A 72,089-nucleotide genomic window follows, 5' to 3' on the forward strand; every position below is an offset into this window, starting at 1 on the left:
ACAGATAGGCTTGAAGGATTCTCTTTAAAAATCAGTAACGAGCCGTTAACGCCCTCTTTGCCTGCCTGAATTCAACATTACATATGTTCCTTGTCCATAAGCCAGGGGGTCTGTGACAGTGACCCGTCCTTGCTCGTTTTGGAATCACCTGCTGCATAGACACTGACAGGCAAAATCATCCACCTACTTTTCAGGGGAAAAGTGCAAAGTAGACTGGCCATCATCTCCTGGGAAATGGTGTATTTTAGAACTTTTATTTGATCTTGACCCACATCTTCCCTGACCAGCATCTGCAGGCCTGAGAAGACCTGGGAGGCTGGAATCAGGCAGGGAGAGCCCTCCTGTGGGCTGGGCTTGGTCTCCTCCTTCTTGGGTGCCCTGTCAAGCCTGCAGCACCAGCGCCCCTCAGCTCCTTCACCCATAAAATAGAGGTCCTGACTCAGATGAGTTGGGATATTATCCCCAGCCTTACTTACCCCTGATTCTGAGAGTCTAGGATGGGGTGTGTGTGGCTGTGTGAACTCATCGTGGAGGGAAGGCACCCCTTGCATCCTTGTCTCCAGGCCCAACCCCCTCTGCTCCAGGCAGCCCACGGCCCAGACAGCCATCTTGCCCTGCATACTGTCCTGGGGGCCAGTAGGGTGACCCCAGGGGTGTGGTGATCACTGGGTAATCACCCCCCTGGGTGTTGAGTTCACAGCTGCAACTCCAATCTTATAACACCCGGGGGGTGCGATTATCTGCTGTCTTGCTTTAATTCTTACTTGAAACAAGATCCAGTACTAAAACAGGATTGGGGAGCGGATTATGCTCTTCTCTGGTGAGACAACGGGCACGTGGGGTCCCTGATAGCTCGAGCCTGGCCCCAGGCCCCCTCCGAAGAATGGAGAGGCACTCTGGCAGAAATCAGCGCTGCGTAAATTGCTGAGGATCCCCAAAAAAGCCTAGGTCCTGGGACTTTGTGATGTCTACAGCACCCCAGGGCATTTTCAGGTTCACACTCTTTTAACCTTTTAAGCACGGTTGTGAGCTGTGTTCTCATTAGCACGGTTCTGTGGAGAGCAAAAAGGAGGGGCTGGAACTCATCATGCTTATTACAGAAAATGAGAATAACTGGGTGTGATGTTGGATTCAGGCCGGCCAAACCTGCAGCTAAAGAAAGTAATTTTAAACCATGGTGAAATATTAATATTAAAAGTGTTTCAAGGACAGGAATCTAATTAACACAAGTTAAAGAAAAGCCTTAAAGATTCTAATTTTATGATCTTCTTAAATAAAAATTAACCTGATTAGAGTTCTCTCTTAAAAGTTACATTTATTAAAAAGTTCCAAGCAATTTAACTACAATGGGTTTCAACAAGACAGCTTCCTGTCTGCACAACCTCCCTATTTTTAAATTTTATGAGGTTCTTCTGGCAGTTTTGTAGCAGTTAAGATGAAAATCCGGATGCACAGCACCCTTTAAAAGGAGGCAGAGAGAAAAGAAGAGGAGGAGGAAGAGGAAGAAGAAAAGAAAATAATCAATTTGGTATCAAATTTATTCCAAAGCAGAGAAGTGCATATTTTTTTTTTTTTCTGATGGTGGAAAAAAGACATGCAGAGAGGTCAAAGGTCACGCAAAGAGGAGACAGTATTGTGTAGAAACTGTCACGCATCACCACCTATTTTGACATGCACGGGGCCGTTTGTTGTCTGTCGAACATGCAAATTAAGTGCCTGCTGTCATAGCCAGCCGATATCTGAAAGTGGAAAATGAGACCACCTGTAACCAGTGAATGGAGTGATGGACAAGCATTCAGTGCTCGTCATCTTCGAGGCCATTCACACCACCTTCGAATTGCATATGACATGTAAAAATCTTTTCTTAATATTCACAACCGGGAAGTTTGGGGAATTATGGAGGCTTCAACTGCTGCATCTAATGGGTTCTCCAAGCAGACAGCTGTGACTGCGAGCTGGCTTGATAATTAGGTGTCCAGGAAGATTTTATGCTACGAATCAGTTAAAAGGGAGAAAAGAAACAGAAAATAATGGCAAGCCAAACTCGCTGGGATGGAAATTGCGTTAACCCTTGTGTGTCTTTTTCTGCTTGTAAGCTTTCTAGGAACCAGGATTAATTTTCTGGGTAGGTTGTAGTCACACCTCTCTGTGTACGGGTTTAATTTGTAAACGCTCCATGATGTAACGGCCACCTAATTCGGGCTACTGTCCAGGAAAGTGTCACTCAGGAGTAAATGCGATCCCACTTTCCAAAGTGATGCAATACTTCCTCACATGCACTCAGATTTTTCTTTCAAAATGTAGTTTTCGAGAGATGTATTCTATCAAAATAATAGACGAGAGATGGGATGATGGCTGCCTTCATGAAAATCAGAGGGCTTGATACAGAGCTTCAGTCCTTTGCAGCATTTCTCCACCAGATGTTCATACTTATTTGTGTGAAAGAGGCACCAAAAGTGGCATCTATGCAAAAAGAACCAGGAAATAAAGTCTGATTGAGAACTTTGTATTCTGCACATTTGGATTGGAAGTGAAATGTGGGGAACACTGGGCAACTTTTCAACGGGACTCGCTAATCCAAAGTGGGAGAATGTTGTTTACTGAAAACCACCATCTCTTTCCACCCCAAACACCAACTCCCTCATTCCAAGCTGAGCTTAACTAGTGAAATCCAGACTGGAGTCACCCCAGATAATGGGCTTCTCCTTCCTCTCCAGACCCCTCAGTGAGCAGGGATGCGTACAAATTGCACTACCTCAGGCTGGGGGTAGGGCATCTGTGTCTACATGTGGGACTCGCCCAGCACTCACCCCCAAGCCTCTGAGCTCCTTTTCTTCCTCATCTCTCTGTCAGTCTGCCAACAGCAGTACTTGGTTCCAACGGTGTTCACATACGACGAGGAAATGAGACTTCTTTGAAGGAAGCCATAGGAGCTATCACTGGTTTCATCTAGGGTGTCAATGGATATGGAAACAAGTATCCATGTCAGGTTCTGGATAAGATGATTTCACCTTTCTTCCATCTGAAGATCAGAAGATTAAAATAAATATATTCTGAAAGGGCAAGGCCATCATCCTTTACCCCTCAGTCCAAAAATGACTTTTGGTTTCATAGACTGTTTGGGACATAGCTGTTAGTTGTATTACTTCCAATCTTAATATTGTGAATGCAGAAAAGGCCATTTGCTAATATTGGTGAAACTCTCTTTGGTCTGACGAGTATTTACTGAGGGCCCACTATGTGCCAGTGATGCTTCAGTGAACTAGAGTCAACATCCCTGCACACTTGGCACTTAGATTCTATTGAAGGGAAACATTAAATGGCAACGATAATAAATGAGTAAATCTGTTGATTGTTGCCAGGGCAATGGAAAAATAAATACAGCGGGATGAGAATTAGAGGGAGCAGTATATTTTGAAGAGGGAAAACAACAGAACTACGCTAAACAGTTCATTGTTGTATTAGTTATTTGCTAAAATTTTTATTAAAGCAAAATTCAGAGTGATGGAAAATGTCAGAAAAGCCTTTTTCCAACAGTATACTAAAGCCAGCCCACACCAGTGAGGCGATTGCTGAACATAGCCATTGTTAAAAAATAAATTATATAGACTTACAATTAAATAAATTATATTGCAGGCAGAAGTAATAAAGAATGCATATAACATCCTAATTATTTTAGTATATTTTGCTATCATTTGTGGTCTTGAGGTCATCTAGGTCCATTGCATCTGTATGACGGAAATACTATACAATGGTGGCTGCTGCACATCTTCCAATGCTGTGTTCAGTGACGTCACGTCGGTAGATTGAAATTGACCCTGATGGGAATATTTACACCACGGGAATTGGCAGATGCTACCTCTCAGGGCCTTCCTCCCACTCCCCTGAGAGCTGGCTGGCAGCTAAACTCTTCCCTGCACATCACTGTACTTAGCCCAAACTGCTTTCACTACATCATAACGAGGGCTGCTCTGATTGTGTCCCACAAATGTAGGACATTTGGTACATCACATGAAGAGGATGTAGCATCAGGGGAGGGAAGGCTAGTGGCAGCTCATCTATTTTGTGGCTGGATGCCGGCCTCAGCTATGTTTTCTCTGTGGTACCATATCCTGCTCTTCAGAAAACTTCCTGCCTTTGTACCTCCACTCTCCTGGCCTCCAGGTGACCTTAAGGTCCTGGATCACGTCCCCCACCCCATCAAAAGAGTTTCAGCTCCAAAATTACCAGATACACCCCAGAGAGGCATTTGCATAGATGATCCTGACCGGGACTGACTTCTGACTGGGAGAGTTTCAGAGCCTGGGAAGTTGCACTGATGTGGTTCTGATAGAGTGACTAAGTTACAGGTCTGGAAGAGGGTCACATGCCAAATATTTAGGTAGATACTTGGAGTGGCTATAGGAAGTGAGTCCCATTAAGGGGGTTGTGAATTTGAGATTTCGATGTCCTCATGCCTGAGCACAGGTTATTCAAATGCTCCTGGGCTCTTTCCAGCAATATGAGACAACATGGAAACCCCTGGGACCTTGAGAGGTTACATCTCCACCTTGGCCGGGGCTCCAACAGGCCACAGCGGAACAGCCCAGGCAGTGGGTTGGGCTCTAGAAGCCTGGAAATAAGGCAGAGAAGGGGCCCAGGTAAGAGAGCCTGCAGTGTTTTCAAACGAGATGTCTCTACTTGAGGTTGCACCGTTCTGCTGCATTCCTCCATATCTATTTCATAGGAACATTGTCTGGGAAGAAATTTAACAGCTACTTCTGTTCATTTTGGAAAAAGATAATAACTATTTTTACAGAAATAAATAGAGACGCTTTTGCAAATAGGGAGAGAGGATTGATTGATTGATTCATTCATTCGCTCTAGGTTCCGTGTGATGACTGAAAAGATGCTGAGAAGAAAAAGCAGAGCATCGGGCTAATACACCCCGTATTTCCTACCCGGGCTGTCTGGTGTGGCTGTAGCATGTTGTTTTTCATCAGTTTCAATTATATGAAACAATTAAACTGTGTTTTCCAGTACATTCAGAGGAAAACATCTTTAATTGGCCCACTTGTGACAGCCTGTGCCCAAATCAACACAAAAGCAGCAGTTTCACAAATGCTGAAGGAGCGAGTGTCTGGGGGAAAAAGGCATCTTGCACTTTATGTGGTGTAAGGAATGCCAGGGGCCAGGTCTGTGGGCCGGGTCCTGGAGCAGAAAGACAGTCTGCTTTTCCTGAGGGATAAGGACATGTGTCCTCTGGAGGTGGCAAAGTGGCCGTCTGAGCGTTGAGTGATGGGCAGGATTTATCTGACACTTACTTTTCTGGCTTAAGGGCAATTTTGGCTCCCAAATAATGGAGCCAGGCGGAGAGGCTGGAATTTGGGAAGTGGGTGCTGCAGAGGTCTAGAGGGGGGAAATGGGGGCCATTGAGGAAGGAAGTCTGTATGAACCATTGTTGGTCAAGCTGTCAACTTTGCAGAGCGTTCTAGGATTCGAGATTGTCAGAAGGGAGCTTTAGAGCCCCAGGAGGCAAAGGGCAGCTCAGTGGCAGTGCCCTTCACTCCTCAGCCTCTAGATCCAGAACGGGTATGTGAGATTTACTCTTGAATGATTTGGAGGTTTTATTTTTTCTTACTCTCTTTTTTTTTGTTTCTGGATGAGGAAGATTGGTCCTGAGCTAACATCTGTGCCCATCTTCCTCTATTTATTCATATGTGGGACACAGCCTCAGCACGGCTTGATAAGCAGTGTGTATGTCCGCGCCCAGGATCTGAACCTGTGAATCCTGGGCAGCCAAAGTGGAGCACGTTAACTTAACCACTATGTCACCAGGCTGGCCTGTTTCTTACTCTTTTTTGGTCTTGTTAAAAAAAATAAAAAACAAAAAACCTTTCCTTGTGCCATGTATTACACTAAGCAGTTACCAAATATTTAATATTCAAAACAATCCTCAGAAGAAGTCACTATTGTTTCCCTTTTACAGATGAATGAACCAAGCTTTGCTGTTGCTCACAGCTTATTTTGGATTTTGTTTCTCAGGTACATTTCTGAAAAATGGATGTTGATACTGATGGGGTTGTATTTTTTTCTATGAAAAAGAAATGCCACTTAATTCAACTCTAAAACTTCAAACGTACCTGCGTTAAAACAAAAATTTAAGGTAACAGTCAAAAAAGATTCTTTCTTACTACTGGAGGTTAATTTGCTGATTTGCACTTTTAATAGGGAACTATTTAGATAATATCTTTGACTAGCATTCTTGCTATGTTATGATAATTAACCAGTGTTTGAACACTTACGTAGAAATGCAAACACGCTTGTTCATATTTAGTTTATCCATTTATTCAACATTCATTTGCTGAGCACCTAATGACACTTACATTAATTGTTAGTATGGCACCAAACACTGCACCACAATCTAGAGAAAGATCAGTGTGAGCTGCCCTCTAGCATCTTAGATTCGTGGACCAGACAAGTAAAGAAAGAAAGAAGCAATGGAGTTTTGGAGGTGTGTGAAGGAAACCCGTGTGGGGTGATGGGGGGATACGAATCAGGGAGAAGTCTGCTCTAGCTGAAGTCCGGGACCCACCCGAGAGGACTGGACCCCCAGCCCCATGGAAGGGGAACTACCCTTCTCCTCAGGCAGTCAGCGGTCTCACAGAAGCATCCACCTTCCCACGCCAGCTCCTGGAGAGATGTTCTGTAAACTGCTAGCAATTTGATGTGGTGTTTAACCAAAAACAGCCTCTGATAACATTGTTGTCCAGTTTCAGAAAGTTCTAGATTTTAAAAACGAATGGTCACGACGTCATTCAGCTGAACGTCAGCAATTTTTTTCTTTCATTTGAGCTGGAAATGGACTTAGCATGTCTTTAAGTCTGTTGAATTTGTCATATACTAGAACAGTCTTTTTAACTAATCTTTTAAAATCTCTCGTTAAATGATTCTCACCCACCCCCTCCCCCTTAGGCTCTGTCTGCTGGCAGGTACCCTCCCAGCTTTACCAACCAGTCAGCTATAATTTCCATTTCTGGATTCCTTTCCATATTGTCATTGTGGAAATTGCCAAGCAATAATCACAAAAGATAAGCACCACATGTAAAACATGTTATGTTACATGTGAAGTTTTTCTATCAGCTTGAAGTTGAACATTTTAGATTATAAATTTCTTGGAAAATTTGGCTCCATTTTAAATGTACAACTGGATGTGGTTATTATTTCAAATTTTACAAAGGCTTCAAATTGTGGACAAATAACAAAAAGGAGTTTTGACACACAAGTCAGGCGTTTTTGTCTGTCTTTCCCCTTTAGGTTGTTTCAGGTTATTTGTAGGAAAAGAGCTGAGTAAGCTGGGAATCCTATAAATGTTTAATTACAGTTTCATCCAGCCCTTGGAGGAGACGCAGCACTGTCTACTTCGACAGTTTGCTTGAAACAAGCACTCGCTGTGTTACACTCAAATAAGTAATGTTAGACTATGATTTAAGGAAAAAAACTGAAAATTTTGCACAAACCTAAAGGTGCAACTGTTTCTTTTCCTACTAACTCTACATTGAGAGTCTAACTAATCCTAAAGAAAACCTCCATGACTTTTTTTTCTAGGATTGTATTTATGTGATATTAACATGTACTATTGTGAGTAACCCTCAGAATTATCTCCACCATCATTCACTTCATCAGAAGACATTATGATACTTTTCTCAGAAGACACCAGGGCTGCTGCAGAGGTTTGAGAAATAACCGATACTTCTTAAACTGTGGAGGAGAAACAGTGCACTCAGCACACAGCTCGGTGGAAACTTATATCACTCCACTCCTCTGATGACATCCAGGCAGACGTGGTTTTTAATCAAACATTGCTCCAAGAAGGGAGAACGTACAATCATATTCTTTCTACAGGAATGCTGGCAGGTACAGAGTCAATGTACATGATGTCTCAATATTGTAAAGAACTCAACAGTTAACAAAATTTTTCCAAAAACTGTGTAGAAGCTATTGGATTATTGCACGGATTTAATACAAAATGGTGCATTTAAATTTTGAATAGCAGGAAGACAAAACAAAACACCAGAGCCTAAATAAAGGCTTCTGATTGATGAAGCATATATAATAATGTACAGCCTAACCCGTATGAGTGAAAGACCTACGGTGCTAACTGGGTTGGAAGAAATGTATTTTAATATTTCCATTAATGTGCTGTTTTTAATAAGTTTAGATGGGAGTTTTTAGTATATCTAACTTGCAATTATTATTATTAAAGTTTGAGTGAATTGGTGATAAAAGTCTTAAAAACACTTTTTTCTTTCAACAAAGTTGAGTGTTTTTTTCCCCTTACGTTCTTCTTACTTTTTTGGCAGTGACGATAATTTTTTTCCTTAAAATCATACACAGATATACTGTAAAGGAATTCACTTTACTTCATGGTTCTATAGCATATGGAACTGATGACCATCAATAATATATAAAAACATAAGAAATGGAAATTTTGGTTCCCATCCTCTTCCAGAATTCCAAACTTCTTGCATTTCAGTCTTATTTGACATTGAAAATTTAATTCCTTTAAAGATATTCCCATTTGGAAAATTTCTTTATATTTTTAGATTCGTATTTCTTTTAGAACAAGATTTTCCCTTCTGTGTTCTTCCAGGGAAAAGCAGAAAGACTTAAACAGCTTCTACCCTGGATCTGCAGGGGAAGCTCTCTTTTGGCACATGTGCCAGCCAGGGCTGCAGAGAACGTGCATTTTCTATCACAAATACCTACAGCTCCACCTGCATATATAAATATGCAAATGCAGACATAACCATATGCACTGTTTATAAGGGTACTAAGTTAGACCTTCAAAACAGAAAGCGGTCTGGAAATGGTGTCTTGGCTAGGATCACGATGTAGGATCCTTCTCAGCCCTATAAGAAGTCGTACCACTCCGTCAACTTACAACACGTGGTTTTATTTTACAAGAAGCTATGCCATTAAGGTTTAAAATATTAGATTAGGTCTATTGTATAACTTTTACATTATGTAATTTTTGATATTGCATTTTGTAATTGTTTGAATTATGTGTTTTTTAAACATTCACTTTCTCCATTAGTTTCTTTTTACCAGGAAATTTTTAAAGCTTCTTTTTCCCCTAAAAATGTCTTATTTAAAAACTGACTACCATAACATGCTTAATGTAGAGAAAAACTCAGAAGATAACAGTGTAAAAGAAAGCATATGCTACAATAAAATATCCCCCAGTTGGCCCTTTTGTTAGAAATTTTCTTTCAGAATTACAATATTTATTCCATTTTAACCTATGAGAAAATATATTTTGCATTTACTTTTATATAATGAAATAAATAAGTTCATGGCATCTTGATTTTTTTTGCAAAGCCTGTAGATGTCCTTAACCACAGGGGATACCTTTATTTGTGATCATTTGGCCCACTGTGAAAAGCACCTACTTAAAAATCATTCATGCAAATATTCACAGTGTATCATAAAATGTGGCCAGAAAAACAAATACTATCAAGTTTGTTTTGTGTATTTTCTCTATATGTCTTTTTTTTCTTTCACTTTTTAACAAAGTTGTTTTCATAGATGATTTTCAGGAAACTTTCGTAACCTGTTTTAAAATAGTCGGTTAAAAAATTTAGGGACAAAGCACAGTATGAATATAAATTTTTTTGTCAACATATGGTGACAGAGGGCATTGCCAAACCAAAAGTCCACACAAAGAGCAGGCATTGTTCCTAGTGATGAAGTTCTCAAATTGAAGTTCTATGGTGGCGGCGAGAAGTTGCTTGCGTGTTCTGGGGTTACAGCACTTGGTAAAGCAAGGGACAGCTGCACCGATTGTACATAATTAGTCAAGGTCAGACACTGCAAATGGAGGACATTCACCATTTGTCAGGAGGACAATGGGAGGAGGCCTGAGCGTCCTCAACCTGGAATGACTGGGAGCGGGGCGCATTGAATCGGGGGTGAAGCAGGCCTGCCCTTCTTTGTGCTCACTGGAAGGGGGGCAGCCACTCAGGACGACTCAAATGCTAGCACTAGCCAGGCTAACCAATGTCACAAAACACAACCTTGTTTTAACTACCAGAAGCATATGTTCATTGACACAGCGTCATGTTGGTGACACTTGGAGACAGTGAAGGAAGAAACGAGAGAATAAATGTATTTTCTTCATGGGTTTGGGATTTCATGTTTCCTTCCTCCATTCAACGGTATAATCTTTTAAGTTACCCGTTGATGCAATGTAATCCTTTAAATAAAGGGATGATTACTTTCAAATCAACAGCAGAGCTTGGAATGAGGACAAATATGTCGATAGAGAACGAAATGTTTTTGTCTTAATGGTTACTTAGAGAAGTGTTTTATTTTCAATAGGAGAAATTAAACAGGGATTCAAATGGTCTACTAAAATAAATTAAGATAAAGGAAAATTTGCCATGCTGAAAGGTATTTTAGACCCACTAAGGAATTCTAATCTACCCAACGAGCAAGTATATAGTGCGATTATGAACGGTCTGCACAAGTTTTAAGGAAAAAGAGAATAAGGACATTAGTGTTTAAATTAAGATCCACAAACGTTCAAGAAGCTCTTTTTTTAAATGCCTGCACCATATCCAGGGAAGACGAAGGCTGTCCATTTTTCTCCCTCCTGGATTCGGGCTGCTCTTCTCTCCAGCCCGAAGCGAGGCACTCTGGAGTACAGGGCATTTTCACTGGACATCTCCTTTCTTCTTTCCCTGGAGCAGCCCTGTGGGGATGAGCAAGGCGAGAACGGAGGACAGGCTGGCGCAGAGGGGGCCGTGGGGCTGTGTACTGCCGTGATTTCTCATTAGCTCTCTCTCCCTGATCACAATTTCCAGGTGACATTCTTCCTTTGGACTCTGGGCCCTCATTAGTGTCTCATTATAATGTCTTCTCGCATATCAGATTTATTTCAGTCCGTGCACTTTGCAACACAATTTCCACCTGCAATAGGAGGCAAAAAAAAAAAAGTCGAAGAATTACTTTAAAACTAAGAAAGCTTTAGTTGATGGCTCACACACACACAAGCACATGTACACAAAATCTGTTAGACATTACAGAGCACCTTGCATTTGTAGAGGGTGCCAGAAGAGCAAGACGGTCTGCCACCTTTCAACTGTACTTCCTTATAATAGGAATTCATTATCTCATTGTGTACAAAGCAATACATTTCTGATTAGCCTTTTATCACACTTTCATCTTCAAATGACTAAATCAGAATAAGAAGAAATAGCACTATAAAATCCTTCCCCGTTACTGCGAGCAAGGCAAGTGAATTATACATTACACATAAATTTCTAAGTTTTTATGGGAAGAAACTACACACATATATACACATGTAGGTATGCAATGGACACACACACAATTTGGGTCATTCTCTCCCATCATTCCACCTGAAAGAACAACCCCCAGCTTCTCCTCTCACAAACACCCTCACCTCCATATAAAAGAAAAAGAGAAAAAAACTATCATCTCTGATATTAGAGCCATTGCTCCCATAGTCTTCTCATCTTCAAGATTTTCTCCTGGGTCCTCTTGAGGAAATAATAGAATCTGCTGTGTAATTTAGGCAATCCCCAAATACAATCTTACAAACCTCACTCTCTGTAAAGTTAATAAAGATAATGACCTATTAACTTCTTTATTTCTCTATAGTGCAGTTTATCCTTGGGCATAAGGAACTGACAATTTTATGTAAGCACGGCAAATTATGTTCTTCGCACTCTCACTGGAAAATATATTCGGCAATTAAAAATGAAATACACTGTTAACTAAAGCCATCATTCACCCTTTTCCCTTCATGTGTGCTTTCTCTAAATTTAGAAGAAGAGATGCTTGCTGCTGTTTCTATCCAGCAGAACTGCAATTGTTGCAGTTCCTTTAAGATGGTTTTTTAGAAAAATCCTTGGGAGAAAGCCTGCTGGGCAGCACGGCCGTCACCATGCCTGCATCTACTGACTACTGTGCTAAGTAGGTTCCTGGTAGTTCATCATGTCGGGAAATGATACACAAAGCACACCAGGCTGTCTATTGTTTCAATTTAATCCGAAAGTGGAATAATAACTGCTAATGTGAGAATATGATTCAGCAGGTTTATTACAATGTCATTATGTCTGATTATTTTTATTTCAGTCACTAACAAGTGCAATTAATACAGTCTCTAAAGACTTAAAGGCAGTCATATTTATTTGTGATCTTAAATGTGACTAAAATTGATTGAACTAATATGAAGAAATAATGTTTATCATTAAGCATTCACTATTTAAACCTCAGCCTTTGATAAACGAAGAACGGTTTTGTAGCCAGAAGTGCATTCAGACTGAACCAGTTTAACCCTAAGAAGACAATCCTACACACATAACATATGGGTAATTCTCCTACTTCTCAATAGAGGAAAGAATGCTCTTCATAGGTTAGTTTCCTCTGAATGAGGGGTACACAAGCACTTTTCTATTGAAAGCTGAAATGACTTTAGAATGCTATATATACTCTATTTTTTTTCATTTAACTCCATAAAGTTTAGGAAAAAAATAGTAGCTAATAATATAATGCTTACAATTTCATACTCCCTGTTCCTTCACATGGCAAACTTTAGACTTGACTATAACGTATAATAAAATAATGCAAAAGTGCATTAGCTCAATAATTCTGGACAAGTGACATAGTGTGCTTTTCTCGTTTCTAAATTTAAAAATGGCTTAAAATTGCCCCCTCCTCATGTAGGTATATAATGTTTTGAATATTAACTGCAGAAGGAAAGGGGATTCCTAGGAAAATTGGTTCCTCTGAGTTAAAGCTTGTTCTAATTTTTCAAACTAATTCATCTAATTTTCAAATATTAGTTGAAAAACTATGAAAGCCTAGGAATCTGTAAATTAGCTGTGTGGTTTCAAAATTTCCTCTTCTTCTCATAAAGTAATTGTTTTCCACTTTCTAGTATCTTAACACTGTAAATATTACCACCAATCTTTTTTAAAGACCAGACTTAATGTTACTTCCTGGTAGTGAATTTTAATAACTACCACAGCGTATCCAATGGGAATCCTAGTGACCTAAAATAATTAATGCACCTGAGAAAGGGCCAAAACTGTTAATTAGGAGCATGCTGGGAAAATCTTGCAGCCTGAGCCCCACAATGCAAGAGAATCTGTACTAGCAACAGACCCATTTGGGATTTTCCACACTTGGGTTTAAATTTAGCTTCCGATATCTATATCTCTGCCCGTGTGAAGACAATCACACATAGTAGACCATGGGCCCAGGAGAATTTACTGTTGCTATTTTTGTTTGTTCTACAGTCTTCTGTTTGCTTTATGCAAATCACTGACTCTCCATCTTGACCGAGGTCCTTTGGTTCACACTCCACAAGTTGAGAAGATGCAATGCCAGTGAGGTTACTTGATGAGAAAAGCTGACGTTCGGTTGGATGAGAACATGGCTTCTAAGCTGCTGCCTGAGACGAGAATGAAGGAAGATGCACAAGCTCTCGAGTGCATTTGAGAGTTTTGATGTTCTCCTCCGAAGTCTAATAAGTGTATTCAATTCTTCATTGTTTCATTAGATGTTAATAAAGAAAAGGTTAATCATTAGCATTAAATTTCCACTTAAATTAGATAGCCAAATAGTTTATTGTCTTCAAGAATCTGAGAACAAAAGAGAGGAATGCTAACTTCATACAATTTTTCATAAGATACTGATTCTGAAGGAAGATTGGATATTTTACATTAATCAGCTCCTAAACAATTTATTATTTGATTTATCTCAGCATCTGACGTTATTGAATGCAGTTTAGAAATTCAAGCATATACTGAATGAGAGACTCATACATCTAAACAATGTTATTATAGCGATTTGACCAAATTGTTTCTCTGCAGTTGTTGCTGTTTCTTTTTTTTTTTCCTCTCTCTTTTAATTCTGTGCTCACAATATTTCTTAGCTCCATTCTGAAATATTACCTGGGGAGGTACTCATTTATATGTGTGCCAAACTTCTGACAGAAATTTATAAAAAATGCCCAAGAAAAGAGAAAAACTTTTAGTAGAAATGGCAATTTGGAATGACCCTAGGTATAAAATTTTGAAAAGACCCCTTTTCTGAAACTGTCATCTGGAGTGGTCCAAGAGCTCCCTCTACTCCCTCCAAGGGGGAAGTATTCATGATAACAGCCCGGTACAGATGCTGTGTGTGCTGGGTTTTGAAAGACCCGGCATATTTCCTTCTTCTGAAATGGCTGTGTGAGTACAGACCAGGCAGAAACCAGTGAAAACCCGCCCATAAATGCTGCCCAGGTGAAACCTGTCACAAGTTTCTCTTCATTAGCTGACTTGATGATGACTGGCCAGAGGTAACAATTAAAGGCAGTCATTTTATGGTGTTATTAGTGCAAGGAGTATTAAAGGTGACTCCATCTGTCATGCCTTATTAGCAAAAGCATGGGAAAATATTAAAATGGCAATAAACTCAACCTCCCAAAAAATTCTGCCAAATCGATTTGACTTTCCTATGTTCCCCCAGCACCAGCTCCTTCCAGTTGGAAAGAAACGGGGCTGTGGGAGGATTTGCCAGTTGGGACCAGGAGGAGACAACATTATTTTATGGCATTGTTGTTCAAAATCTGAGCGTTGTGGATGCCTTCTTGGATTGCTGATATTTATTTCCACGGACTACACCTATACTCAGGTGATCGAATGTGTCTTTAATTCCAGGTTCGGCCTGGGGTGCTGGCAGGAAAAACATGGTTTGGTTTTAAGTTCCAAATATGGATTGAGACACACAGAATTAGGATTTTATCTGTGTGTAGACGTTCATGTTCACAAAGGAGCTTGCATTTTTCTTATTAAAACAACAGAATACACACAAGTACATACATATATATATCTTAAATAAATAAATAATCTTATTTAAAATTTCCCATGTCATATTTACTCAAAATAAAGTAAAAAAAGCTTATGCTAGTTCATTACAGGCTACTTAATTTAGATATTCAAATCATGTTTCCTCAGGAAAAATGACAAAACATGTGATCATTAGATAAAACCACCCTTATCATTTGAAATCCTTTGCCTGTGCTGTATCATGCTACCAATCCACCTCAATGTGGTTTAGCTTTTACTTTGAGTCATTTTCCTGGTGCAAATGTGGTCTTCATTTGTTCATGCATCCCTTCATTATTTAACACTATTGAGGACTTACTACGGTCTGCGTGGGCAGGGGCCACGGGCCTGAGAATAATGGATATGAGAAGTGTCCACTTGCCCAGCATCACACAGGGGAGGAGGGCACTGGCCGGAGCTAGCACTGCATGTGAAAGAAACAAGGGTGGAGAGTCTAACAGAGGCACTGTCCCAGAATCGCAGCTTTATTCCCATGCTACAAGCCAGCGTGGCCTTGAATAAAAAAACATATGTTAATAGTCTACTGTCTTCATGTGCATATTTAGGGAGTATTGACTTTAGCACATAAGACACACAACTATCACTCTAAGTTAAAACAAATGCTCTCTGGCAGTCTATTCCTCTCATTCCTTCTTGGCTGTACAGATACACACATGCACACATTCATACTTAATGAGATACAGTCATTTATCAAATTAAAGCATAAACTATTTAGTATCCATGTGGTACTAACAAAGAAACAGCCTTGTAAAAAATATGAATTTATTAGCACCCCATCCTCTGAATGTACACTGATAGAAAAATATAATTTAATCAGCATTTTTTACTCCTCACTCAGCATAAATTGTCGCCAGCTCTGCAAGACTGATACACTGCATTGTTTGTGCTCATGGAGACAATAGTCTTCCAGCCTGAAATATTTTTTCTTTAATCTACAAGGGGTCTGCATGCCCAAACCCTGGCAAATGTAGGCAGAATGTTGAATAGCTTCATCCCCATCATGCCACCCAAAAATTCTCATCGCCCATTGCCAGGGCCCTGTGGATGGGGAATATCTGTGAACCGAGAGCTGACAGTGAATGGCTCTTAGAAGTCACTAATTATTTCATGTCTAATGTTTCACACCAGATAAATCTCGCTGAGAGGCAACAGGCAAGGTATCCTATTGTCTGGTCCCTTCCAGTCTCTTGGAACACATTCTGTCCATCAGCTTGGGCTGCTATAAGAAAATGCTATAGACTGGGTGTATTAAACAACAGACATTTATTTCTCACAGGTCTGGAGCCTAGGAAATCCAAGATCAAGGTGCCAGCAGGTTTGGTGTCTGGTGAAGGCCGATGCCTGGCTTGTAGACAGGAAGTGCTCACCTGGCCTTTCCTTGGTAAGTGCTCCAGGAGAGAGCTGACTCTCTCTCTTCCTCTTATAAGGGCATTAATCCCATCATGGGGTCCCGGCTCACAGGACCTCATCTAAACCTATCACCTCCCACAAACCCCACCTCCAAATACCGTCACACTGGAGGCTAGGGATCCAAATATGAATTTTGGGAGAACACAGACATTCAGCCCATAATAAGTACTGTAATCTTTTTAGACTAATACCCCTGAAGTTCATCTCTTCTAGAATCATAGACTGCACCACAATGCTGCAATTTACTTTTCAAAGACTTTAAAACTAAATAAAATAAACCCAACTAGAAAAAGCTGAGGTCACCATGATATCTCCCCTGCATTGTACACTGTGTCAAGGACAGAAACACGCCTGGGGGCTTGTCAGTGCAGTGCTGTGACCTCATGCTTCCTTTGTCTCACAGCTCTCTCACTGTGCCCTGGAGCAACCATGGCATCCCCTGGACAAAGCCTTTCTGCAAACCCCCATAGGGACCTTTTCCAGGAGCCCTCCTTAAACTCTTTTGTGCTTTTCCACAGCCACTGCCCCGTGTGATTTTCTTGGAACCTCATGGCTATATCCGATGGTCTGGAACTTTGACTTCAAATCCTAATTTTTCTCAAGACTTCAACAAGTTCCTTTATTCTTCTCTGATTCAGTTTCCTCTTATATTGCACAAGAGCTAATGCTATTAAGAAACATAGTTGTGATGATGCTCAGAACAATGAGATGAAGGCTGTCTGCAAAACAGGCAGTCCTATTGTGACAGATGTAGTTGAAGCTCCCCCCACATCAGTGAAGGAGCAATGAGAGGTGGATGTCAACTTAAAATGTATGGCCTTCTTGGGGTTCTAGCTGAATGTCTATGAACAATGGAGCTCTGAAATGAAAGTAGACCTACTAAGAGAACAGTTCTGCCTGCAGCTCTTTCCCCAGTTAGAAGTCAGACAGAAAGCAGACCTCCCTGAGAGGCTCAGATCTCCCCAGACACATGGAAAGTGACAGGGAGTTGTTTCACACTGCCATGGGATACATAAACTTTCAGTTTACAGGAGAAGAAATTCTCCTATCACCTCTTTATCATATTAAAATACCTTAAAACTAAACATATTTGGACAAAATAACAATATGTGAAAAGTGGGATCTTTGCATACAAAGGAGAATATTTTCCCACTCTAGAAGGGATCATGTTGCTGGGGTAAATGGTAAGTTTGGTTCACTAGCTTCTGCAATCCACGCCCTCTGGGGGAGGCAGTGAAGCCCACTGTAACCACTGAGTAGAGGCACGTGACCCAGACTCCTGCATCTCCAGGTGAGCTGCTGACAATGGTCACTTCTCTAAATGTGCATGGATTCTAAAATAAATTTCATGGCTGGCTCATTATCGATTAATTGGCATGGAAGTAAAAGGGCACCATAAAATATAAAGCACTTAGTGTGAAAACCTTAATTCTCACAATTTCATGTTCTTCCTCAAATTCTGTCCTGATCTCCTTGTAAACCAGTTGCAGTTGGTGCCAGTCTGCAGACACGTTCAGGAGAGCTCTTCTACACGTCTGGCCTATGGTGGCTGGACGTGGTGCTCAGGGCAGAGCAGCAACATCCAGGACCTAAGTCTCGTTGCTTTTCTGGTCTCATTACCATAATGAGGCAAAGCCCATTGGGACTGTATTTGAGATAAGTCCCCAGCTTTGCTTTGCTTTTAGCATATCAGTGTTATGAAAAATTCTAACCCATCAACAAAGGGGACATTCTCAACACGTTAATGAGATAAATCTGTTAAACTGTGACTAGTGATGTATATGTGGTAGAGATAGACCTTCTGTCACTCCATGTGCATAGAAAAATATGGCGCTGACCTGAGAGGTGGAGAATGGGGGAAGGAGCAGCAAAGACGAGATATTCAATGGTAGTTACTCTATAGATATCTTCTCTGATAAACTGCATGGGTCCAAACACACAGCCAGACAGATGACCCAGACTGGAACTACAGTTCCAGAAGGCCAGCAATTCTCAACACCACAGTGAGCACGAGCAAAACATTGGAGAATGTGAATGAGCCCAGGCTCAGGACCCCAGGCTGCACTTGTCTCCAGCAAAAGGAGGAGGAGGAGGAGGAGGAGGAGGAAGAGAAGAAGAAACATATTTAGAAATTAAAATAGATAGTGCCTAAATAAAGAAAAGCTTTTATATAGTAACAAAAATACGTACTGTAGGATTCAACCTACATGGAATTGAGGAATGGGCAAAACTAATCTATGCTGGTAAAAGTCAGAATAGTGATACCTGAAGGGGAGAATTGATTAGTAAGGGCACCAGGGGACTTTCTGGGTGATGGAACTGTCATATTTTTTATTTTGGTGGCGATTACTCAAATGTACGCAATTGTCAAAACTCATTGACCCAAACACCTAAGATCTGTGCATTTTACTGTATGTAAATTATGCCTCCATAATAATAATAACGAAAACAATGCTTTTGCTATCTACTTTATTTCTAGACTAATACTGGGTAAAGGCCATATTTTTAAACAAAATAGCCTGAGTAGTTCTGAACTCTGATCTCAGCAGGCAGCAGCCGAGCTTTCATTTTCAGGTTTCTTGAGCATCCTCTTGAGCCTGTGACATAAGGTATTACGTGTAAGTAAATAATGGTGGAAGCAGCACATCGGAACACTCACTTAACCTGTGAATCGCAAGGTTATTTTTGTAGCTGTGTCCTGTCTTCCAGTGCGGAAGGTGATTTATGGTTTTCAGCCCCGTTTCATCATCATTGTTCTCACCTTTGTTTCCATCATAGTTAATTAAAGGGAAGGTCATTGTCACCTTATGTTTTAAACCTTCTTAACATAATATATCACCCTTGGTACACTTTAATAAGGGGATTTGTGAAGGAATGGTGTAATAGGAAAAAAGTTTACGGCATAATCCATCCTGTTCACAATTACAATTTAGCTATTGCACATAATGAAAGTTAATAAGTAGACAAAATGAAAGGTCTATCTTGGGATTCATTCAAGTGTTGATTAATTGGCTGGGTGATGTAATGGAACAAGAAGATACCTAGCTTTTCTAAACTGCTGGCAAATGTGGCCAAAACAAACTATTTAAAGGACAATCTCTCCTTCCCTTTTTTCTTGCAAATTGTCACCCACAAACAATTGAAATTAATTAAACAACTGTTTATTGAATGCCTTCCACGAGCCAGGCACAATATGAAACCTCCGACATAAAGGGTGGAGTAAGATACTGTCCCCTTCCCTGAGGGGAACATAGACTAGTGTTGGTTGAGATACAAAGGAAAGACAAATTACTTATTCTAAGTGGTTACTCCCGGGGTTACCAGAATTAGTTAAGACTCATAAGAATGAAATAATATTAAGAAGCTCAAGAACGTCTGCCAAGAAAACGTTAAATCCTTTCTCCAAAGCCATTTATTTTATTTAACAAACACTTATAAAGCACTTACTAAAAGGCAGGCATTGTTCTAAGTGTTCTCCAAATATTAAGTCATTTAATACCTTCAACATCCCTATTATTGTTCCTGTTTTATAAGTGAGGAAACTGAGGCAAAAAGTGATTAAGTAATTTACCCAAGGTTGTATACTTCTCCAGAGTCTGAGCTCATATCCACTTGGCTATGCTCCCTTTAAAATAAGATTATTTTTAAAGTTTCAGAAAATAATGAATTTTACAAATTTTTTTTAATTAAAAGGGGATGTTTCTCGTAAAGATCTTAGAGGATTCTATATCTGCAACAGTAACTCCTGGTCCTGTTAAATAACAGAACTAACCGAAAGTAGAGAATCCATTGACCCAGAAAAGGAAATTGCTGACCTAGTTAAAATTTAGGAGAATGTGAAGCAAGATGAGAAAAAGTATGTTTTAAAGTATATCTTCCTATGCACTTGCAAATGGAAAATGGGTGTGTCAAATCCAGGGTGAGGAATATCTGAAGTGAAAAGTCACACATCAAGAAAAATGTCATGGTGATGAAGGTGGATGGATTCATCAACAACAAGATTCACTGTTCCAGTTATCAGCAGGCCCTTCTTTGATCTGTGTTCCCCCAGGATAAAGATGGATGCAAGTTTGCATCTTGCAAATGATGAATGCAAACCTGAATAAATCACAAATGGCCAAATGAGATTTGAGCATAAACAGTATGATGGGCAGCATCTATGATAGACTGAATGATCCCTGCTTTCTGGTATTGACACCCTGTCTAAGCCCCTGCCCTTGAGTGGGGGCTGAACCTAGTGACTCACTTCTAGCAAACAGAATTCAGCAGAGGTGCTGGGTGTTAATGTGGAGATTAGGTTACAGGGATGGTGGCTTCTGTCTTGGGCACTGTCTCTCCCACTTGTTCACTCTGATGAAGCCAGCTGCCATGACATGAGCTGCTCTAGAAAGGCTCATGAGACAAGGAACTGAGGGTGACCTCTGACGAAAGTCCCTCAAGGAACTGAGGCCTCAGATCTACAGCCCTTGAGGAACTGAACCCTGCTACAGGACTGAACTCAACCACAGGAGTGAGAGTGGAAGCAGATCCTTCCCTGGTTGCAATTTCGGGTGAGACTGCAGCCCTGTCGGACACGCTTACTGCAACTCCGTGAGAGACCCTGAGCCAGAAGCACCCGGGCAAGCTGCACCCACAGTCCTGACCCACAGAAACTCTGAGATAATTCTTATTTGTTGTTTTAAACTGTTAAGTTTTGATGTAATTTGTTGTGCACCAATAGGTAATTAATAAAGACACCTTTATTTCAACAGGCATCTATTTTCTACTAAATGCCAAGAAAGTGAGGAAGACATTAAATAAGAGGTGAGATGCAGCCTCTGCCTTCAGGGCGTTTACAGTCCAGTGGAGGACAGTTGAATCCATGATCACAAACATCTCCCGATAAAAGTCTGTGTCATGTCACTTTGGCAACACAGTGCAAAGGCACCTCTGTAAGCTTACGTGTAAAAGATTCAACACAAGAAATTTTAAATGATAAAACGGGAGTACTTAACATTTATCAGTATGTTTAAGCTTCATTTACTGTCAATATAACTCAGAAGTGTAGGTGCAACGTGAGCACACGGTTGTCTTAATTTTGTAGGTGGAGATAGGCCTGGTAAATTTGGGTGGGTGACCTGGAAATTGGGAAACCCTGTAGCATGCCTGCTCTTTCGTTCATCTCCCCTCCCTTACTCTGCATTTGGGCCGTAGGAAAACAGTTAAAGAATGGTATGGGAAATGACAATATGAAGGATGACATGTCTGCTTTTCTTCCAATAAATACTGATTTAGCAGCTCTACGTTCCAGATACAGTACTTGTGCTGGAGGTTATATATATGATTTTATGTATAAGATTATTATAATATATATGTGATATTTTAGAGCTTATTGGATTTCTGATAAAGGAAACAATTTTAAATTAAAAATACAGCTTATGCAAGTGTCCTGACTTTGTCCACCTGTCACCTGAATAGCTATTTTAAAGAATACTGAGTGGGCTTCACATGTGTGACTAAAGCTCATCACAAGCTCCTTCACATAGGTATATTGATACTGTCTGTGTTCCAACATGAACATCTGCTTTTGGAAGAAACCAGCAATTCTTTCATAATTTGTGTCCCGAACAGTTCCTCTTTATATCAATCCTAAAAAGGAATAGGATATTGGGTATATATCAGTTTCATTCTTAGGAAAACATTCCTACTTTACAATAATGAAAAAGGAAGATTTTAAGATATATTTTGAAACAAGAAGCCAGTGGGATTCTCTTTCTCTTATTGGCGTAGGGTGCAGGACAAATGTTCATGACAATGGTATGTGGATTTCATCCATCAGAGACTACAAATTACCCTCATTTGATCTTACACAAGTGGCTTCCTTGCTGGCAGACCATTTTTGTGGCCTGTGAGGAGGGAGAGGGAAAGATGGCCCATAGGACCCTTGAGGCAGTGCAACCTCTTGGAGTTGGTCCTAAGAGGTACCCTCCACTACTCACCACCCGCATGGCCTTGAGTGAGTGACAATCATCTTGAGCCTTGGTTTCACTACCTGTAATTACATCTCACGGTAACCTCATAAGATAAGGACTTCAAAAAAGATAACTTTTGCAAAGCACAATACCAAACAACTGTCCCAGAGTAGGTGCTTAATTTATAATGATGATGATCATTTCTGTTTCCTAAATTCTATGATTGTTATTTGCATTACTATTGTATTACAGTGGCAATTCCTGAGTCTCTACACCAAAGTGAAAATTCTATACCAGAGAAATTGGAAAGTAAGAAAGTATAACCTGGCTTGGAAATCTTTTTAACAATAAGGTTGTTTAACAATAACAGTAAGTGAAATAAAAATGGCACATTTCAGCTCCATTCATCCTTGGAAGGATTGAGAAAGACTTCTCAAGGCTGAGGCTGCATTCATTCATCTATTTGCTCTGTTCTTTGGCTCTGTGGCTGGCACAAGTCAGTGCTCAATAGCTGTCAAATGATTGGATTCTTTAACACCTTTTAAAATATTAGGAACTTCATCCCTTTCAATTACTTATGTGAATGCTTCAAGGTGATAGAATTCCCCTGAATTCCTGGTTGAAGGATATCTCCTTCATCTTAGAAGTTTTCATTTTTTCCTCTTTCTTGGCTTACACTGTGGAACAGAGGAACTATCTTAGATGCGTTGAGTTTCAATTCTACTCCACTAGTTGTTTTTTTATGGCAGGCTCAAGAGCAACTCCTCTTATTCAATAAGTATGACACAGAGATTAGTGTGACTTACTGTGGTCCTAGTTGTTGAAAGGTCTGGTTGTAAGAGCATGAACATGCATACTCATATCATGGCTGGAATTCATCCTTTCCTAGCACGTCAGGGAGAAATGCTGAGTCAGGGCCCCAAGAAGCAGAAAGTGGGATAGCAAGTGATCGAGGAGAGTCCACGTGGATGGACAAACCATCTGGTTCCCTTGGCCAGTTAGCTCTTTGTCCATGGTTTCCTTTAGCTCTGTGAGCTCATTTAAGACAGATGACTTAACATTGAGCAGAGCTTCCTCATGGACAGTTTCTATTAATTTATTTTTTCTTGTGATTGGGCCATATTTTCTTAAGTCTTTGTGTGCCTCATAATTTTTTTGTTGAAAACTGGACATTTTTAATATTATCATATAGCAGCTCTGGAAGTCAGATTCCCGCCCTCCCTGGGGTTTGTTGTCACTGTTGAGGGCTATTGTTTGTCTGTTTGGTGGTTCTCTGGAGTTGAGCCTCAGTGTTCATGTCTGAGAAATGAAGGCAGGCCTAGTTAAATTTTGTGCTATTTTCAACGTCAATCATCTGTCTCATAATAGAAGCAATCATCAACTCCTCCTTTCCTGACTCCGAGCGAGAATAAAGAAAGTCTCATTTGCATCGGCATTACCACTCCCAAGGGGAAAGTTTTTCTCCTTTAAGTCTAGTAACAAAACTAATAGAATGTGCTACAAAACCCACTATTATTATAGTCTTATTGTCTTACTATCCTTCTGCCAAATCAGGCTTTGGTGACACGGGACAAGTAAGCCAGTAGTTAAATTATTTTGTGTTAGACAAAGAGCAACAAACTAAATAGAAATGTTCTGTTAAATACGTTTCCCACTGTTTATATGGACTCTCCCTCTTTCTGCAGTTCCTTCCTTTCTGGGCCCCTGAGATAGATCCTAATCGGCCTCTCAGGGATGCCCCCCAATCTTAACTGTGGGAGCGCGACAGGAAGCCTAAGGAATGTAGAGCACACCCGGGTTTTGTGAAGTGTTTGTTAATTTGTCCATGCCACAGGGAGGTAGGGTGTGGTGAACCACTTTTAGGATCCAAGTAAAGAGATTAGATGCCTCTCTCCCTGTTTCCAAGAGAGAAGCCAACACGTGGGAGGCAATGACTACCACCCAGTCTGTCAGGATGAAAGTGGTTCTATAAAACGCACCTCAGTGCGGCTCCTTCCCCTTTCTGAGGAAAGTAAACAATTTTGCAAAAGGAAGCTGCTCTGAGTGTTCCAGACTGCTTAACAGCCATGTCCCCATCTGTCTGTCTCTCTCCTCCAGCTACTCCTATGTGAGTCCCTGAGCTTCTTAACAGGCCACTGGACACCCCATCTCCCTACACACAAAGTAGAAGTCTATGGGGTCTCCATTATCCCAACCGTGTGGCACAAGAAACTCGAGTGTCATTTGACAATAATCCAAACCCCTCAGGTAACATTTTTAATTATAATCAATGCAATTTTCAGATAACTTAGTGGCTTTTTTCACATATTGTAGTGTAAATTGTTTAACAAAAATGTATGTTCTGGGATTACCAGACTGCTTTAAGCAACAATTTACAGAAAACTTGCTCTTTTTCAATTGTTAGCTCATTCTAATTAAACAAACTTTTCTCCAGCTTTGATCTTTGACTTAAATTTCAATTGGGACATGCTTTGTCAAGTTCACACTAATCAAAACAGCTGATAGCATAATTGATTTAGCAGGATGAGAGTCTCTTTGAGGTTCTGTTAGAACCATAAGGTGTGATTTTCTGAGGTTTCTAATAGGCCTGGGCACCAAGTGCTTGGCTTTTCAAACTTTCTTCATGCAGGTAGGCACATTGCAGAGTATTCTGAAACAAACACAGCTCCAATTCCTCCCTCTGTCTCCAGTGACCAAAATTAGTCCCTGTAATTTTATTCTTGCATGAATGAAAGATCGTTTTCTTCCTGACTGAATCACAAACTTCATAAGATAGTGGTTTATAATGAATTAAAGTTGTTCTATCCAATGTAAAGGTTTTATAGTATCTCCTGGTTTTAGTGATTATTTCCCATTTGGCAACACAATTCCCACTCGATGGCATACAGTCTACTTCCCTGTGTGAATATTTGGTTATCTTGGCTTTGAGTGTCTGCTTTTTTTAAACCTCGAGGTATTGGATTGAGTATTTGATGTTCTGTGCTCCATTTCATAGATTGTGCAATATCACAGTAGCCACCAAGGGTAGACTTAAAATACCATCAAGTTTACTTGATATCTGTTTATCTCTATAATCAGTTAACTAGTACTTAAGTTATTGCTTTCCAATTGGTTTATATTTAGAAGGCAAGTTACCATTTAAATTAAGTGTCTAAGATTACGTACTGACTTTTTATGATAAGGTAATATCTTCATTAATGAGTGACAATCATAGCTTCTCACACATTAGAAATTCTATTGGAAAACATATGGCCTGTGGGCTATTCTATAAAATACTTGAAGTCTTGAATATACAGTATTCAACCCAAATTTCAAATGTAAATGATCCAGATAGCATTTCCAAGAACACAGAAATTAATCACTTACTATATTTATTTGTTTCCCATTGCTGCTGTAGCAAATTACTACACACTTAGTGGCTTAAAACAACACAAATTCATTACCTAACAGTTCTAGAAGTTGGAAGTCTAACGTGATGATAGAAGTTCTGAGGAGAAGGGGAGGCCCTGCTCAGATTCCTGCCTTGGATAGCTGCCGAGACAGGTCACCACTGGCCAGAATGAAGGGGCAGATTTTGGGGCGAGGTCAGGCGTTGGTTTGGTCATACAGAGTTGACATCTCTCTGGCACATTCAGGGTGAAGCTGACCATGAAATTGTACCAGTGTGGGATCTGATGTGGGTACAAACTTGAGAATCACGAAAGAGTCACTGGAGGGCATAGAGCTGAGATGAGAACAGAGACCATCAGAGACAGCAGAGGACCTGAACGACAGCAGGAAGAAGAGGCCCTGGATACACAGCTAAGAGCTATGCATTCTAACCCCAGGAGAAATACACTGAGAATGTTGACAAAATCTCAGGTGGTCTCTGAATATCTTAAAGCCTGATCAGAGTAAGAACTTGGACGTGATGGTTAATTTTATCTGTCATCTTGATTGGGCCGTAGAGTGCCCAGGTAGTTAGTTAAACATTATTCTGGGTGTGTCTGAAGGTGATTCTGGATGAGATTAACGTTTGATTCAGTAAACTGAGAAAAGCAGATTGCCCTCCTCAATGTGGGCAGGCCTCATCTAATTCACTGAAGGCCTGAATAGAATAAAAGACCGAGTAAGAAAGAATTCTCTCTCTTTGCCTGGCCGTCTTTCAGCTGCATCATTGGTTATGTCCTGCCTCCAGACTTGGACTCAGACTGGAGTCCCATTGGCAGTCCTGGGTCTGAACTTCTCAGCCCTCATAAACATGTGAGCCAGTTCCTCATAATAAACATACGTATGCTATTGTTTGTATGTCTCTAGAGAACCTTGACTAAAATACCCTGTTTAAAGTTAAAAACAAATAAATTCATGTTACGCCTGTGTTAGGTGAGAAATTCAGCTTGCTTCTCAGAGTGCAGGGGCCCAAGCTGTGGAGTAATTACGGCGTGTAGAAGCTGAGTGGAGTAGAAAATCTTTCTGCGTGCATGTTATACCTGCTGTGTTTAGGGTTTCTACTGAGTAGGGCTCTTCACTACCATCAGCAACACAAATGGAAAGGTATCACCAGCTCTGCTCACTGTCACACTTAACTTAGGCTCATTGACGACTCAACTTTTTAACAAAAAAATCTACAGAAAAACAAAGAAGAAAACGATGATCTGAGTCTTATTTTCACTTGCTAGCTTTGAAATCTCTCTGCATGTCTATATCCGACCATCATGCTCATTCCCTTCTTGTTTGTCACAACTTCCTGCGTCTCACAACTTCCTGTGCCTCACAACTAGTGACTAGAAAGGCCCAGGCCCTGTTCCAGCCATGTGTCCCCCCCCAACTTCACCTTAGCATCTCCTTCACCAAATGCCTGTCACATCAGAGCATCCATGCAGAATCCAATCCCTCTATCCACTTGGCCCCTCTGCCCCTTTTTCTTGTACCATCCAAAAATTTCAGGATGACACCCTAATGCTTGACCACTGTAGTGTAGAACCCTCAGCAATAAAGTCCTTTGAAATTTTAAAAGTCGTTGAGAAAAACTAACTTCAAATCTCTCTTAGTCATGATAAATCATCCTCAGGGAAACAAATTCTACTGCTGAATAGAGAAAAAATAATAAGGTGCTTACCCAATCCATTTTTAAATGTGGAATCAATAAAACCTACTATCTTATTGTTTCTGAGTTACCTTTAAAATGGTACTGAGGGAACGGTCTATTTACGTTAATGCATGCAAATAATTCAGGATTTAACAACGGCATGAAGATTTTCTTAAAGGAGGAAGCATATACACATGCTTTCTCACATGCTCTCCAATTTATCATTGTATTCTCTTAAACTCTGGGGTATTGCATTTTAGTGTCCTATTAGATAAATCAAAAGAGCATATTATCTGAAATTAGGAACCAGACAGGACAGCAGCTAAAATTAATTCACCATAGTAATCTCCTCTTAAGAAACTCCCCTGAGGGAAAACATTATATGCCCATTTCCATGGTCAGAGATTTAAATATATCTCTCCTATTAGCTTTACATGCCTAAATCCTGATGCATTAAAATAAAAATGTATCTATCCTCTCAGAAGAGAAAACTAGAAGTCTGCACTACTCTCCAAATGAGTCCAATTAAATTTAATCAAGTTACACATCTACCTTTTAGAATCATGTTGAATATTGGAGAGAAAAAGCAGGTCTAAAGATAGATGTGCCCTTGTACATTTCCAAACATTTCAACCCTTGCCTCACCAATGAAAAGAAAACCCAAACTGAGAGCTATCAATGCAGACACATGCATGAGAAAATCCAATCATCCCAACACCTTCATCTTGAAGCTACATATGCAAAAATAATAACTACGTTCAACAGAAGTGTTGTTAAACATCGGTACCCAAATTCCATTTCATTTCACTTCCAGTGGGTTTGGGGTGGGGGGCACTAAGCGTGATTGGGTTAGTTGAAGATAATGTGATGGGGGTAGAAGCCCTCCTTGGCTTTCAAACAGGTCAACTTGTCAAAGCTTTATGTGGGAGCCAATTACATTAATTTTCCACAGCAGCCAAATACATATTTCATTTCCATCTCCCACAAGAGATGGGGTCCAGGGATCCTGTTTCGAAAGGCTCTTATCACTAAGTAACATTCATACCCCCAAAGGAACCCTTGGCAGCCGGTGGCCCATTGATGTGATTGAGCAAGGCCTGGGCTGCCTGATGCTGCTATGGAGCAGCTCCCAGCCACACACGCTTGGGGACAATGGGCTTCCACATAGGCTGCATTGTCAATAAATTTCAATTACACTAATTGCCAAGAGTTCAATGAGTGCACTTTGAAAAGGGGGAGAAAGGAATATAAAAAAAGGAGCTTATGCCTCGTAGGGCTAAAGAAAAGGAAGTAATAAATAGTCTGTGTTTTCTAATGGGGACATTCAAGTATTTTTCAACATGACTTAACCAGATTTTACAAGCTGTTCCAGCTTCAGGAATCCTGTTTTACATTTCTTTGTTCCTGTCTCCAAACAACATATACAGAAACTCAATTATGTGGCCTTATATTTCAAGGGAGATTTAATTTCTAAGTTTTTCTTTTTTTTTTCTTTTAACACATCAGTCTGGTCTGCTTGGATGGAGAATGTGCTGAGTGAGTTTGGGGAGGCCATTTTATGAACGAATGGGACTATTTTAAAAACTAACTCACAGGATGGCACACGACTCAGGGTGGAGTGTCCCTGTTACATACCCTCAAAGAATTTAAGAGATTGGAAAAGAAAGCCTTGCAGTGCTCCGAAAGTCACATGTTTATGCAGTTGGGTACTGTGACCTGTCTTTGTGAGGTAGAGGCATCTTGACCAGTTTTTCATGTTTGGATAAATGGTCATCATTATGCACTTGCTTTGGTCTTCACAAGAAAGGACAGAGAACAAAGCTCTGGTTTCATGGCATTTAGGAAGTTTGGACAGCTCCCCAAAGCCTGGTGGGTACCGCGGCAACAACCGGTCCAGAACATCAGGTGTGGAAAGGTGTTTAGTCACTGTGAGGCTGTCAGCTGGAGGATCCAAACACTGGATGTTTTTGTGTGGCCAGTCCCCTTGGCTGAAACCTTGGCCGGCCAGGGTATAGTGAGGCCAAAGAAGCTAGCGAGACAACACACCTGCTGATTTCTCCTGTAACCAAGTTTAAAGGACTAAATTAGGCTCCCTTCCACTGGCGGTGTCGTTCATCACAGCTTGTTACAGCAGAAAGAGCGTGAGCACAGAGTCAGCTTCTGTGCGAACCACAGCCGTTAACCTGCGTGGGTCATTTCTTCATTTGTAAAATGGAGATAATAGCAGACCCTTTACTTAGTGGACACTGCACCAGGCACTCTAGTAAGGCCTTCATACGTATTAAGTCATTTCATCTTCAAATTGGATCCTCAGGGTCATCTTTTCTCATCTCCTGACACAAAACCCGAATGCCAGAGAAATGTGGTGTTAGTAAATTATGCCTCTGTAATACTTTTAAGTCATTATATTGCCTCTTCCAAGGATATTTTCATTTTAAACAATATCTCTGCTTATTGAATGAAAAGCTTTGTGCTCTGTAAAGGGGCTTTAAGCATCAAGGAGCAGATGGGAGAAATTGTAATAGCTTGATCTTTGGAAACATGGTGCTAATTACACCCTGGGAGGATTAGCAAAAACGAATGAGGATCATGACAGCACTTCTGAACACATCCAAGGGATGCTGCACTCAATGGAAGATTGTGTCCCGGTGAACAAAATATTCAGTAGTGTGGGACGTGATTTTGCTAATGCCTCAAGCAAATGAGCTGTCTCTACCAAGGATGAAGGCAGGGCCCTTTTTAATATGGCTCACTGACTTGTCAGGCTCCGATGTGCCTTTAGTTGGTTGTTTGTTTGGGTACATAACCCATCCTTCCAATCATATCAGATCCTTTCTGGAAGAAAGTTCACCACTGGGGTTAAACAATTAAAAAAAAGAAAAAAAAGAATGGAATGGAAAAAGTGAGAAAGGATTGTTTAGGGCCACTGAACTCTATGTTCCTCAGAGTGTATGGAACAAAGCTCAGAGGACACGCGTGTGTGTGTCTGTGTGTGTGTGTGTGTGTGTGCGTGCACCATGGCTGCTGCTGTTATTGACGATCTCAGAAGGCCATGCTTCTCAGGATCTCGTGTTAGCTGTCTAGAGAAGGAGTCTTAGGTACTGTGTGAATAAAACATCTTGTCATTTATCTATAGATTTGAGATTAGCTCAAACACATATATCTATATAGCCTATCTTAAGAAAGAATACAGACAAGTGCTTTTGAAGGAATAGGGTGAAAATAATTAATGTTTGCATTTTAGCGACCGATAACAGGACACAGAGATTGATGAACAGGAATCTGGCTTTGAGTGCAAACTTCCCGGTGACTCACAGTTATCCTTCAGGCAGTGATCAATAAGATAAGAGAGAAAATAACTTTTGCATTTGCAGCACACAAACTCAAAGTTAGATACATTGAAGAAGGATGTGTGTGCTGTTGCCTTCAAGAGAGACTTTATACGGTTTAGGAATTAAGTGAGACCAATTCTGCTGGGCCCAAAGCAAAGTAATCCACTAAACCAACGGAAACAATAAAAATTTGAACTCACATGAAAAAAAGAAGGTGGAGGAGAGAATTAGGGCAAAACAGAAAAAGGTTATTTTGAGTTAAAATGTAACACATTTATGTTTAAAAAGGTTAAAATTATTTTATCATTGGCATTTAGCAAAATTATGTAATTTCCAAGTTGAGTTTTCTGAAGTATTTTCTCCTAAGGTGCGTCTTGTTTGTTTAATTATTTATTTAATGTAGCATACATTAATGTCTTCAGCCATCAAGTATTATGGCATTCTGATCAATACTGTTAGAGAAACCCATGAGATAGAATGAAGAAGTACTGTCGCAGTCCTTGAAGAGTGTACAATATTAATTCCACTCAAAAGGCCCCACGCTTTACTCAGGAAGTGGAATCAACCCTCAGGGAGCATTTACCCACAGGCATTAAGCGATGGCAGTTAAGAATACTGCTGTCTTGGCCTTCAGGAAGGTTAAAAGCACCATGAGAACTGCTGTCTTGTGTTATTTCAAGGCAAAGAGCAGGTATGAAAGATTATTTCCCAATCTTGACCTTGTCTCTTTATTTTAGGGAAAACCATCTCTCTGCTTCTCCCTGAGTTGCCAATGATAATATTATTATTATCATTGCTTTATTATAGTAATGTTGACAGTAATGACAACAGTCTTACCAGGTGATGCTTTTTGAGATCTTCCTGGGCGTCAGGCTTTGTGCTAAGTATTTTTGCACTAACGATCAGATTCAACGCACTAAAATATCCCATGAGGTGAGTATTACTGCTAATTCTATTTTACAGAGAGGAAGTGGAAACTCAGAGCAGATAAGTTACTTCCTTATAATAACACAACTAGTAAACAGTGAAGCCAGATTTTGAACCCAGACCACCTCTCTGCCCATGCTTGGGTTGTTAACCATTCAGTACTGAACTTCTCCCATTTCTTATGAACACATTATCCACAGAACCAGGCAAAGCAATCCTGTTGCTGGCACAAGCCTTGAGCCAGAGTCTGTCTGCACGTCCAGGCTCATTATTAGTTCCTGGAAGGTTGGTGGACTGACACCACCATGGTTTTTTAATGTAATAGCCCAGGAAGGATGACGGAAGCAGACTCTGCCTACAGAGTCTGGGCACACCTATGCATGGCCGAGGACACCTGCCTCACCTTGCACAGGGGCTCCTGGGCTCCTCTGAGAACCTTGGGTAAGTCTCTGTGGTTCAACTGGACCACATGTTCCATGGACAACTTGAGGGTGACCTGAGTCACCCAATTAGCCTTGTCAACTTCTTAACTTTGTTTTGCTTTCTACTGGAGAATCCCAAACATGTGGACCAGAGGCAGGCACTGAGACATCATTGCTGAGGGAGGCAGAAAAGAAAACCGAAATGACAGCAGTGGGTGACTCACCCAGAAACTCACATGACACGGCTCACATTCAGGATTCCAACAGGCCCCTTTGATGTCCCCTTACCCTAACAGCCCCAAACAGCCATAGCTGTGGCTTCGAGTTCTGGGATAAATTACTTTATACAGTGTAAATTCTATTACTTCCATTTTAGAGGAAAAATTACCTGAAGTGTCAGCCTTATCCTGTGATCTAATCTCTTATCCGATTCTAGCAATTTTCTCATTATAGCTCTTAAGATGCCTGTTAATCAAGGCGAATGGAACAGAAAATTCTCTGCTGGTTTCAGTCTCTCAATACACACAGGAGCTTCTCTGTGGTGGCTTCCATGCAATTCCTCAACAATTTTGTGCTTTTTTCTCTTAAATGGGAAATAATAATCCTTCACACTTACAACCTTTAACATGAAGAATTCTTTAAAAACGTAAACTGTGTTCAATTGTGTTTTATGCCCTTTTCAGCTTTAGATTTTTTTCTGAAATTTCCAGGAAATGCTCAAGGTGTTTTTAAACTCTGTGAAGCAATGACGACAGCACGCGGGCTAAGCAAACCAGAAATGTGATGTATTGAACCTGGCAGGAGCCGCTCATTCATCTTTGAGGTAGAGCGGGAGCATCAGTAATTCCAAAAGGCATTACATTAAAATGAAAAGCCCCTGACGGCAATTGAAGGTGGTTTTTTGTTTCCTGTCATCATCCATTTGTATCTGCCAATAGCCTCTAGTTAAATCAATGCTCCTGATAAATATTGCTTGACTGAGGAAATAGAGCAAATCGTCATTTCTTAGTAATGGATATGTATCTCTTTTGTGATAAAATTTATTTTTAGGATGTGCACTTGCACGACCTGTCCCAATTTTATAAGCAATTAGCACAGTTTAATGCGCTACTAAAAATTAAAACAACTAGAGGTGCAACTGTTTGCTTTCCTGTCTGTTCATTTCTTCCTGGATTAGGATGAATTGTAACTGGTCAATATTGGATGCATAGGAAAGAGCAGGGACAGAAGCCACTGTTACCCCTTAACTCTGGGTTCCCTGGTTTCTATACTTTCACCACTCACTCCACATACCTTCACCGGGCACCCACGCCTACTCTGCGCCATGCACTGTGGCAGCTTGAGGAATGCAAACGACCTCAATACCCACACTCCTGGGGGAGAAAGAAGTAAGCTAAAAATCACGGCAATAAATGGAAATTGCAAGTATAATTAGTGCTGCATAGGAAGGTCTGTGTTTGAGATATTACAATGGGGAGCTGGGAGCATTTGAGGAACGCTTTCCTGAGCATGTGGCTCCATACCTGAGGTTTGAATAATCTATATGGGTCACTAAGACAGGCCTTGAAAGAAAGCACATTCCATGAAGAGGGAAGAATCTGTGCCAAGATCTCCAGAAAAATAGCAACCACGTAGAATGTAAGGAAGTACGGTGGTGATGAAATGCAGTGAACAAGAGGAATACGGAGCAGATGAGGAAGCTGGAGAGACCCAGACCGTGGAGGCATCTGTAAGCAGCATTGTCTTTTTCTCAAAGCAGTGGGAAGACGCTGAAGGGCTAAAACCTGGGTAGGGGAAAGAGGTGTTTATGTCCATATTTATATTTGAAATGATGGCTCCAGCTGGATTATGGAGATTGGATGGAGAAGTGATGCAGAAAGGTCAGAGACCATGCAGTAGCCCACCTATGAGGTGACCACAGTGTGGGGGTGGTAAGGATTGGTGGTGCTGGTGGTGGTGGTTATGACAGTAGAGCAAAGTAGAGGATTGGAGAGATACATGGAAGATGAAACCAACAGGATCTGATGTTGAGTGGGATACGAAATGAGAGCAGGGTATGAGTCAATGTTTCCCAGGTTTCTAGCAAACTAGTTAAGGTGGATGCTAGCCCATTACTAAATGCAGTGATACTGAGAGAGGGTCCTGTTTGTGAAAAGAACAGATCTGGTTTCAAGCAGTACAAGGAAACTCATTTGTAAAGAGATCCCTTCTGTGGGTAATACGTTTGTTTGCGTACATCCACAGTGCTCGCTCTATTAACATAATCATTTCTCATCATAAACCTACAAGGTGGCTACTATTATTGTCCCCACAGGGGTCAAGAGAGCTTATTCCATTTGAGTGAGAACTCACAACTAGTAAGCAGTAGGCCTGGGCATCCGAAGGGGCCAGAGCCTGCTCTCAACTCTAGACAGAGCTGCCTCTCTCAGTACAAAGACGGACCAACTTGTGCAGGGTTTTAACAGAGGCAGTTAGGGTTCTCCCATCTCTAGGTTTGTATGCAACCAGCACCCCACCTTGTCCTGCAACACTGTAGTTCCCTTGGCCAGATGCTGTAATTTCCCAACACAGTGAGTTAATTGTACAGTCTCATTCGAATGTTCAAGATTGTAGTCACATTCAATGTAAAACTCCTCTCATATCTCCAGCTCAAAGCTCTTCTTGCCTCGCCTTCATGAAGACTGGAACTATGACTTGGAATGAGGGTCTGATGCGGCCTGATTCTCAGGGTCCCCCTCCTGCCTCCCTCTTCTAGCATAACTATTCTGGGGTTGATGTGGGAGGCAGGGAGGGGGAAAGAGACAGCAGATTCTGTATCTAAATGAGCAAAGTAGTCATCTTCTGTTGGCCTTGGGATTCGTGTTTTAAAGGGTCATCCATATGAGAAACAGAAAAGAACAAATAGTTAAGAGCATACAAGGACCTCTGTGCCTGGGGTCCCATGCTCAGCTCTGGCACAGCACACTGATTGCCTTAAACATCCGCTCTCCTGACCAACACCGCTCAGGCCCCAGGGAACACTCTTGTACCTCCCTCGCCCTATGCCATTGAAACAAAGGTCACTGTGTCTGGAGGCCATGAAGGTGGTGGGTTAGACACTGCCAATGTCAGAGACAGACACTCTTTTGGAATACAAGCAGGTTTTAAGTGGTATAACCAAATAGGTAAAAGAAAAGACAAATTCATTAACTTGTGAATTCCTTTCAGAGAGAGCATGAATACAACAAGTTATTACAGAATGAGGTATTGTGTCTCAGAGTGCCGAACATCCACTTCTTCCTTCTTGTGTTTCAATTCCTGGCTCTAGAAGTATTCTCAAATTAGCACAGTTGTGCAAGGTAACTGAAGACAATCTTGCAAAATCAAAAAATTTACATTACTCTTAAATTTGTATATAAACACATTTGTACCAAGCATTTGTGAACTGTGATACCAGTTCTTTACATTGGCAACCATATTCTCTTCATCTTCTCTCTCTCTCCTCTTCGCTCTCCTTTTATGCCAACTAAAATAAAGTCAAATTTAGAAAAAAATAAAGAAAATTATGTAAGAAGTTATGAGTTCTACCTGCAATCATATCAGCATCAAAATGAGTTTGTTCTTATTCTAAAACCTCATTGGAGCCTAAAAACATTAAATATTTTCTGGAATCAAACTAACTGGACAGAAACAACCTAGAATACACAGCCCTCACCACTGGAAGATTCTTTGAAAACAATACCCTCTTTTCAGGATTTTGTGCTGATGCTAACAGAAAATGTAGAAAAATAGACATTTTATAATCTTCATAGTTCCTTTCAATTTCAAAGACAAATGAGCTGTTTAATTCATGAACAGAGATATCTCTTCCAAAAGACAAAATCCACTTATTTCCCCAAAGGGGAAAAAGAAGGTAATATAAGAGAGTATTTTGACTTCTAAGTAGAGATCTAAATTCTAGAGAGTGTACAGTTTTCCCATGGAGTCTAGAGTTTCCAGCAGCAGTGGTGTTCTAGGTAAGCTTGTCCCTGAGTGGACACATATTTGCCCTCTGACTAAGGATACATAATGAGGAAGCAGCTATCACACCATGTACCTAGTTCTGTGCCAAGGATAGAGTCATCAGCAAATAAGCAGGAACGACATGTCCTAAAGTGGTTGCAGGTGGAGGAACTAGACCACGGCTGTGTGAAACTCACAATTCAGAGACTGGATCTGATCATGAGATCTTGATGGGCCTCATTGAAACTAATTGCCCTGCTGACTCTCATATGTGTCCTTTTTAGAAATGATTACGAAACCTGCTTTCCATAGACCATGTCTATTTAGTTCTCAAAATGTGTTGGCAATGGCCAAAATGGTTCATTCCCACCTTCTGCAGGCACTCCAGTCTCCTCCACTGAACTCATTCCTGTGATCCCCAGGGGCCATCCCACCTGATCTCAGATGGAGCAGTCACGGGGGGAGCGACATCCATCACCTTTGTCGTGTCATATTGATGAGAAGCGAGTCATAGCTCTGCTCACTCTCAAGGGAGAGGATTACACAGGCCTGATTCATTGAGATCACTTTAGGGTGCATCTACCCCAGGAAGTGCCCCCTGAACAAAGTCCCAGGTCCCCTTGTCCTCCTCAGCATGAGCTGTTTTCCAGATGGTTATACCACACCTTGTTTATGCAGAATCCTCACCGTGCCCCACCTGGTGATGAGCCCTTAGGCATGCCTAGGTGCTCCCTGACAGCATCATGGATACAACTCAGGACCAGAGGGGACTCCACTACATTGAACAAAATTTGTATAACAATGACACTATTGCACAAAATGAAGCCGTTCAGTTTTGCTATAAATTTTATTAAGGTGATAGATAAGTGCCACTTTAAATATGTCATTTCTTTTAAAGCTTTTTCATAAGGACTTATAGAAAGGAATATGACTATTTATGTTAAGATTATTAATCTTTATAAATTTCAAGATGATTACAGTACATTATAGTAAGGCGCCCTGCGATTCCTACCTTAGAAAACATGCATCCTGAGCAGGCACTCCCTTCTTTACACTGAGAGTTTACTTCTATTATATATGTTTTAAGAATTTGACATACAGTTACTGTAATTTAATCTCAGAAGTGAATTTCTTTTGTCTTCTGATTTTATTGTGGTGAAATCACTGAAGTTCATTCACACATCAATCATCCTGATCATGTTCTTTCCTACTTGTCAGGAAGGATAAGGAGGCTCCAAAAACGACAGATATGGTCCCTGCCCTCGTAGATCTTATGTGGACCCATGTGCCAAGTTTCTCATCGAACACTGGGTTCTCATCCTGTAATATGACCTCACACTGTGGAAAGTCCATGAGGAGCTCTGGCTGGGCAGACAATACAATGTTGAGTTCAGGCTCTCCAATAGCAGTGCTTTTTATAACAGGCCCACACTGGGCAAAAGGGCACCTGCATGCTCCTGCTTTCACTTTTTCTGAGTTTCCTGGTCCCAACTCTCTGCTCTTTGGTCTTGGATGTTTTTCATGGTCCCTAACTCTCCACCTAGCCAACCCTATTGTGTTCTGGAAATCACATCTCTTGTACATTGGCAGATGACCAGCAATTCTCCAGCTTCTTGTCTGTCTTGTATGAGCTACAGCATTTCCCAGAGTGTTCTCTGGCTCTTTCTTCACCTTCAGTTTCCCAAGTTTCCCTCCCCATTCATCCTCTGATTCTTCATTCCCAGCCTTGCCTTTGCTCCCAGCCCCACATCCATGCCATCCTATGCACAACTTCTGCCAAGGAGTCTGGTTCGAGACATCTAAAGAGCTGTTTGTCATCACGTAGGTCCAAGGAAGCTCTTAAAGTCTTCCTCTCAACATATGACTCGGTAATCGCTGGTTCATAATCACTAATTGCTTTCAAAAAATTCTTCAAGGATTGTGAAATATCACTTCTAAATGCAAATGAGAGTGAGAAATAAAATGAAAGAGAAATTTTACTTTAAATTTATCTTTTAAATAATCCATATAGACATTGGTAAATATCAGCATTGGTAAATATCAAGTATTCATCACTGGTCTGGATTGCTACTTTATGAGACCAATGCAAAGCCACATTGGTAACAATATGAAAGTCTATAGAACTTGGGTGACACTGGAAACCGGGATAATTAACCTCACCATGCCTCAGTTTTCAGATCTGCGTAAAGTTTTTAGATATTTTACATAAGCAGTTCTCAACTGGGGCAATTTTGCCCTCTAGGGGACATTTGGCAAGGTCTGGTGACACTTTTGTTATCACAATTGGGGAGTGGGGATGCTACTGGCATCTACTGAGTGGAAACTAGGAACGATCCTCAACATCCTACAATGCAGGGGATAGCACCCTCACAACAAAGAATTACCTGGTCTACAATGTCAATAGTGCTGAGCTTGGGAAACCCTGTCTTACATAAATCAGAAATAGTGGGACTACGGGAAAGATAGCTGGGAGTTACCTTGAAATATTTGGAAAAATGATAATGTTGTAAAATAAGATATCTAGTTCAAAGCAACGTGTAAAGTTTGTGCTCAGTGCCAGGTGTATAAGACGAATATGTATAGATGCAGAAGACAAAGTCCTTTCTTTGAGATTTCTAGCAAGTGTCATACTCAGTAGAGAAAGGAAGATGTAGCCACACGAGTGCCAGCTCATGTAATAAGTGGGGACAGGGAGAGGAGAGACAAGGTGCATGGTGCAACCATCATCCTGAATTCCCTCAGTGCCTATGGACACTGGTAACCAACCAAGGGATGAAGACAACCACTCCTTGAAGTCCAATAGCTTAGGAGATGTAATTTCCATGATCATTCCTCATGTTGATGATTGCTACGACTTACATTAAACAACAGTCTTAAAACCTGCACTTTATCAGTGCACGTATAAAATATTTATGAAAAGAAAAAGCCATAGGTTATGTAAAAGTAACTGAAAGAATTCAACAAGAATCTAAGATCGATGTCATTCTGTTTCTGGGGCATGAAAGAGGAATTTGACACTTAGAGAATAAGAAAAACTGGTTGTGATGCTTGTCAACAGCAGCAGTGCATAAATACAGGCACTTAAATTGCCTACATGCTAAATGCACAGCTACTAAATGAATACGACCCTTGCTGCCACCAAGAGTGACCTCCCGGCCAGAAGCCAAAGACAACACTATTTATGGTTCCTGTAAAGCCTCTCTGCTCCATTCTTCATTCCCCCATTTCCTGACTGATTTTTCACTCCGACCATCAGAGGCACTGCCCACTGGTCTAGCCCTCAACATTTGCAGATACGTTAGGAGTGTGACTCAGTCGGTCTGGCCACAATCTTTAGGCAGGAGTATAGAAGACCTGGGAGAGAGCGTCGCGCACACCTCAAAGCCATGGATGCAGCCTCACCATGCCCTCCTTTGTCTCTTTCCTAAGATTAAGACAATGCTCTTTAAATCAATTTAACCAGAGTTTCAACCAAAGTGAAACTCTCCTGGTGGCAACATGTCCAGGGATAAGATCCTGACCATTGACATGGTCTGGGTAACAAACCAGACCACCAAGACGGTGAAGGAACATGAGCATGAGCAGAACATCACTGGGCTGAAATGCAACCACGTTGTAGAAACTTGACTCGTGTATTAACACGGTTCAGTCTAACTGTGTGATGATCTTGGCTAGATAAACGGCATGTAGAAAGAATCAGGGTTTGTTTCTTTTTATTTATCTTTTTCTGGTTATATCAGTTTATGCTGGTTTATACTAAAAAGTACTAACTAATAATGAAAAAGAAAGTTTAGTTGATTTTAGTAATTCTAGAATTAATTTTGAATATCAGAAGAAGACTACGAAAGAACTATAAAGAATCAGCTGCAAATTAGGATGGAGCCAAAAAGCACTGAGGTTGCAATTACTCAGGTTTAGAAGATAAAATTGCCCGTTACTTGTCTTCCTCTTTATGAAAATACCTTGCTTTTAACCTCTTAATATCTGTATAGACTTGGACAAGGAGTAGCTATAAAGTGAAATTGGGTAAATATATACTACTTAATGATGTAGTAAAATATGATAATACTTGATTTAAATAGTCAGATTTGTAAAAATGCTAGGCTATATGCTCTTGGAAAGGCAGAGGGCTGGTTTAGGTAGAAATGAGTTTTCTTCATACACAAAATTTTGAAGTTAAAGAATCAGAGCTCAAATCTATTGATTTTTCCATTTGTATATTCATTCAACTAGCATGCAGTTAGTGTCTATTATCCATAAAAAGGAGGGCTGGATAGGAAATGAGGCCCCTGGCCACAGGAAACTCATGGTCCACTAGGAGGGCGTGTGAAGGTCAGCATTAACAAGAAAATAATCGCAGTGGTGATGCTTTCTGGCATGGGTTGCGTGGGACCCTCTGCTGACCACAGAGCTCGAGCCTCCTCTCCCTCTGAGGGAGGAGGAGACTTCTGAGAGGCACCCATTTAAGAGGCTACTCCCTTTACCGTGTTATGGCCAGCCCTGTTAGAAACAATAGTGCTACAGAAATGAGCTAAGGAGGGTGGGGGCTACCAGCTCCCTGGGGAGCAACACCAGAGGGTGCTTCCAGCAAGGGGGGATGTTTGCCTGGGTTTCCAGGGAAAACTGTCTGGGGGGGTTCAGAGTGAGAAGCAGGCATTCTGGCTAATAGACTAGACCTGACTAATAGCAGGCAGACTGGCTAATAGCAGCATATGCAGATGCATGGAGGCAAAGAGGGCACCTGGCATCTGGGGATCTGCTGCAAGTCTGGCATGACCACGTATGGGGGTGCAGGCAAGGAAGCAGGAGATGCCACTGGGTCCCGCCTACTGTCAACCCCTGGGTTACGTCCTGACGTTGCTGTGGCTGTGCTGCTACAGCTCTTGGCCTCAACCTCTCTGGACCCAGGTCTCTTCATCTATAGTTTAGGAATATTGAGTCTGAAGTTTCCTTAGGGCTTCCCAACAGGTACAGAATATGTTCTATGATCTCCTTTAAGTCCCACAGCAAATTGACTCCATAATCAGAAAAAGAACAAGTCTCAGCACAAACCCAGAATTATCTAACTTGTTATTATTGTTAATACACTGCATATTGGCAGTTAATGCTCAATTATACATTGAATTAAACCCGAAGGCACCATCAATGTCCCAGCTAATAGCAGCAGCATCATTTTGGCTCTAACGGTGATTAGCATGACTGAGGTGAGCCTATCTACCAAAATCACTTGGTCTCATGTTCGTAAATGAAATGATAATAAGCTCTTAACTATAAAGGGATTCACCTTTTAATTCATTTATAAAAATTATATTAAAGTCTTTATGGGAGGACAGAAAGACAAAATCGACAATTAATTTCCATTTTATCGCATTGAAAGATGATTCACATGCTAAGTAAATTATTTTATTCCCTCATGTAAATACCTTTGCAGAATTATAGCTGAAAAGTGTGTATTTCTCACAAATCATTGGTCAGTATATGAAAATGCCGCGTGTATAACATGGTCACAATTTTTACATAATCACTATGAATTGTTATCCCTGTGTTATTCTCTATCAACTAGGCAGTGAGAAAATCAGCTTAGTTCCTCAGAACTAAGAACTAGAACAAATTTATCTTTCTTAATAGGATATTCCTTTAACTAAATGATGAGGGCCAAAATGCTGAACCTTATCACTATTTTATTCCATAAGAGAAAAGTTATAATTTTTTCATACATCAATAATATTGAACCATGCTTGCCAATGCAACTTCAATTTGAAATGGATCAAACTCTAGACCCAAAATCTAGTTTACATGATATGGAAGGATAGAAAAAACAAGAAAAACAAAACCACAAAAAAAGTAATCATGTAACTCCAAAATGCAGTATATTCATCAAGACAATTGACCCAGGTGCTTAAAAGTCAGTAAGCAAAAAAAAAAGTTGGGAACTGTTTAGATTGAAAAATAACTAAACAGATGTGTCAACCATACAAACCGGGCTTAAAACAAGACAAACAAACTTTTCACCACCGGAACAACAGGGCAAGAGGGGACATTTTAACCTGCTTGGGATATAAGATAGCTGATAGATGCTATTAATGACTTATTGTTAATGATTGTAGAGGGGGTGATGCCATTTTGGTTGTGCAATTAGCATACTTGTTTTCAGGTGAAGGGAGCTAAAGTTCTTAGGGGTAAAGTGTTGTTATGTTTTGAGCTTCTTTGAACTTGTTCCAATTGGTACAGTAAATATGTGTGTGTGTGTGCATATATGTACAGCTCTGCATGTGTGTGTGTGCACGTGCACATTTCTGGAGAGAGATAAAACAAAAATACAAATATTAACAATCATGGACTCTGGGAAGAGACTGAATTACTGGAATAATGGCTAAAGATGTGAATATTACTTTTCCCAGCAAAATTCTCTCTCTTTATAACATTAGAATTCCAGCAAGTCTAGCAAAGTTGGAAATGATTAAAGGATAGGGGCACAAATTGCGACTGATTCTAAATATTTGAAGGGTACTAAGCACGCCAAATTAATGCAAGCCTGGCTAATATTCTGATAAGTCCCTTGTACCTCTGAGTCACCTCTTCCTTAGCTACGTATGTTGCTAGAACTACATATAAAGTGAAGCTCACACTTAAAATGTGTAGACCCGTGTTGAACTGAATATAATGTCTGTCTCTCAGACACCCTTCCTTACTGCTGACCCTGCCAGGGCTTACCTACAGTGGCAGGACCTAGGAAATGTACACCACCGATCAAAAAATATACAGAGTTTTGTAGAGGTCAGAAGACCGAGACTAAGGAAGGACTATAGAGATGATCCCTCAGTGTCCGGTCAGCTAAGCCTGCAAGCTAACACTGGAAGAAATACAGGCATGGGCCGGCTCCGTGGCTTAGCGGTTAAGTGCGCGCGCTCTGATGCTGGTGGCCCAGGTTCGGATCCCAGGCACACCCCAAGGCACCACTTCTCCGTCCAACCCGAGGCCGAGTCCCACGTACAGCAACTAGAAGGATGCGAACCTATGACATACAACTATCTACTGGGGCTTTGGGGGGAAAAAAAATGAATAAATAAAATCTTTAAAAAAAAAAAAAAAAGAAAAGAAATACAGGCATGGCACATGAGGGCCAAGAGTTGATATCATGTCAGTTAGGGCACTGTCAGAAAGAAAAGTCCCTTTCTTATAATATTATTTAACATTCAGGGTTGACACATCCCTTGGGAGAGATGGGGGAGTAAAGTTCATGAAATCCATCTCAACACTTTGGGAAGACAACGTTCAGATCTCAGCCTGAAGTGCCAAAGATGGTGGTCCTCAAGAGAACGATGGAAGCTGTTGCAGTTTTAAAGAGTCTCTGGGAAGCTCCCAGTGACTCTATCCATCTGTTATAGTGATGCCGATGGTCACGGATGCTCTGGAGAGCCACTGTGAATTGTGCATCCGTCCACACAATGGGCTGACACTGCTAACAGAGAATAAGGGCATATCCCTCTCTCATCTTCCAAATCTCTTGGAAGTGTTCCTCACTGGAAGGGAATGCTGAGAAGTATTGTCCCTGAACTGCACAGGAGCCCTTAGAAGGGATGCTAATGATGCTCAATGGAAAACAGATGATCAAATATATTCTACCATTTTGTCAAGTCAAAATACATACACCCACTTTGTCCATATTAATTTCCAAATAAAAATAATAACAGCATGTAACTAATACACTTACAATTGACGACATGCTCACCTTCTTTCCAAAAGGGGGATACACGTCCCACGTGCTAATTTATCCACCTCCAAAAGATGTCCATTCTTGTTTGTCTCAGTCACCATCCGCCTTTGAATTATACAGTAAGCACTTAACTAGCACAAGACAATGTGGGATGGAACGGGGAAAACTGGTTAATATAAACGCTGATATACACATCAACAAAAGGAATGTGGCGAGATTTTCCTGGTTGGGACTATTTACATATTTATTCATTTACTTATTTATTTATTTATTTATTCATTGATTCTCATTTTCCTAAGTGGTGTCCTCCAATCCCCTCACTGGGAAGGCATAAATCTGTATTTTTGGAAAGTGACGGAGATGCAGATTTTTGCTTTTCCTCTGCCACTCTGCACCCTCACTATCCACGATCACTATCTGTAAGCCTGGAGCACAACTGTTCCATTTCTCTCTAGAATAAACCTTGGGACCTCGAAGAACAGCATGAGAGCAGCTGACGGGTTGAGCAGGGCGAGCATCAAATACTCTGAAGACTTAGAAGTGTTCTCTCTCTCTTCTGTGCCCCAGCACCACGCCTTGTTGCCATCACACATTCTGAGCGCTGCAGTTCACAGACGTTGATGGTTTTATGTGCAGGGATCCCAATTCCCATTGTTCTTAAGGGGCTTACATATTTTTATTCCTTTCTTGTAGTTTTAACTGAGTTTCATGAAGGAGAGGAAATAAACTACACCATCAACCCATAGACAACTAAGTGTTACCAGATATTTGAGAGAAACCTTCACCAGGAGACTGATCAAAAAGAGACAAAATCTGAAATGGAAGGAAACCAGAGTAGTGTGAAAAAAACTGAGTAAACTTAAACATAAAGTTAATGACAATAATACGATATTCATGAAACGGAAAGTGCCAGTCTGAGAAAAGGGAAGAATTCATAAAAGTTAAAGATATAACAGACTAAATTTAAAATACGGAGACGTTGAAGGAAAAGTCAAGTAAATCTGTCAAAAAGTAGAATAGAAAGAAAATAGAAATAGTAACAGGAAATAAAATACAAAGGAAATGGTGGAGAGAAAAAAATATTAAAAAATGAAAGGAGACAATTAAGTTGGGGTTGTCAGAACTGAGGATGTACCAAAGGCCTGTACAGTGAATGAGAACAGACCCAGACCAAAGCAGGCTATCATGCAATTCTAAAATCTCAGAAATGCAGAGAAAATTCCAAAAGATACAGAAAAAATTGAGTCACATACAAAAAAACAAACTAGAATGAGTCAAATACCTCAGAGGCAACAAGGGATATTAGACTTTGCACTAAATAATACTACAGATCTCAAACATTTTGGCTTCAGAATCTTATATTCTTAAAAATTACTAAAAATGAAAGACTATTATTTATGCAGGTTATATGTATTGATATTTACTATATGGGAAATATAAACTGAGAAATTGTATACTATTTATTTATTAATTCATTTAAAAATAATCATTAGCCCAATGCATGTTTATATATATTTTTTGATTAAAAATAATTTTATTAAAAAAAAAAAGCAGTGAGACGAGTGGCATTGTTTTTGACTTCTTGCAAATTTATTTAATGCCAAGTTTCCTAGAAGATAGGTGGATCCTCGTATCTGCTTCATTTCATCTTTTGTGATGAGTTGTTTTGGTTTAAGTATATGAAGAAAATTTGTCCTCACAGACATGCGCGGCTGGAAAAGACAGAAATATTTTAATAATCCTTTTATGTGATTGTGGATATTCTTCTGTGTTACTACTGAAATGAGATAAGAAGTAGTTTCTTGCAATCCAGAGTCTGAAAAAATTAAATTGATTTTTCATGGCCTGTTGCATTAAAATCCACTGGTCTTTTTTGTACTTTGAATAGATGGATCTTTTACCCATTTGTGATATTGTAACATCCCTCATTGTTCATTTGGAAAACATTGGTTCACTGAGTTTTGCAGGTCTTCCAAATCTTGACACATTCCATTTTAAAATGTCAAAAATTTACCTTTATTAATAACACCACCAATCTCATTAGAAAAGTCTTTATTGAAAAGCTGTCAAGCTCATGTTTCAAAATTCAAATATTATCCTTAGCAACAAATACTATCAGTTGTTTTCCTTGCAGTGTCAGGCTTACTTGATTTGCTTTTGAGAAAATGTCTACAAAATGTCTACCAAAGTCTGAATAGTTATAGTTTGTCTGTCAATTTAATTGTTGTTTCAATTAAATACGATGTTCAAGGAAGAACATGGTGAGTTGAGCTTCCAGCCCAGTCACAGAAGTGCTTTCCTTGAAACATTTGCCATGCTTCAGTGTGCAGCAGAAATGCTTTAAAGAGACTTAACATGTCATCCCACAGGGTCCTGAAAAGCCAGGGCCTCCTGGTAGACTAATCCAGAACAATGGAGGCAAAGGACTCCTGGGAAACCTGGCTCCCATGCCTCCAAAGGCAGTGGGGTGGTGCCAAAGGGGCTACAGTCCAGCAACACTCTGGTTTTTCTCTTTAGAGGTTCTTTTTTTTTTTTTTAAAGATTTTATTTATTCATTTTTCCCCCCAAAGCCCCAGCAGATAGTTGTATGTCATAGGTTCACATCCTTCTAGTTGCTGCACGTGGGACTCGGCCTCGCGTTGGACGGAGAAGTGGCGCCTTGGGGCTTGCCCAGGATCCGAACCCGGGCCGCCAGCATCAGAGCGCGCGCACTTAACCGCTAAGCCACGGAGCCGGCCTCTTTAGAGGTTCTTATTTAAGAGCTTCAGCATACATTTTTACTTTTAGTAAAGATATTTTTAGATATTTTTAGTATGTTTTTGAGATAGTATTACCATATTTATAAGAATTTGATATATGGCCATGAGTTTAATTTTTAAGATTTATGAGATCTTACTGTTTGGGATTATTTTATTCTTGGGGTTGTATGTTTGTCCTGTCAGGAATTTGAAGTGCTCAAATAGATAATCTAATACGGTAAACTGAAAATAAAATCTGAATATTTAAGATAATTTATTCAAGTAAGTAATTCAACGGCCCTGATTATTTTAAGGTGAGCTTTATCAGTCCATTTGATTAATTAAATATTCATATAAAAAAACAGCCAAAATTTGCTAGATTAATAAACTCAACAGCAAAATTTATAAATTGAATTGAACTACTTAAATGAAGCTAAGGTTATGGAGTTTTCAAATTAATAAATTGTACATCACTATAAAACCCAAATAACTATTACTTTCTGGCCTTTCCTTGGACTTACACACACACACGCACACACACACACAAACACACACATCTAATTTATGATCACAAGCATTTGAAAGAATAAAATAATCTGGTAGAGCCTTTAAATAATTAAAAATTTAAGAAATCAAATAAAAGAACCAGATAATATCATGAAAATTAAAAAATATATTAAAATAATAAAAATAATGTAATGTTTAGAAGTGAAAATAAAATAAGGAAAATGTATAATCCAATAGATGAGTTAACAACAAATAGTTTGCATAAGGAAGAGAGAATTAGTAAAGTGGAAGACAGAATTGAGGAAATTACCAAGATAGAGTAAAGAGACGAAAAGATGGAAAATAGGAATGAGAGACTAGGAGGATCAGGGAAAATGGTATGAAAGGTGAAACTCAGATCTAAACAGAAAATAGAGAGAGGCATCTTTCAACAAAACACTTTTTGTGTTTTCACTTTCACTTTCAACGAAGCACTTTGTAGAATTGATGATGGACAATAGGAAAAATCTGTCACAAGCAGAATAGATCAAATTACGTCCACATCTAGACATATCTTAGTGAAACAGTAGAATTCCATCAAACGAGTGAAGCCTAAAAGTATACAAATTAAAAAGAGAGTTTATATACAGAGAAGCTATAGTTAGAATTATAGTCTGAAAGCAATTACATCATCCAGAAAAAAAAAGAATAAATTCAATTCATATGTAAATACATAGATAAAATATAGGGCAAAACTTAAAAGAGAAAATTAAATAATTAATAAAACTCAATGCTTATTTTTTAAAAAATATTTAAATAACTTCAGCCAAAATGTATCAAAAAACAGGAAAAGCAAAAATAAAACGATGTTAGATCTGAAAATTGTGACATATCACATGATACAAACATCATGTAAAAATTACGAGACTTCAAATTATTTTATGCTGACAAATTTGAAAACTTAGATAAATATGCAATTCTTGTAAAAATATAATTTATGAAAATTAAGTCAAAAAACCCTGGAAAACCTGTAACTATTAAATAAATTAAATCATTAGTAAATTTCTCTTCTCTCTCCTTTCCCAAAATAAAAGAAGTACAGACTCTTTTACAAATGGAATTTACCAAAATATCAAGGAATATATTATTTCTGTGTTATATACCCTTTCAGAGAACAAAATAAGGAGATCTCCATAACTCGTTCATGGTGTCAATATAACTTAGAGTATACTGGGAAAATACTAAAAAGAAAAATTCTAGAACAATCTCACTTGTCACCATAAATGCAAGAGTAGTAAATGAAATAGTAGCAAGTTCCTCAATGTACAAAAGCCAGGCATCATTACTAAATAGTATTATAAACATTAGCAGGAATTACTGGAATGTATTGAATGAAGATTAAGTAAGAAAAAACATATTATCTCAATCAAATCAGCAAAATTACTTGATAAATTTCGACCAACACTTAATCCTCATACAGAATTATATAATGATTCAAATTTGGAATAGAAAGATTTTCCTTAAGATAATAAAATATTTCTTTCATAAAACTACAGTATAAACCCATACTCAGTGATGAAATATCAAAATTACTCCCCTTGATTTCAGGAAAAATACAAGGATGCCAACTAAAATTGATTCTATTCTACTTTGCACAGGAGATCCTAGCCAAAGAGAAAGTCAAGAAATAGCCTATAAGGATCATAAAGGAAGGAAGAAAGCTGTCTATATATGATTATATGCATATATATACACACACATACACAAATATTTGCACATATATTAGCGTATACACACATACATTGTGGTACATATTATTATAAATGATGACATATTGTATAAAATTATATTTTAAATATATTAATAGTATTGTGCAACAGTAACAACTATGAAATGTAATAGAAAAAAGCAAGATCTCATTTACAGCAGAAATAAACGCTATTGAGCTACCCGGGAAAATGGCCAACTAAGTATGACAGTGAAAGACATGGAAGAAGGCCCAAATAAATCTCTACCATGGTCATTTATGGGAAGAAAAGCTGTTAATTCTTCCATAATTGGTCTATAAATGCAATAAGTTTCTAATATATACATTTTATACAATTCAATAAAATTATCATTATAGTCCTACGGAAAAATAAAGCAACAAAGTGAGGCAAGAGAATTGAAGAAGCATTTGCACCTACTCAGAACTCGAGTAAAATTACAGTAATTGAAGAGTGTATATTTGTGTGTGGATACAGAAATAGAGTTTGTGACAAAGTGGAGACGCTCGAGATCCATGTTTATGTAAACTGTTCGTATACGAAAGGGACGAAATAAAAATGAGTGAAAAAGGTGGAATATTAAAAAAAAACTCTGACAATTTGTCCATATGTGAAAAAAAAAAGATAAAATTGATCCTTAGGTCAATCAAATAATAAATAAGTCCCAGATGGATTAAAGGCATAATTAAAATGCAAAATTACAAAACTTTCAGAAGACAGCATAGAAAATATCTATCCAACCTCAGTGTAGGGTAGTACTTCTTAAGTAGGTCTTAAAAGGCCAGCCGTCTCCTCAAATCCATTGTAGATTTTGACTACATTTAACATTAAAATGTCTTTGTTACAAAAGACTCCATTAATAATAATGGTAATAAACATTTATATAGTGCTTATTATGTGCCTGGCCTTGTTCTCATCACTGTGTATGTATTATCTCATTTAATCCTCAAAATATCTATGAGGTAGAAAATATTGTCATTATAAATTTTCCAACAACAATATTGAGACAGAGCAGATTATATAGTTTCTTCAAAGTCAAATAACTAGTAACATTAAAAGGTGAACTAAAGACCTGGAACAGTTATTTAAATGAACAAGAATAAGCCACACAACAAGCCAACTAAGAGAATAGTTTCCAGAATGTGTTAAAATCCCAAGAAATTAATAAGAAAAATTAAAAAATTGAAACACTAGAAAAATGGGCAAAGGCATTGTTATCATATGATTGATGGAAATAGGCATCAGAAACAGAGGTGTGATATCTCAGTAGAAACGGAATAGAAACATGTATTTGGAGTTGAATAGAAGCGGGGAACGCAGCCTACATCCAGCCAAGGAACGTGTTCTCAGGTCCACAGGAGCCAAGGTTCCTCATGGGACGTACAACTACTGATAACGTAACTGGAACCCTGGGAGGATTCAGCCAGAGCTCAGAAACTCAACACTGCCACTCACAGAGAGGTTTACACTCTCTTGCTCATCAGCCTCTCCCCAGATGCTTGGGGACTTTGGCTACATGTCTACTGGTTCATGGGTTTAAGCAACTGGGGAAGACACCAAAAAAAAACAAAAAAAAACCAACCAAATATATTCATGTGTTTACCAAAAACTGGATGAATGATAAATCGTCTCTGCCATAACATCCCAGGACACACCAGGCTCCAGGTTTGCGAGGCCCCTTCCTGTAGAAAAGAGCAGACAATTCACAAAAGAAGAAACTTGAGTCTCCAATAGGAATATGCTCTATTCTGCCTTAAATAGGAAATGTAAATGAAAACTACAATGAGATGACTGGCAAAAATTAAGGACCATGAAATTACCTCATGTGGGAAAGGATTGTGGGAAATAGGAGGAAATGGGAAATATATATGTTAGTGGGAGTACTATGTATTGACCCAACCACTTTGAAAACCAACTGGGCAATACTCAGGAAACATGAAGATGCCAAATATGCAGCCTCATTCTAAACGCATATTCCAAGACAGACAGAGAAATGCAAACACTGCACGATCTCACTTACACATGGAATCTAAAAAAGCCGAACTCATAGAAACAGAGAGTAGAGTGGCAGGTACCGGGGGCTGGGGGTGGGGGACATGGGGAGACATTGGTCAAAGGGTACAAACTTATAAGATGAATAAGTTCGGGGGATCTAATGCACAGCATGGTATTATAGATAACAATACTGTACTATACATTTTGAAAGTCACTAAGAGAGTAGATCTTAGATGTTGTCACCACAAATAGGAAATGGTAATTATGCCATGTGATGGAGGTGTTAGCTAACACAATGGTGGTGATCATATTGTGATATATGTGTATCAAATCAACAGGTTGTACACCTTAAACTTACACAACGTTATATGTCAATTACATCTCAATAAAGGTAAAAAAAATTATCAAAAAAATATATCATCTAGACTAGAAAAATATGCTCACAAGGCCACATGTACAAGAATACTGATTGTAGCATTGTTTGTAATAATAAAAAAATGAAAACAACTTAAGATCTTGTGATCTTCACTTAGATAAAGATGTTTTAGATATGACACCAAAAGCCTAATCCATAAAATAAAAAAATGGCAAATTGAACTCCATAGAGAGGAAAAACTTCTGTTTTTCAAAAGATGCTTTTTAAGAGAATGAAAACACAACTACAGGCTGAGTGAAATACTTGTAACTCACAGTTCTAATAAGAATTTTTATAATGAATATGAACTAAAAACTCAATAGTAAGTAAAAAAGCCCAATTTAAAAAAGCAAATGATGTGAGTAAACACATTATCAAAGAAAATGCACAGATGGCAAAGAAGCACACTGAAAGACACTCAGAATCACTTGTCATTAGGGAAATGCAAAACAAAACCACAGTGAGATACCACTACGCACCTATTAGAATGATTACAAATTTTTTAAAAAGACGAACCTGATAAACGTCCAGGGAGTTAGTGAAGATTTGGCGGCACTCAAACAATCATAGGTTCCTGGTAGAAATGTAAAATGTTACAATAACTTTGGAAAACAGTTTGGGTTTCCTCAAAAGTTAAACATTCACTTTCCATATGATCTAGCCATCCCATTCCTAGGTATTTACTCCACAGAAATTAAAGCAATGTCCACCAAACACACACACACACACACACACATTAATGTTTAGAACAGCTTTATTAGTATTAGCCAACAACTAAAAACAACTCAAATGTTCATCAAGAGGTGAATGGCTAAATAAACCAGGAGATATCTCCACAATGGAATACTACTCAGCAGCGAAAAAGGATGAGCTACGGGGCTGGCCCGGTGGCGCAAGCGGTTAAGTGCGTGTGCTCTGCTGCGGTGGCCCAGAGTTTGCTGGTACGGATTCCGGGCACGCACTGACGCACCGCTTGTTGGGCCATGCTGTGGCGGTGTCCCATATAAAGTGGAGGAAGATGGGCACAGATGTTAGCCCACGGCCAGTCTTCCTCAGTAAAAAGAGGAGGATTGGCAGATGTTAGCTCAGGGCCGATCTTCCTCACAAAAATAATAAAAAAAAAAAAGAATGAACTATTTATACATGCTACAATGTGGATAGTTATCAAAATAATTATTGAGTGAAAGGAGTCAGAAAAGCAAGTGCATTTTGTATGATTCATATTATATAAATTTCCATAAAATGCAAACTCATCTCTAGTGATAAAAAGGAGATCAGTGGTAGACTGAGACAGAGGGTCAAGAAGGAGTGGGAAGGAGGGATTGCGATGAAACTTTTGGGGATGACTAATAAGTTCATTATCTTGACTGCAGTGATGGATTCATGTGTAAGAATTTATATGTCAAAACATAAAATTGAACACTTTAAATATGTGCAATCAATTTTATATCAAATACACCTCAATAGAGCTGATATTTTTAGAAGTCCTTTTAAGACCACCATGTCAATGAGCTTACTATCCAGTTCAGCTTCCATATTTAAACTCTTTTTTTTCAATTCCCTCCAGCATGCAAGTCTGCAGGAGGCTGCTGAATTAGTAGTTTTGGCTTGACCATGTTTTGTCTTTTCTGCTGTCAAAATGAGGCCCACCACAGAGGAGAGTTTCCACAGGCATATTGACACTGTTGACAGCTCACACTGGACGTGAAGACAGAACCAGAATCTATGGTACTTGCACATTTTGTATGGGCAAGCCTCGGAGTAATGTGCCAATTACTTATAATCGAGTGTGTGCGTGTGCGTGTGTGTTCATTTGGTTAACAAAGAGAAAGATCCTGGTACTGGTACAGTGGTTTCAATTTCCAAAGAAAATCGAGGGCAGCCTTTCTCAGAGTGGACATGTGTTTACAAAGCACGTCTATGTCAGAAATATGCAAAAAAGACAGCTGCAGCAAAAAAATGCTGCTGTGGAGCGTATTTTTCCAGTCATTTGAGTAAATCACCTGTATATTTTTGTGAATGTTTCTGACTTGGAAAGCAGCGTGTCATCCCATTTCTCAGTTACGGTGGGTCGTCTGCACAGGATTCCGACTTCTCACCCTCTGGACTCCTTCCTCTCTCCAGCCCGTTGGATGGTACTCAGCAACAGCCTTGCAGCATCTGGAACTTGCTTGCTTGTAAATGGCAGCTTCTTCTGTGTTCTGGGTACCTGCTCGTTTCAACATTATGGTGCCATCCGAGCAATTATATCCTTGTTTGACAGTGCAGGTACAGAGATTAATTGAGAAGGGAAGTCTTCCTACGTGTGAGTGTGTTTTCTCCTCCCCTGCCCCAGACCAAGACGTGGATCTGAGAGTTAAGGCAGACTGTTCATGAGGGAGCTGCTTCAACTTGTTAAGTTCCAGCATCCTCACATTTAAGATTGTGGGTATTTGTGCGCAGTATTGCTGAGATGCTTAGGTGAGGTTGCACGTGTATGTGAAAATATTCCATACAGTGCCCAGGGAATTTCTGGCTCTCAAGAAGTGTTGGTTGCGTACTCAATAGTCAGCCTTACCACCTGACTGCTAGATCAGAAGGTGTTCACTTAGCAATAATTAACAGGAAAAGCTGATTTTTATCGGTTGCAATTATTAAGGAAGATTTGATTCACACACGGGCAGCTGCCTTGCACGTTAATGGTGCAAATGTTGTCTTATACTGCCACCCACTGGCTCATTCTCGGAAGTAGAGCGCTGTGTGGCTGGCTGAAAACCAGCCATCTCAACCAGATTCATTCTCAAGACTTGCATCTCCCAGTGGTGACTGTGAAATTCATGCAGCTCACAGAGGAGAGGAAAATGATTTCTCTAAAAGATCTAATGGTTCTTAAAGTCTTTGGCCAAGAGCCAAGTTAGATTTACAATGGTAAAGCAGACAAGAGAAGGAAAGGAAATGTTCTCTGTGTTTGTATGTGTATTATTATCAGATACATTTCAGAAGATATGTTTTAATTAAACCCCTGAGCAGTGATGAGCTAACCGGCTTTTTTTTTCTCCTAGGCATCAACAAAAGTAAATGTAAATCAATGTATTCCAAGGAAATAGTAAATCACAAGAATATTGGAGGGTTAGTTTTTCTTCAATTACAACGGGGAAATGAGCAGTAAAAGACCTGCGCAGGAAATTTTCATTTTATCATGTTAGTTCCACTTTCCCCACTGAAATATGAGAATATCATGCTATTCAAAGGAGAATTAGAAGAGAAAATATACACTAGGAAAAACTCTCTGAAATATTCTGAAACACCTAATAAAACTAAAGAAATTGCTCTTTAATAGGCCATGGAAAATGTTGCAATTATTACCCAATGAACCACATACATTCTTTCAAGGTACATTTTAACGGTAGAGTTTCATTTTCATTCCCCTGCAATACAGAAGGGAAACGGGCCCAGTCTAATGTCTAGTTTAAACTGAAAGGGAAAAATGTTTTCCTTGGTGCAGCTGTCTCATACAACTGCACTGGTGAAAGGTTCTAACTTAAACACAACCTGTGTGTGATTCATCCTAAAAGACGAGTTTGGAAAACCCTGAACTTTGTTTCCGTATTTTGCATTTAAGAATGCAGCTGTTCAGAGGAGTTATATGTCCCATCCAGTCAAATTATACAGCTGGTTAGCGAGAGGACTGGAGAAAGAGATGGCTTCTCCTGATTCTCAGTCCAGTGGTCTTTTCTTCTTCACTAGCCTCCTCTCAACTGAATATTAATATCTATGTGGCCTTATGCATGAGCATATTATAATTTGTACTAAAAATAAAACATACACTTTATAAGGATGTTTAGAGAAAATCGATCCTTTTAGACCTCTGTTGAAGTCAAAAGCAAATAAAATATTTTGGGTTATAAAATTTAGTTCTAGATTTATACTGGTCCTTCTGTTTTCATCACTATGCAAATGATATTTTTCTAACAGTTTTGAAAATTCCATGGACTTCTTGTGTCTGTCTCGTAGATTTCAAAGTCCTGACACTAGTAATTTACACTGTTGTCCACAGAAAGAATTACAGGTAACGACAGGATAACCAGAAAAATAGAATAATGTACATTAAGATGAATCATTAACTGATTTCTGCTCTCAGGATGATAGCAAGGTCTGTTCATGATAATTGTTTTCAGTAGGCAAAAATATTTAAAAGTGTAAAAACTATAATAGAAATCTATAATTCTGTGATTGAGATTATCCAAGCAAGCCATAATTACAATTTTGGACTACTTCCCTAAGTGTTTCTCTCTCTCTCTCTCTCTCCATGTTGTCCACATTGTTTTCTCTTAGTAAATGAGTAAGCTCATTGTGACTGCTCCCAAAAAACTTCCTTATTTCAGAGTTTTTCCTCTCTTAATGTGGAACCATCAAAAGAGAACAGACACGATTTCCAGACAAGAGGGCTGTGAGCAGGGACAGTTCACATATTTCCTGGGCTGGCACAGCCTGTGGCTTTGAAGAGCCTCCGATTCTCAGGGTCCCTTCACTTAGGATCAATAATCCCAAGAGCAAGGGAGATCTTCAGCTGGGAACCGTGTGTGTGTGTGTGTGTGTGTGTGTGTGTGGGTGTGGGTGTGTGGGCTGGCGTGGGCTCGGGCCCCTCTAGTCAATATTTACTGGAGTCTTCAACAATAGGCTCTTTGTATTTTACTTTTTAGTTTGCATAAACTTTATATGGATACTGAATTTGTAAATCTTTGATGCATTCTTTTCTGCAAATATTGCAGTCAGAAATACTGACTTTCTTTTTTGATTATGGTGTCCTTTCTGAGGTTCAGAAATTAAAAATTGCACGGACGAATCTATCAGAATATTTCATGTTTTTTTTCTTTTGCTTTTAGGATTAGCAATTTCCTTCTGACACTGGTATCTGTGTATATTTATTCATCTGGTCTTTGTGGTTCATTAGTAGTTTCATTAACTATGTATTCTAGCTGAAATTTATTTTGGAGTACTATAAAAAAATAAATCATCTGAATTTATTTTTTTAAGTAGATAACCTCTTTTTTCAATGCAATTTATTAGAAAACCATAAACAAACATAAAAATCAATTTAAAGTGTTAAATTGGTAAAATAATATATTTTTTGCTTTGTTCCACTAATTTCTTCTGTTCTATCCTCTGTCATTTCTCATATCAGTTACATACTGTCTGATAACTACTCTAATGCCGGGAGCTGTTGACTGTTATTTTAAAAATGTTTCTTGACCATTTATTTTATAGGTACCTTGTAAAATCACATTTGAGTAGACACTAGTAAAAAGGGGTTTTGAGTGGAATGTAACTTTATTTTTAAAAATTAAAGAATTATGTCTTATTTGTGTAACATTTTGAGGCATTATTTAGTATTTTAAACCATGTCATGTTTATTTATTTAAACCATACTTAGCCTTCAGATAAGATTTGAAATTTTGTTCATTTGGATCCTATGTATTTTGTGTTCAATATATTTACAGGTATTTTCTACTTTTGTGGCCAGTATGAATTTTATTTTGGCCACCATCGTATTTGTATAAATGGTAATATCCAGTATTAAAGAATGTTCTTAATTCAGTGTACTTATTTTGTATAATAGATCATCTGGCTGAATTTTACATTATTTTAAATTGTGTGTAGTCATTTTTTTGTAGTTTTTCAGTTGGAATCTCAGAGCACCTGCAAGCACTGAGGTGTTATTTTCATCTTGATGGAAAGTTATACTTCATTTGTTTTTCCTGTTTTATATGCTTATCTAAAAAATTAGAAAAATGATACAAGATAAAGATGACAGTCAACATTCTTTCTTATTTTGTATTCTAATAGATTTATAACTCCAACTGAATTCTTAAGAAAGATGTTGGTTCTTTGCATAGAGGGGATTTATAATATTAAGGAACTTTCCAATTCCAGTTTCCTAAGTGAATTTCATTTGTTTGTCTGTTTGCTTGTTTTAATCATGCAGAAATATTGAATATAATCAAATACTTTTTGAGCGCTACTGAAATGATCCATATGAATATGTAGGTCACATGAGCGGGTTTCCGAATATTTACTGATCTTCTATGGCTATTACCACATCTGCATGGTCAGAACACCCTTCCATATATATATTTGTATTAATCTATTGGCTTTACCTTTTAAGTGTTTTAGTCAGGCATTTTAGATCAATATTTGCAAATCTATTATTATTTATATTTTACTTTACTTTTTCTACAGCTGGCATCATTAAATCCATCCTGTGATTTCTTTAGATTTGTCTTATAATTTGATACATTCTTCAGTAGAACTTCTTAGTACATTTTATTTAATTCTTTTTTGTTTAATTATGAAACTAATAAAGACTTTAAATTTGCCTCTGAATACTCTTATCAACTACATCTCATAAGGATATTTTGTGGATATCTTTTTTCCTGTTTTAGATGTAATTAATAGATATTATATACATTTTAGGAAATGGATAATTCAGGTGATTCTGATGTTTGTTTTACAAAAGAATCCCAGAAATAATATTATTTGCATTTTGGTTCTCTGTTGCTGCATAAAAACTTAGTGATTTACGTACAGTATGATTATTCTTGGGTTGACTGAACTCGGCTGGAAGGTTTTCTGCTCCGTGTGCTGTTGGCTGGAGTTAGAGTCATTGGGAAAACCATTTAGCACTGTCTTGTATGTCTTCATTCTCTACCTCACCACACCATCACTTCTAGTTTCTAGAGAAACTTTTCACATGAGGATCAGGAAATATGCACATAAACGTTCATAACAGAATATACATAGTAGCAACAAATAGAAACAACTTAAATGTCCAATTAAATAAAATGGATGATAGTATATTTTTGCAATGGAAAATTAAATAATAGTGCAGGTGAATGAATTATGATTACATGCAAAAATGTGCATGAATCTTAATAATGTAATTGAAGTGGAAAGCAAGCCCCAGAGCATAGCATCTAATATATATTTCTATTAAGTCCAAAAATGAGGCATAGAGATTAATCAAACTTTCTTTTAAAGTAAGGGAGTGACGAACACAATCATCACACACAATCATCACGAACACAATGGAGATTAACTTGGTTGGGTGGGATAGATTAGGAACATATCAGTAACTGCATATTATTGGTGATGTTCTAGTGGTTTAGTTGAGCAGTGGGCTCATTATATTATTAAATCAATTGATTACTTAATTAAATTTAATAGGCCAAGGATGACACTGTGTCACCGTATCCGACACCTGTCAGGCTCCCCCTCACTTACTCTCCATCAAACTTTTCACTGTAGATGTTCTTGCAGCAACTAGCTGCACTCATCCTTCACTTCCCACAGGCGCATCTCTGCTGCCCCTCCATCAGACTCCTGTGCAACTCACTCAGCCATTCTGACCCACGCACAAACCTGGAAGTGTAAGGGAGTGGGCACCTCATGGAGCATCCCTGAACCAAAGGAGAACAGGAGGCAGTGACAAATACTCCAACGTCTGCATTTCACAAGGTTCTTGGTGCCCACATTGGAGGTCAGCTCTGCTTGCCCACAGTGGTGTCAGCTCACTAACACACCCTTGATTTAACTGCCTTTGCTTCCCTGTTTCTTGCTTTTTTTCGTCCCCAGCACATGAGCTCTTCTTTTAGGCTCTGCTTTTGGGAGAAAAATAGGCTAAGATACTTAAAACTCAAAATTATTGTTAATCCAATCACGTACACTTAAGGGGCACAATTTTTTCCTCACCTTCTCAATTTACAGTATATTTTTTCAGTATATTTGACATAAGAAACTGCACATAAAGTGCATAATTTGATGAACTTTGGTGTATGACTACAACACCGAAGTCATAATCTCAACCAAGGATATGAAGCCCCCAAATTTTCTTGTGCCTCTTTGTCCCAATCTATACCGTTCGTTCATCCCCATCCAGGAACCACTGATCTACTTTGTGTCATTATACGTAGATTACTTGCATTTTCCAAAAATTTTATATAAGTGGATTTATACAATATGTACTTTTTTGGCAGGAGGGCTGGCTTCTTTCACTCAGCGTAATTATTTGGAGATTCATCTACACCGTCATGTGTATCAGTAGTTGATTATCCTTACTGCAGAATAGTCTTCCATTGTAGATACCAAAATTTATCTGTTCATCTGATCATGAATGCTTGGGTTGTTTACAACTGGGCTAGAAAAAATAAAGCTATTATAAATATCCATGCAGAAGTTTTGTGTGGACATATGCTTTAATTTCTCTTGGGTAAAATATCTAGGAGTTGAAAGCCTATGTAATATGATATGCATATGTTGAGTTTTTAAGAAACTGCCAAATTTTTTGAAAATAGCTGCAGTATTTTACATTCCCAATAGCAGCATGTATGATAATTTCAGTTGTTTCACATCCTTGCCAACACTTAGCATAGACAGTCTTTTTGATTTAAACCATTTTAATAGGTGTGTAGTGGTATCTCATCATGACTTTAAATTAAATTTCCCTAGTGACTAATGACATTGAGCATATTTTCATGTGTTTATCTGCAATCCATAAGTCTTCTTTGCTCTTATGTCTGCTGAAATATTTGGTCCACTTTTTATTTAATTGTGTTACTTGTATTTGTATGATTGACCTGTAAGAGTTCTTTGTATATTCCAGTTGCAAGTCTTTTGTCAGATATGTGTTATTCAACTATTTTCACCAAGTCTGTGTCTTCCCTTTTCATTTTCATAACAATAACTTTTGAAAAGCAAAGATTTTTAATTTGGAGGGAATGCAATTTATTATATTTTAATGGGTTGAAATTTGAATGCTGTATCCAACAACTCTTTGCTTAACCCAAGTTCACAAAGATTTTTCCTGTGCTTTCTTCTATAATTTTTATAATTTTAAGTTTTACATTTAAGTCTATGACCCATTTTGAGTAAATTTCTCTAAGATGTGGGTCAAGATTCATTTTCTTTGCATATAGATGCCCAATGGTTCTAGCACCATTTCTTCAAAAACTATTCTTTTTTCATTGAATTGCCTTTGCATCCTTGTTGAAAATTAATTAACCTTATTCATGTGCATTTATATCTGAACTTTATATTCTTTTTAAGTTGATCTTTATTTTTATCTTTTTATCAATATCATGCCATCTCCATTACCGTAGCTTTACAGTCCATTTTTAAATCAAGTAATGAGTCATCCAACTTTGTTTTCTTTTTCAAAATTATTTGGCTTTTCTAATCCTTCACATGTCTATAAAAATTTTAGAATCAGTTTGTTAATTTCTACAAAAAGAAGCCTTCTGAAATTTTGATTGGGATTTTATGGAACCTATACACCAATTTGATAATAATTGAAATCTTGATGTTATTTAATCCATGAATATAAAACATCTCTCCATTTATTTGTCTTTTTAAATTTATTTCATTAATATATTTTCATTTTCAACATAAAAATCTTGCACATAATTTGTTAGGTTTATATCTAAATATTTGAGATTTTTAAAATAAATAATAAACAATATAATAATAAATAATGTAAATGCCACTTTTCAATTTTAATTTCAAATTGATTTTTTTTATGTTGACCTTGTGTTCTTTGATCATACTAAACCAATCACTAATTTCATTAGTTTTTTTATGTTCTTTGGGATTGTCCACATAGATGACCATGCACCTGTGAGTAGATACTGGTTAATTACTTTCTTTACAATATTTGTGCTTTTTTTAATCTTACCTTATTGCCCTAGTTTGGACCTTTATTAGGACACTGAATAAGAGGTGAGAATGGACACTCTTGCTGTGTCAGTCTTAGAGGAAACACATTTGATCTTTCACCATTAAGTAAGATTTCAATTGTAGGTTTTTTATAAATGCTTTTTATCACCTTGAGGAAATTCCTTTATGTTCCCAGTTTTCTAAGAGATTTTACCATGAATGGATGTTTAATTTTGTCAAAATTTTTTTCTGCATTTATTGAGATGATCATATGGTTTGAATTCTTTAGTTTGATGGTATGGTGAACAACAGTGATTGATTTTCAAATGTTGAACAGGCCTTGCATTCTTAGGGTCAACCAACATATTCATGATGTATTATCTTTTCTGTATATTGCTGGATTTGATTTGTCAATATTTTATTGAAGATTTTTACATCTATGTTCATAGGAGATATTCGTTTATAGTTTTCTTTTTTGCAATGTCTTTGTCTGGTTTGCATATGGAGATGATATTCCCCTCATAAATCAATTAGGAAATGTTCCTTCTTCTTCTATTTTTGTGGAAGAGTTTGTGTATCATTGATATTATTTCCTTATTGTTAAACTGTAGAATTCTCCAATGAAGCCATGTGGCCCAGAAGTTCTCTTGCTGGAATTTTTAAATTGCAAATTCAATTTCTTTAAAAGATTTGTGACTACACTTTATTTGCTCTTTCTTGAATGAGATTGGTAGTTTATTTCTTTAAAATAATTTGTCCATTTAATCTAAGTTGGCAAATTCTTAAGCATAAAGTTGTTTGTAATATTTCTTTATTATCATCTTAATGTCTACAGAGTCTATAACGATTTTCCCTCCTTTATTTCTGATATTGGTAATTTGTGGCTTTTCTCTTTTTTCCCTGATCAGTCTAGCTAGAGGGTTATCAAGGATCCAGGTTTTTATTTCATTGATTGTCTCTATTGCTTTTCTGTTTTCAATTTAATTGAGTTCAGCTCTCATCTTTATTACTTCCTTTCTTTTGCTTGTTTTGGCTTTAATTTGCTCTTCTTGTTCTGCTTTCTTAGGATGAAGCAGGCAGCTCTGTTTGGTAAGACTAGAAAAGAGTGAATATGTCACATGTCCCCATGTGGCTGACAAAAGATTTTCCTGCCATTTAAGCGAGGTTGAGGATTTAACGAGGAAAAGATTTTAGAAGAGTGCTGAATTCAAAGAGCAGGTTGTATTACTGTTCCTCTTACTTTTATTATTACTTTGTATTTGAAACTTTTGGATTCTCTTTTTTTATGGTTGAAATAATACAAATCATCTTACACTCTTGCTTTTTTTTCCATCTCTCTAACTCCACAATATCAGATGAGCTTCCTAATTTCTCATGAATTTAACAACTTACCTGATGTCTTTCCTGCCCATTCTATAATAGATTTTCTATCTGATCTGTAATCTCAACTCAATGTATACTTCTATGATAATTTCTTTATCCTTGAAATTATATATAATAACGTAAACTACTACTGCTAACACTGCAACAACATATTCGTATATATTTGACATTTTTAAATTCTCTCTTTTTTCCAGAGTATTTGATGGGAGCTTTTCATCTGCACTTTAGATCTATCTTAAAGTGGAGAAATTATAGTGTATAACTTTGTATTTTTAACTTTATTTGAATGTATTCCATACAGTTAGTTTCTCACCCACGGATCTACAGTCTCTATTTTCCAACTCCAAAACTCTCTTCTATCGTTGTTTTCGGTACGTTAGTATCTAAAGTGTGGGTCACTGTTTCAATGTTCTGCAACACAGAGTCCACTCTTCGCTACGCCTATTAAGTTATTTTAATTTCACTGTTGAATTTAACCCCTTTTCAGACTCTTCTTTCTCACACAGTTCTTCTGTGGTCCTAGCATTCACTTCAGCTTTACTCTTGGTCTGCTATTTTATTATTCATGGAGCCAATATTGGTTTCTCTGTATTTTCTAGTTCTTGCTGTTTTCAGTTGCGTCTTTCATTCTTAAAAAAAAAAAATCCTTCTTCTGAAATATTTAAATTAAAAAAGAAATGCATGTTTGTTGTACAGGTGAGATAACACAAGTAAGTATAAAGGAAAAACTAATTTTAATTTTCATACCCATCTAAGGTAAATCAGATTAACAATTTGGTATGTCTGTGGCAGATTGTATTTCTCCCTCAAGTGACCACAGTAATGTAGCTGGTCCCATATGTTCTTCCAGAACGTTGCTCCTCTTCATAAGAGATGGTTTCTATTTTATTCTCTTCTTCAACTCAGCGGGTGTTTGTGATTGCTCCAATTAATAGCATGGGGCAGAAGTAATGCAACTTGACCTCCAAGGATAGGTCATGAGGAAATATGGTTTCCACATAGTCCTCTCTCTCTCTCTCTCCCTCTCTCTCTTTCAATCTCTCTCTCTCTTCTCTGTCTTAGGAACCAAAGAGAAAAAGTAACGTAGAGAAAAAGTAAAGTGTGAGAACCCTAGCCAATAGCCAGAAACCAGCCTGAACCTCCAGACTAGTAAATAAATGAGACTTCAGATGACTCTGGACCCCAGCCTTCAAGTCTGCAGCTGAGATTCCTATCATCATAGAACAGGGATAAGCCCTTCTGCTCTACCATGTCTGAATTCCTCAATCTGTAAATCTCTGAGTGTAATAAATGGTTCATTTTATGTCACTATTTTGGGGATGATTTGAGGAAGAGAGAGATTTATTTTATTTTAGTTTTTTTATTATCTTTTAAATAAAGTCATACTGATCACATCACTCTATGGTTTAAGTTTTTTTTCTGAACAAAACATCAAAGGGCAGTTATATGGATGCAGTTCCAAATTTGAAGACTCCAGGGGGCACCATTTTCACAATCTCTCTACATGACTATCATGTGACTAGTGACCCCTACAGGGCATAACTTGATAACTGACAATTAATCACTGGGGACATTTTTTTCTTCTTTACTTTTTTCCATGCCCATATAGTGTATGCAAATATGCATGTGCCATTGTCCATTTTATAAAAACAAGATCATACTTTGCACATGACTTTTATTTTTCATTGTACTTTCATTCCCTAGTATAGTGCTGGAACATGTTACATCTTTAATACATAATTTCATACTTAACTTATAAGGACACAAACACACAAATTATTGTTACTGAAGGCATTATTAGAGAAAATTTATTTGGAAAGAGAAATACAACTCTGATATTTGCAATTGTAGAGATTTCTGAAATAGCAAAGATAAACCCATAACAAGAATAATAGAAATACAGCTGATAGAATTCATGCCAGTGGGGTCAAAGATATTATGAAACTTCCAAAATGAACTCTGTATGACAAGAGTACATCAAACCAAGGAGCAAGTGCCAGCCACATGGAAAAGTCCCTCTGATACAAATTTTATGGTTCCAGCAAGGGGAGGTGACCATCAATTCCTGCCCAGGACAGAGAACAGAAAAGCAAAACTAGAATAAGGAACCAGAATGAGAACCACTAATTATTCCAGCCTCATCAACCATGGAATAAGTCATGATCATCATGTCCATGTATTGACATGTTTATTATCACCATAATTATGCCTATTACTTGAGGGTAGACCGGGTACAAGGAGTCAAGGAAAATATAATTATGTTTATGTATCTCTTCACATTATTTTCTTTCTCCTTTCTGATGGGGTACAGAAGAATCGGTGCCTCTGTTGTGGCAATGTTCTTGCCAACAGAAGCATGAAGCCAAGTTAGCTAAGAAAATTCCTCATATCTGTGCATCCTACACAGCTATTCGATGGTTTATATCATTTTGTGAGGAACAAAGTCAGGTTGAAATGATTAACAAGTTACAAAAACCTCAATTTTCTCTATTCTCAAATCATTTTATGAAATGTCCTAAAAAGCTGCTTGTCCCACAGCTGAACAGCATAAACCAGACATAATTAAACAATTGTTTGTGTAGACTTATGTTTTGGAAAAGTTAAGTGGTTTTGTGTTTGAGAGCAAAGAAGGGAAATGTAGGTATCAAAAATGGTGAACTGTACTCTGCTCCTGTCACTTTCTATCTTTTCATTCAACTACATTCTCCATTGCACTTTCACCACCTGACATCATATTACATTTGGTTTTCCATTCTTTCTTCCCTCAACAGAATATATGCTCCATGAGGCTAATCAAAATGTGCATTTTCTTTTTCATAATTACCTTCCCAGTATCTAGAATCTATTAGATACTCTCCAAATAGTTCTTAAATAAATAAATGAGAGGAGGAAGAAAACAGTTCCTCTGTCAATTGATGAAATGAGCTCTGGTATCACTGACATCTGTGCTACTTCCTTGTATCAAGTCACAGAACAAATGACAGTGATGTCATTTCCCTCCAGGTTATGACTGAGAGAAAATACTAGTATGTTTAGTGGACCAACTCCTGCTTTTCATTTGTTAAAGAAACTCAAATGGCATCAAAGACAAATTTTTATATTTTGAAAAGTTAAAATCTATTACTATCTTATAAACTAAGACAAGTTATATTGCCAGCCAAAATATCAAGTTAATGAAAAAGCAAGCTACTCAAAGCCCAGATGGAGAACCAAAGGTGTGCCATAACACCTAGTTGTGTTGCTTTGACAAGGAAAGATGCCTCGTATCTCAGAGAAATTCTGTCTTCTTCATTCACATGTGTTGTTTACAAGGACTCTGCCCCAAATCCGCAAAGCAGTGCTTTTAATGTTATATGAATAGTTAACTTCATCAAAGCTAGGACTTTAAATCACCACATTTTGAAGACATTATACTGAGAAAATGAAACACCCCAGAGGATGTCTTCAAGTGTTTGGTTGAAATTCTAAGCAATAAGAAGAACAAGAAAGAAAACTGATTTTATGAACTATTGAACAGGCAAGATCCCATTCATGAACTGGTAAACTTGAAGTATTTCTGAATGTATGAGTAAGACAAACACTTTGATTCAGAGGCCCTGCAGTCTTATTAGGTTCAAACTTTTGGACTAGGTGAAAATTTGGAAGAAGTTTGGAGGCAGATAACTATGTGAGCTCTTCAGGGCTCAGAGAAATCTTACTAAAGGCTCTGCTTAAAAATGAAAAGGTCTGGTCATTTTTCTGGTGGTGGAAATCTTTAGCCTCTTTGAAACTTTGAAGAACTATTTTCTAAATTTGTTTCCTTGTAGAAGACTTTGTTCAATTGAAATGTGAATCTGTATTAAAGGCACAAACACCACCGAAGGTAAAATCATTGAGTTGAGGACAAAGAAAATAATATGGCATAACTTCAACTCCAGAGTCTTGGAAAATTCAAACATTTCTTGAGTTAGCCTCCTGTTTTCTGGCCAAAATCTTATAATGTTCATAATTTGCTAAAATAAGACTTTAAGAATGTATCTATTTGTTGCCATCAAAAAGAAAATTTGAAATTGTGTAGGGGACAAAGAGAATGCCAATAGTTCTTTTTAAAACATCTTTACAATTTCAGATTCTTATCTCATCCAAACATGAGCATTATTCTTATTTATTTAGATTTAACTTTATGCAGAAGTAAATTTTGTTTATTCTTTTCTTTGCACAATTTATATTTAACTCCTTTGTTTTATTCAGGAAGATTGTATCATATTTTCTCCTGAAAAAGTGAGAGCTAATTTATATAATTTTATTTTTCTCACTTAAGGACTCAAAATACTACTACTCAAGTGAGTTGAGAATAGAAACATCCTGCATTTTCTTGTAGTTTCCATACATATGTATATATAATAAGTTGATCATAGCTTATTGCAAAATATGAGCTCAGTTCTTGGCCAGATCTTTGTTTTCATATTTCTACAAAGAGCTAAGCATAAAGGTTCTCTTTAGATATTGTTAAGGAAATGTACTTCATCCAGATGAAACGAATATTCAATTTAGTGATAATCCTGATGCCAAACATTGCATATGTTAGACACAGTGAAGAAAGATTCAGTGACAAATGTTATTGTAATTTCTATGTACCATCCCATGCACAGTGAAGCTTGGAACCACTGTTTGATGACTCAGATGCACTCACTAAGTTACTGCTGTTTCGGGCATTGTTTTAGACCAGGTATTTAAGAACCTCTGTCTGACATTCTCGTCATGAGCTTGGCTGTCCCTCTGCATTTGTAACAGACAATGGATGGGCTATCATCATCCAGTCACGTGCTGAAAATGGGCAGACGAGTAGCAGACGACACACCACTGTGATTGTCTTCTTCCCACTCAGGCATTTTCACATTTCCTGGTTCTTTTCAGTTTCAGATCCATGCTAAGGACTGAAGGTACCAGCAATCTTTCTTCTTTGCACCATCAGAGATCAGTACTACTTCTGAGATACCCAAAGAAGCAGTACATAATGCATTTATGTTGAAAACAAGTGAAAATGTAGGCGATAAAAAGGTATTAAAGAGCAGAAGAGAGAGAATATGTGTTTATTTGGTACCTGGCTGAAAGCACAGCTGAGTTAGAAGGCTAGAAAGAAGAAGAAACTGGACGGCATTCATCATTAAAAAATGAGTTGTTTTTAAGGCTGCACTCAGCAGGGAAAACAAAAACTACACATTTAGGTCACTCTTGAGGGATCTCAGAGATTGTTTCAGGCTTAATGCTTCTACCTCTAAGTCAACATTATATTCAATTAATCTGCCCTTGTCTAGAAGTAGAGGGAGATCTGAAAGACTCATTCTTTCCTACTTGTGAGGAACTTTCTCCTTGGAGAATGAGGCACACAAATTGCAAGATTAAACCTTTTTTTTTTGGCTCTGAAACCTAAGTTAATATAGCAAGACCTGGCAATGTCTTACAGGGGAAAATGGGTGGAGTGAGATCAGGAAACATAAATTATAGTGACTGAAATGAGCATTCACAGCTGATCCACAGGGCTGGGTGAAATTTTTGACATATCAGAGAAAGAGTGTTTTCTGGTGAATTCAACCCTAGTATGGTCTAGGAAAAGAATAACAAGAGTGAGATCGGTAAAAATATTGACAATTCCAAACACTACTGGCCTTGGAAGTCATTGTCAGAAGTCCCCAGTGTCCCAGACGACTTCATTTTCTCTGTACTTCGACCACCACAGGTAAGTGCTTCTGTTAAAGGGTGCATGTGAGTCCAGATATTGACCTTTCCAAGTGGGAAACCGAAAGGGAAATTTTTGCTAGGGTTTTGTAGCCATTATCTGCATCTAAATGTTCCAAAAATTATGACCTTCAATGAATCACATATGTGGTTGCCACATGATGTCAGATGTTCATGATTTTCAGGTTTTTGTGGCAGCAGGAAACAGAAGAATTCTGCGGAGGGTCTTGACTGTTTCATTCAAAATAATAAAAGGAAAAGAAGCGAATTCTATTGTTCCGTGCTTCTACTCCCAAAGGCAATTTTCCATTTTGCAAATGTACCAATCCCTTAACTGGTCACTTTCTATGTTTATTTGTGATGAATTTCCTCTTACAGTCAAAACTAGAGTTCCAGATAATTGAAATGATTCTGCTTTCTAGATCTCTAAATCCTCTATACCTGACACTCAATGAATGTTAATTCCCTTTCTCATTAGTAGCTGATAGAGAGGTTTTTAAGTAGAGGGAGCTGGAAATTATGATCAAGTCCCTCCAGGGCAGATTGGAGACTGGGTGGGCCATGTACTCACAAAGTGATGTGAAGATCTACAACGTAAGGTTTTAGCACCCACAGTAAGATATGTAGCATCAAGACTGTGAGCTTTTATTCAAAAATTCAAAAACTGAATAACACTCAAATGTTTGCCAAATTGCTAACATACTTCTCCAAATGTAACAAAAAAATAGGAATATGGTAGATAATAGAATATCTGTGCCTGAAATCCACATTTCTTATGTAAAATAAATACATAGGAAACTCGTATCTGTAGTTGCCATGGAGAAAAATTCCAGAAAGTTAAAATAGATTATTATTTAACAAGTTAGGAGGCTTGAAAGGAGGAGAAGTTGGGTTTTTTTTTTCAATGAAACTGAGTAAAAACAAAGACCACACCCTTGTGATTATGTGACTAGTGGTAATAGGAGCAAATAAGTTGATAACGTTAATAAATCTCATTTGGAGCAAACTGGAACCGTTCTAATAGCTGAAACATCTGTCAAGAACTTCAATTTAAGCCTTTAAACAAAGATCTCAAAAGAGTAACTATTAATAGAGTCCTATCAGAAAGACAGCTGGCAGTTCCCCAAGGTTAGATAGTTGAGCTCAATTTATATAAAGGCGAGAAGAAAGTGTCTATGAGATCATAGTAGATAATTGGGTTTCCACACCTATTTTCACAAGATTAATGTGTGGAGACTGACCCCTTAACTACTTTCATTGTTTATTCGTATAGCCAAATCTAGGAATGGTCAGACATATTCTTAAGATATTTTGAAATATGTATTTTAATTATGTTTAAACGGGGGGGAAAATGACTTTATTTCTTGTACAAGCCATTTCACTATCACGCCCAAGCTTATTATGTGTGTTTGTTTCTGTGATTTTTTTTAGTATATTTATTTTTGTTGTTTTATTTTTCTGTTTAGTTATCCCAAATGAGCAACTTGAAGACTGTTTATCTTTTCCCACAGATTGTACAAATACAGTTTGTTCTTATTGATTTTCAACGATCAATTGAGGGGGTTTTTAAAAGTTCTCTAATCTGCATCATGGAGGCCACTCTCTGGGCTCACAGTAATTTACTGCTGTGGGCGACCTCAGATAAGGCTCTCTTGGGGGTTAAGAGGAGGGTAAAATGTTCTCTTTTGACAGACTACAGAACACTCACCCTATGGATACCTGAACTCTCATGAACTCGGTGGAAACGGGGACACACGTGACTATTCTCTTCATAGTGAGTCTCTCCTCACTACACAGCAAAGCGCATCCATGCACAGTGAGTTTATTTCTTTTGATTTTTTAAGAGTTAGTAGAGTTAGTAAAATATTCCAAGAGATTGTGGAGCACTTGAATTGAGGCACTTGAAAAAAAAGCCAAATATATTAAATTTATAAAATATAAATTAACATATTTAAACTACACTACACTGAAAACACATTTGACACAACAGTAATTGTTGAGGTCAGAAGGCCCTCCAATGATATCTTGAAAGAGTTGATGTAAAACATCTCTCAATATAGACTTGTGTACTCAGTGAGTTAGGGCAAAATAAAGACATGTTTAAATAAAGAACATATCTAAGTCATACAGTACTTCAGAAGGAATTACTAAAGGATGAATTTTGAGTAATTCAAACCAAAATAGAAGAGGAAGAATATGAAAAAAAAGATAAAGAAACTAAGATTTTTTTTTTTTTTGTAAATCCAAGTGAATATTATTTGGGGGAAAAACACAATGATAATATTAAGTTATTTCTCAAAAATTTTTTTAAAGGTGAAAATAAAATACTACACGACAATGGCATGAAAAACAAGGAATGTGTTCAGAGTTACATCTTTCTATGTACCTTTTATCAATGATCAGTTAGGAAGAGGTTTACTATATTCATACGTTATGTTGATTGACTTTAGACATAGTCACACGTATGTTAAAAATTTAAGATTACTTAAAATATAAATAATTTATAGTTTCAAACTTGTGTTTGGAGAAAATAAATAAATAGATGACAGATAGATTCAACAGATACAGAAAAGCAGAAAAAAAGAAGCAAAAAACAATAGAGTATAGATAAGATGGTAGAAAGCTGTATCTGTGTAACTGAAAATGTGGGTGTTCTGCCCACATCCTCACAGATCCCTTTATTATTTTCACCCCTGCAGTCTGCAACCTTATCTCTCCATTTATGCCAGCTGTCCACTCCTCACTAAAGGCAGCCCTTGACCTATGAAGAATAGGTGCGTTAATACGAAAAGAGCCAACTCTGTCCTCCTGATGAGGAGCTGAGCTGAGCTGTGCCTCCCCTCTCTCCAGATGTCCTCGAAAGGATTGAGCTAAACCTACCTTCCTTCCAACACTTGCTGTACCTCCTTCCCTTCCAGGGTCTGCTCCCAAGGACCCAACCTAAGACAATTACGAATAGCAATAAATTTAATGGACTGAATTTCCTGTTAAAACATGAGGACTTCCCAATTAGATCAAAAAATTAAAAATAGATAAATTAAACAAAGCCAAAATCCCTCCCCAAGCCCTGATCTTACATCAGGCAAGTACTAATCAAAAGGAAGTTGGTGAAATCTATGTTAAGAGATGACAAAATAGACTTTAAGCAACACAGACATCATGGTAGATGAAGAATATTACATCATGATACAAGATTCATTTCACTTAAAAGATATAGCATTCCTTGATCTGTACACACATAACAAAAATTATAAGAGGCAGAACTTTAAAAAAATTACAAGAAAAAAATAGATAAATTCACAATCATAGTGTAATTTTAACATAACTTTCTTAGAAAGTGATAAGCCAAATAGACTAAAACAATAGTATATGTAGAAATTCTGAATAACACACTTAACATTCATGTCATAATGGAATATAGAGTGTCCTGTATGCAATATTTAGAGAATAAACTTATTTTTAAAGCACACATAGAGAATTTACAAAAATTAAACACACTATCTTTTGCAATTATCAAGACGTCTATATTCTTCCTACCATATTCTCTGACCCTGACTCTATGAAACAACTACAAATTAATACTGAAAAAAGAACTAAAACATCCATATTTTGTTAATATAAAAAAACACTTTTCTGAATTAGCAGTGTATCAAAGACAAACGAATAATGGAATATTGAAAACTAGAAAAATGTGATTTCAACTATAACTTAGCTGCTGTAAATATTATTTTATTTCATAGCCACAGAAGTTGAAAATTAAAGATATGCTTCAGTGTTTGTGGATGAAATGCTATGTAAATGACAAAACCAGACATTAAAGTCAAAACTTTTGATTCCAGAAACTGTTCTTTTTAAGAACAGTTTCTGGAAGTCTGCACATAAAACATGTGTAAGTCTGCACATAAAACAACTAGGATAGTCAATGATGCTAATAAATACTCCATTTTTATAATGAAGTTAATTCTTGGAAACAGTGTACCTGCTTGGACTGTCCTGAGATTTTCTTGGCTCGTCATCGCAAATATGTGGGCCTAAAATAACCTAACTCATCTTTGAGCTACTAGGAGACTCTTAATGTTTATGGTGGAGAAGGGTGGATAATAAAGACTGGATATTGTGTTAATTAATGTTTATGTTTGTGAAGAGTAGCAATCAGCATCCCAGATAAACCATATTGCTTGGTAAGATTCCTT

This window comes from Ceratotherium simum, chromosome 18, assembly GCF_057802395.1.
Source record: "Ceratotherium simum simum isolate JZ-2026a chromosome 18, ASM5780239v1, whole genome shotgun sequence".
NCBI classification, from domain to species: domain Eukaryota; kingdom Metazoa; phylum Chordata; class Mammalia; order Perissodactyla; family Rhinocerotidae; genus Ceratotherium; species Ceratotherium simum.